The sequence below is a fragment of the Cebidichthys violaceus genome, unplaced genomic scaffold (genome assembly GCF_023349555.1).
Source record: "Cebidichthys violaceus isolate CVI_PGR_0920_01 unplaced genomic scaffold, fCebVio1.0.p SCAF_177, whole genome shotgun sequence".
NCBI lineage: Eukaryota > Metazoa > Chordata > Actinopteri > Perciformes > Stichaeidae > Cebidichthys > Cebidichthys violaceus.
Genome location: NW_027176348.1, coordinates 113,969 through 182,815, shown reverse-complemented (window position 1 = coordinate 182,815; position 68,847 = coordinate 113,969). Strand labels below are relative to the sequence as shown.

The window sequence follows — 68,847 nt, the reverse complement described above, 5'->3', positions numbered from 1 at the left end:
ACCACAACTGGGTCCTCACAGCCTGCCAAGATGTACAGCAGGACAAAATGACAGTCACATTCAACAATTCCTATTCTGGAAGAGTAAATTACAAGTATATGACATGCTTGGAAATGCCCCAGTATGCATAAACGGTGACAAAAAAGGGAAAAAGGGAAATGTTGACACTAAGCTGCCGCCAACAATGCGATGTGGAAAATGACTAAGATCAGCAAAAGGGTGATGTAAGGTAGTCCAGCCAAACCGTGGGAGATAAACACACACACACACACACACACACACACACAAAAGAGGGGAAGGGGTAAAAGACTCCTTACATGACAGGGTCAGCAGCAGGCGATAGCCGCAGGGTGGGAGATAGATGGCAAACGCAGAGACCCGTAAACTGTGCCTCATGACCGAGCAAGAGGAGAGATGGTTGAAGAGAGGAGAGAGAGAGGGAGGAGCAGAGCTAGTGCTCCAGGAGGCAAGAAGGGGGAGATAAGAAATCGTGCCATGTCAGGATTGGGAGCATGCTGGGCATTGGTGGTGGTGGGGGTGGGGGGGGGGGGGGAGGGAGGCAGAAGAACAGGGACGCCGGGGTGGGGGGTTGGAGGGCACGATAATGGCGATATACATACACACACACGCACGCTCACAATGGGTGGCTGATGGGTAAACAGGCAGGGCAGGGTGGTGGGAGGGAGGCTCCTGCTCCTGAATACTGAACAGAGGATCAGGGACGACGCCGTCAGGACCCCCAAAAAAAATACCACTCTCTGCTCCAGACAGCATCGAGATGCAAAACGTCAGTAAGGGAATGTTTGAAGACCCCCCTCCCCCCCCTCCCCCCTCCACTCAAGAAATGGCTTCTTTTCATTGTAACTTCCTCTTGGATGTTTGACTTTCGCCGGACAGATCGATGCATGTGTGCAGAGTTGTCGCTAGACGCCTGCTGACAGATTCCTCTGCTGAAGGGAGGAGGGGGGGGGGGGGGGGGGGGGGGGGGCTTCTCTGTGCTTTCCCGAAATCTAAAATTGGAGACGTGAACACCGAGCTCGTGACATCACAGCTTGTGTAGATGCCAATTATGAGAGAGAGAGAGAGAGAGAGAGAGAGTCAAGACCACTTAAAATGCCCTGTCTGCACAGTGTTTGTACTGACGCACATCGCTTAAAAGAAGCAGAGGAATAACACAAACACGATAACAAACTGTGGAAAACGACATTGTAAATGTGTGTTGTACCTGCAGACTGTGATGCAGAGGGTACCACAAGCTGCAGCCCCCAGCAGGCTACTCATCAGGTTGACACTGTGGGCTGGAGAGAGTGAGGGCAGGAGACACATAGCCAGGCGAGCAAGTAGGGTAAAGACGGGGTATCCTGGAGGATGGGCCACCTAAGAACAAAAAAAAAGAAAGAAAAAAAAGTGTGAGATTTAAATCCCACAGTACAGTCACGGCAAGGCAATGCCTCACTCAAGATGTGCTTGTGTGGATGACAAGCTAAGATGGCAAAACTGCAGATGTTTGTACCTTAAAATGAAAAGATATGTGAGGAATGAAAAGAACTAGGATACAAAAGAGCCAGAATGACAACATGGGAGGTTGACCATGAAACACGAGTGAAGCAGTCAGGATGTGTTAACTTCTGCCCTCGGCAGATGCCAGTAGTGGTGTGCTGCAGAGCTGCAGTTATAGCCCTGAAGGCCTGACCACTAACTGACTGCTGTGACACCAGAGCCCTTCTCTCCCTCTCTTTTCTACATCTTCTCCCTTCTTTTTCCTCTGGCCTTCTTCCCAAGGACAGTGCAGCTCCCTGGAGGGCCTGGTACAGCACGTGGTGCTCGCCAACCCCCCCCCCCCCCCCCCCCCACACACACACACACACCACCAAAACCACCTCCAAGCCGCCGTCATTCTCGCCTGGGGGATCTCGGCAATCACAGCAATTAGCCGCTAAGTCTCCTCCGCCCAGATAAGGGCTCAGTCATTAAACACAGACTCATTCCCCGACACTGATAACACGAGCCGTGCAGGCAGGGAGAAGGGTCTTCAAATGAGGAAAAAAAGAAGAAAAAAAAAAAAAAGAGCTGAAAGGTGAGAGTGCTACCACCTCCCTGGTCACCTCAGACACAGCGAAAAGGCTCCATGGCGGCATTCAAACTTCACCCAAATCAGAGGGATCAGAGCATGTAGGTCAGAAGAAGTCATGGGGCAAAAGAGAACAACTTGTGGACAGCTTGGTGAACTGCGTGTTGGTGTCAGACAGGTGGGCGACATCAGTTAAGAGCATGTGGAGGAGGGACTGTGTGGCCGACAGGGATGGCACAGCTGGGGGACGGAGGCCACGGGGAAGCAGAACTCTGGAGCTCTTGGGGATCAGTATGGGGGGGTGGGGGGGGGGGGGGGGGGCAGCAGCCTGGGGCCCAGGGACGAACTGCAAGGCCCTGGGGAGGCCTGAGAGGCAGACAGGCAGGCCACACGGACTGCAGCACTAACGGCAGGATTACTGGCATAGTGACACCGACACAGCCTCCCTAAAAGGATCACAGCAGCGTAATAAACTTTATTAAATAATAAAACTTATTATAACTGTTAACCCGATTTAGTTCATTCTTCGCGGCTTACACACACACACAAAAAAAAGAGGGGTGGATATAATAAGCCTTATACCGTACATAAGGCAAAGCCTACAAAAGCCATCGCCTTACCATTGACTTTAATTGGATTTGAAAAACGGGTTGCAAATTATAGCATTCTCTACTTGCAACTTAGTAAAATAAGTGTATAGAAAAAGAAGGGGAAAACCTGTGGACTGAAAGTAAATTAATCTGCTTTCTGCCCATGCTTAATTAAACTTCCTTAATGCGTATAAGAGTTAATGAGTGAATTGATTAAACAATACAGCTAATACTTACCCCCAGCTCACAAGCAGTGGTGATCAGCTCTCCTGTGGAAGAGAATAGAGGGGGGGGAGGAAATTAATGTAAACCCAATAATTATTATTAAGAGACAAGTCTGCTCCCAAAGTTTTCCCAAATCAAATACTTGCGCTGGGGTTTTGCATTAATTTGCCAGGATCAAAACCTACAAATCTTCCCAGTGTGACATTTCCTAAGCGGCACGCTCATTCTCTTCATCTATCGCTTCTCCCCTGATGCCTCCCTCCCCGTCTCCAGCGCACACACACACACACACACACACACACACACACACACACACCGATATAAACACACACACACAAACCATTAGACTCCCTCGCCAATGCTCTGTCACACAAAGACACACATATGCTGATCTGGAAATAATGCTTCCAGTCCCATCCTCCCCGTGCATCAGGGTCCTTTTCCCTCTCCTCTTTCTTCTGCCTCTCTCTCTCTCCTGCTCCCACACTCCCAAACGCCTCACTGTCTCCTTTAGTCCGTCGGGCACAAACAGAAAGGCGACGTCGGTGACAGTCACAGAATGAGGTAAGCTGTAGAAAATAAGAGCCGGTTGCACAATTTTTTGACAAGCTCTGTGTGAGGCGCAAGCACAAAGTGAAAAGAAAAAAAGCCCCTAAAAGCTATTTGAGGAAGCTTTAATGTATCTGGGCACAAACCCATTTGTGCCAGAATACACCCGGAGCGTTTCAAATTATACTGATTTCTCACCCAATGTTTGCATCTCCCACTCATGGAAATTGAAATTTGGTTCAGATTAAATGACATTGATAATTGTTTGGGTTCAAGACAGCTCCTTCTACTGGTACTACATGGGTACTCGTACTCCTCCATCCAATGCAGCCAATTAAGCAGTGGCCTCGTTTCCCACATCAGCACTGTTGGGATAGTCGGTCTATCACCAGCACACGAGCTGCAAATAAGACGCCTAGTAAAATGAATGCATAGCTACATTAAAAAAGGTAAAAGTGTTAAAAGTATTAAAAAACAGCAACAGAGCCGTGTTTGTACATGTTTAAATAAACATTTGGAGAGCAGGGACGTGTGCCCTGATGCAGCACCAACCCTTATAGAACAGAACGGCTGAGTTTCAGACGGCATTGGCTGCATCACGCATTTTGCAACCTTGCCGATACAGTGAATTATTATGCCTAAATTTCTGCCACACGAGGAGCCCTGACTCTTATCACTCTAATGGACCATGAAGTCAGAGCTCCTGCACCTGCACAGCTTAAATGTTTCCTCAGCTCCGTTTCACCTGGCATGAGCCGCCAGCTAGCTACCCGCCATCAGTCTACATCACACTTTTCTCATCCCTCATCAGTTTCTCATTTCACTTATTTTCCCCCTCAGTAGTGGCACACTTTTTACGCCATTCAACACGGGAGAAACTCGAGCTAATACCGAGCCAAAGCATCCATCTCAGTGGCACAGAGATGCAGTTCTGCAGCCCCAATACTAAAACGGGGGAGAAAAAAAAATATTGACTCGACGGGGTAGCGGCATGGGTGCCAAGAGTCTTTGTGATAGTGGAGCATGGGCACCCACACCAGTCTTCCCATAATCCCCATCATTTCCACACTCCACATTCCTAGACAACAGCGTACCCGCGGGGCTGTGCTCAAGCCTCTCCAGGGCACATCACACCTAAAGAGATTAGGACACAGAGACGGAGACCTGGAGGATTCAGAAGGGTGTTCAGCTGGCACTATCAGAGCGGGCATCCTGCATGGTCCCTAAACACTGTGGAGAAGGGGCTGGACGGGTTGGGTTTTTTTTTTTTTTTTTTCCAGCAGGGCCACTCCGCGCTCCAATTGCCCGCTCTCTCCTCGCTCGTATCTGGCCGAGCTTTTCGCACGCTTTCATTCTGCAAAAAAAATGAGCATTCCCCTCCACAGCGGCTTGTGTGCCAGAGCAGCGCGAACCTAACAAGCACAGCCTTCATGCCCTCGAGTCCACATTTACAAGTTTGTAACCTCGCTATCACTTCTAAACACTGTTTGTAATTGAGCGAGGCGGTCCTTCATAAACTGCATTACAGGAATGTTGTGAAATGTGTTGGCCTGCAACACAGGAAGGTACAGAGTGAAATACATGCGGGAGCGCCGTTAAGGCTGGTTACATTAGAGAGCAAATGAAATGTATAGAGGCATAATATAAAATGTAAACAAACGGACACACGTTGTTTATAAGTCAAGGGTTGTCAAATGGTGTCTATATTACTGTCATGGCCTTGCATTCAGTATTAAGAAGAAAGAAGAAAGAAAAGCACAAGTCGTTTAAAGAATCATTTTTGCAAATATGTAAAAGGGACAACATTTGGAACCTGACATCAGGGCACGATTAAAACGTCTTCTCACAACCTTTCAGTCATACGTAACACTGGATTCCTTCTTAAAGCATCATCTACATTTCAAATCTCATCTTTAAATATATAAATATCTTTGAATATATAAAATCCTCAGAAAGATCCATCAAGAATACACTTCTTTTTCTTTGCCAGAAATGTTCATTGAATTCTGCCTCCAACAATCATTCAATAGCATTTAGTAGAATGAAAAAAGCAATGCTGCTATGTTCTTGAATCTTAACTTATTAGCTAATCAGTTTCCTAAGAATATGTCTTACGTTTCAATCATAACACCAATCGTGTGTGTGTGTATGTGTGTGTGTATTCAAAATCAATGTATTCGTGTGTTTATGCATGTTGGTTTGAAAACACGCCTTTTGTTTCTTAATATTAGCAAAAGTTGGGCTTTGTACCTGCAGCACCACGGACAGCACCCGTTTAGCCGCAGCAGCTAGCGTTACCACAATGCGGCCACGCGATTGGCTGGCTGGCAAACACAAACAAAGCCACGTGACCGGAGGAGCACGAGCTAGCTGGCTAGCACCAACCTGAGTCTCCACCGGGGACCGTCCTCTGCACACGGGGCACATAGAGAGCGGCGACTACGGCGGCCGTGGTGCCCGTCAGTATCCAGCTCGTCCGTGGCTCCGCAGACATCTTTGTTTCTGGATAAATAGCGGTAGAGTTCAAGCAAACTGCGAATGTCGACTATCTATCCGGCTCGACACCGTTAGCATACAGCGTTAGCATCATCGTTAGCATCCATACATGTAGGGTTGCTAGGTGCTGTAAAAAGAACTGTCAGCTGCTACAGTAACTTGAACACCGACATTAGTTACACACTGACGTTACAGTTACATGATGCAAAGTAAAGACCTGACTCAACTTCACGGTTTTTAAGTGTGGCGGCTTAACGGTTAACGTTCGCTAAAAATGAAAGACTTCTGTTCCCGGGAAGAAGCGGCTCAATTCACGCCAGCCACATCATCTCGCGATACTACCCGACGCAGTCATAGAAGTAGTGATATTTGACAACATAACGTTTCTGTTCGTTGCAGTGGGGCACGAGGAGTGAGGACACGAGATCTCTCTTCTGCACACTGTCTACACGAGCTCTATGTAAACGAATGAATACTGTGTATTTGTTCCATATGTGTGTGTTACTTTGTCCTCATTTTTACACATTATGGATGTGAGCTAGATTATTAAATGTATCTACAGACAAATACAACATGTTGACGACTGCTTTTTCTCAAGAATGAACCCTTTAATGTAAACTTTTAAAGAAGACAACAAGTCCTTAATGTCCACAGAGTGTGGACGTCGTTACAGCTAGTGAACGGACCTTTGGCAGGAGCTTGTTTCCATTTGATTATGGAGGTTATATATATATATATATATATATATATATATGTGAATACCTCATGTATATCTACAAATCGCTCCGTGTAAGTGGTTTGTACTCTGACTGAATGGCACAGCCTTACTCCCTTCATATTTCATTTAAGGCTTTTTTATTTTATTTTTCATTTTTCAGTGGTGCTGTCGAGGAATCGGACGTACGGTGCTCAATGCAACACAAGGGGGTTCGATAAAGAGGGCCGGCTTACGAGTGTTGACATTCCAGGTAAACCCAAACTCAAACATAGATGCCTGTCTCACCCGATTTGGATTTGGCGATTTTGAGCCTTTTAAAAAGATAAATACATTTTTAAAAAAAGCTCCACGTCATAGTCACTGTAGCCCTCCGGAAACTCCTGGGAGTATAAGTATGATGGATGGATTTGTCTGAAATTGCTAATAGATGTTTTATTATTACCAGTCTTTTCTAAAAAAAGAAAAAAGAAAGAAAAGGCATTTATTGGGGCGGAACACCGCCAGCACACAGACACGTTGATACTCTTTTAAAACTTTACATGCTGACCTCGTAGTGAGAGTAACACTACTTCATTTAAAAATCCTACTAGAGCTGCTACTTTACTGCAAATACACAATGAATAGTTGCAGGAAAGCGGTAGAGTGTAACTGAAACAAGATACATGCACCCATAAATGTCTCACAAGTGTCCATATTTCACAGGTTGAAGGGTGACGGTAATAAAGAAATTGCCCTGTTGAACTGATAATAATCCCAGCCCAGCATAAATGAGTCTGATCCCTCAGTAAATTGAGCCCTTGGTGAGGTGGAGTGGTGTCAGCACCTAGCCAACTCTCAGATGGCTCTCTAATCCTCGCTTCCCTCTCACCACCGCCCTCATCGTCTAATCAGTGTTGAACACACACACATAACGCTCACACACACACACACACACACACACACACACCCGAGTACTCACCCTTCCTCACACTCGGGCTCAGCCATCTCTTCAGTGTGATGTCACTACTAATCCACGCTCGGTTATCCGGCGGGCTGCAGTGCTGCCAGAGGGATGTGGGGAGGAGATGGAGTGAATTTGGGGAGGAGGTGGTGGTGGTGGAGGAGGGAGGGAGGGAGGGAGGGAGGGGCGTCATAAAGTTTTTCTTCCTAAAACCACCGCTTCCATTAGCCCCCCCCCTCCTCCCACCACAACCAAAGTCTTGCACCCAGCCAAACTGAATAGCGTCTGCTCTGACAAAGGCTCAATAGAGTGTTAATACGAACACATAGTGCAGCTCTGATAGGACAGATAAAACACAGCTGTGGCGTATTCACAGAGGCCTGTAGCTCCCAGTCGAGGCACAGAGGAATCATTAGAGAGTCTGCTGGATTAAGCACATCCTCCGGCCTACCCCCCCCCCCCCCCCCCCTCTCTCTCTCTTTACCACATGCATCCACAAAATGCGAGGCCTTTTTTTATTGACAGCTTGTCCAAAAAGAGGAATTACCCACATGGTTGAGGCCCTCGTTCCATATGGCACCGGGCTATTAACAAACATTAGTTGACTGTAATAGCGGTGGTATTAAATTCATTATCTTGTCTATGCGAGGTGTGTGTGTGTGTGTGTGTGTGTGTGTGTGTGTGTGTGTGTGTGTGTGTGTGGTGCTAGAGTGCATGAACACACACTCAATGTGTGCCAGTGTGTGTGATTAGAGACTTCTAATGTTCCAGCTCTGGGGATTTGTAGCACGAGATAAGAAAGGGCATTAATGGTGAATTGTGACGGTCCAACAGAGCAAAACTGTTGTTTGAAATGTGCGCATGTTTCCTTCGCTGAGTCGCTTTTTTTTTTTCTTTTTTTTTTACACTAACAATCTACATATTGTCTCACATAGAAAGGCTTCTGATTTTTTCCACGCATGAGCAAGTGGCTTATGAGACCAGTGAGTGAAATTCAATCTATTTGATTTTTGTATTTTCCTCACTTTACCACATATCTGTTTTAATCTTACCTTAAGCATCCTTGAAATGAGTTGTAATCCAGTTAAGCCCTTTTGAATCTGCTTCACAGCCATATTACACCCATAAACATTCGCACTGCCAAACCGAGTGTCAAGACTCACACACTGCAGATGTTAAAAGATCGAGCGCTGGTTGGCGTTCGTACATTTTAGGGACAATACGATCCTGTAGACAGTTTTGTCGAGTCACTCTGGAGAATCACTACTTCCTGTCACCCTCGTCCTTTTACTCTGAAGACCGTGGGGCAATAAACTGCCCAGCGAAAGCTAAAAGACACATGACAAGTGTTTGTATTAATATTCCAAACCTCGGATCGAATGCCGACAAAAAAAAATCGACAAAACAAGTCAATTTTCCTACATTTTCTCCAGCGAATCAGTCTTCAGAGGGATTAATTCTCCTCTGTGATCCTGTTCTCATTACAAGAAGCAGGGGAAGTCAAACACACGTAATAACAGGGCTGACTGCTGTTCCTTTGTAACATGCGGCTACCTAAATGATCCTAAATAAGATAGATGACAAGGATAAAGCAAATCATAATCGGCGTTTTGCACAATGGAACATAATAGTCTGAAGAGAACAAGGGACAACATACAGAGCTCCTGTTCCCATCGCCCGGAGCAGCACACCTAGTCGAGAGCAATTAAAATGAGAGGATTCAATTTTGCCGAACACCGGGAACCTAAGATAAATCTTCTATCTCATTTTCCAGCGGAGGACACCGCCTCACGCTGGCGCTATCGTGTTTGTTATGGTATTTTGAAGAAACAGCTGGCGACTGACAGAGTTGGTAAAACAAACCCCCTTCCCCCAAATGATGCTAATCCCAATCATTTCGAGACCCAGGGGTGAGAGAGGGAGGGAGAGAGAGAGAGAGAGAGAGAGAGAGAGAGAGAGAGAGAGAGAGAGAGAGAGAGAGAGAGACTGGGAATAAATTTGATTTCAGACTGTGGTGTTGGTGGAAAATTTAGACAGAGCAAGAGGGGGGTGGGGGGGCAAGACAGCATGGTTTCCATGTGGCAGAAATCCACTTACTTGAACTGATAAAGATTTAATTAACACATGACTCTGCAATTACTCCATAATTAAAGTAATTTGTTTGGATGAGACGCCACACATGCGTCTGTGAGAGGAAGAGGGCATCAGAGGCTCAGAGAGGTACACTCGTAATGCCCCCCCCCCCCTCCCCCCCCTCATATGTTCTAATACAATATTTGTTCCAGCTCCTCTTCAGCCCGTGTTTATTTGCCTTTTATTCGACGACTCATTTGTTATTCATCGAGAAAGTAACAAGCTGAGTAGGCTGAGTACAAAGTATCATCGAGAGCCACGTGAAATAGTAAATAGTCCCGATATAATCATAATCCTCTTCAAACTGCACCGCATGCAGCTTCAGTTGGGTAACGTTGGCGCTACGAAGCAAAAATAAATAAATAAAAAATATACCTCTGAAAAAGTGACGCCTTTTGTTTGACGAGATCAAATTGCGTGAATCAAAAGTGAGATTCAGACGGCAACTTTAACGTATTAAAAAGCAGGGAGACCAATGTGTCCTGTGTTTGTCTCCAAAGGGTTCTCACTTCATTTAAACGAGGGGGAGAGAGCACTGTCTCTCATTTACAGACGATGAGCTGCGTATAATTTGCCTCAGTTGCATGCTGGGTAATTGGGCTAAACATCAGCAGCCTTCAACTTGCCATCTAAGGTGTCTCGCCGGTAACACCTGTGGCATTTCACATGTTAGGTCTCAGGACAAGGAAGCACGTAGAACTGAGGCCCAACCCTTTAAAGCTGCTCTGGTTTGTAACAGCTGATGTTGCACATTATAGTCTAAATCTATATTGATGGCTGTAAAATATTTTTTAAAGAGAAAAGCAAGAAAAATGCTTGATCACTATTTTCAAATGTTGCCGTTGAAATGTTAATATAAGTCTGACTGGAGTCTGAGATTAAAGCAGCAGTATTGGGGTAACTGGACTGGACTGGATATTCTGATAAAAGACTGTTTTTGTAGTAGTTGCATGATGGGAAACGTAGGATTCAGCGTATTTTACCCGTTCTAGAACTATAAGTCAGGATATCTCTGCCTTTCTTTTCTTTTTTGAACTCCCTTGTGAGGTTCCTTGACTCTAGGCTGAATAATAACGGATGTGTATATGTGTTACTTTTCCAAAGAGGAACTTTGTAGCAAAATTATAATGCAACTAAAATAATGATCCGGTAAAATTGAGATGTGCGGCTGTGAAAAGTGTTAAAAGTGTTAATTAGGTTTAACGAGGTTACGATGGAAGCGCTGAGATGTTTGTCTGTTACAAAGACCAGCGTCAGTAGAGCGGCGTCAGTAGAGCAGCGTCCAGCGTCAGTAGAGCGGCGTCAGTAGAGCGTCAGTAGAGCGCCGTCAGTAGAGCAGCGTCAGTAGAGCAGCGTCAGTAGAGCGTCAGTAGAGCAGCGTCAGTAGAGCGTCAGTAGAGTGCCGTCAGTAGAGCGTCAGTAGAGCACACAAGAACCTCACTTTCTCATCCAGGAAGCTGGAAAAATATCGTATCATTCCACTTTATTTGCATAACCCTGCCCTGCTTAAGGCAGGGGAGTCACCGAGTGATCTCAAAATTAGCATGCTGTCACCTTCAGAGTCTCTTCTGTCATTCAGAAGAAGGAAAAAAAACCAGGCAAGTGTGCAGACGTGAACCCATCTCACATCTACTGCAGCAATGTTAATTAGGAAGCGCGGCATCCCACAGCTCCAGTCCTCTCCCAACGCCTAACTGACATGTTATGTATTTAAATCCCTTTCATGTGCCCTTATTATAGAGGAGACCAAGTCACATGCGAATGATGGAAAATGTCATCGTCGTCGTGCAATATTTTTTTGCATGCACGTAAAAAAAAATAAAAGCTACAAATGACTCACTACTGTGCGTATTTGTCAGCCGTTGTCTTATGTACGACGCCAGGATTTGAATCTAAATCTAATTCATTTTGAAATAATATACAGAATAGACTCATTGGAACGTTAAAGATGAATCAGTAAATGTCCAACTATAACTGTAAAGCCCACATATCTCCTGTGGTAGAATTATATAGAGGATTGTCAGGCGTCTTCAAATGTATTTATATACATTGTATATTTCATCATTAACATCAAACTTCCATTTCTTTGCTCTGTGTTTTTGGGCTATTCGATGCCGCAGGCTCAGTGGTTTGGTGGGCATGTAGGGCCGACCGCTCTATTGTTGAGGAAATAGTGCCCTCCTGTGGCGTCGCAGGGAAACTACACCCAGCACTGAAGAGTAAAAAGGTCGCTCATGCACTCCTTTCCTCTGGTAAATATGAAGATGAAGCTGATAAGGTGAAATGTGAATGAAACAAACTTCAAGAAAAATGTGTCTCTTATCTCACAAAATACTGGGGTTTTTGATAGAGCTATCAAAAATAAAAAAAAAGGCCACTTTGGCAAACGAGATAGCGTGGGGGGGGAATGCTCACGCTGAGGAATGATGAAACGCATGTGTAACTGTGGTTAAACACCACCGCTATGCTGAGCGTACACACAGCCTCACTGAAAGACTCAGAAGGCAGAGGCCTCACAAAAGTAGCTCCTTCTTCAGCCACTGAATCAAGACCACACCAGACCTGAAATCAGACACGACGCACTTTAAGACATTTGAAAAAAAAAAAATGCATTTATTCAGGCATTGGGAGCATCAGTGTGTTCTATGGCTTGTGTACAGACAAAAAAAAAAAAAAAAAAATCATGGAACAAGGCCTTGGGTGAACTGAGAGCCCCACCCATGTTTACCAAGGAGGAATGTTTTGGGTTTTTTTTTGGGGGGGGGGGGGGGGGGGGCTACTCTGCAGCTGTTACAGAGCGGCGGTCTGAAGCGGCACAGTGTTTGAGCTGCAAGTGTTGGAGAGGAATGCTACTGTACAGTATGCGGCTTAGTACTCGACCCCTGCTCGGGAAGTTACATACGAGTCGGAGGAAGCGAAGGGATTCAGGAAACGCTCCGTGGCGCGGAGTGATGCTGCGGATAGGAGGGCTTCTTCTAAGAAGGAGCCGACGAAGACAAATCCCCCAGCAGTCCACTGAAGCCCTGAAATCAAGGTGGATTCTGCCCCTCTCTCTCTCTCTCTCTCTCTCTCTCTCTCTCAATTCCATTCACCCTTAATGCAACCTGAGGAACATGTGAACGCTCTAATGGCAACGCCACCCTCACCGTCTCACAATGTCAACGCTCAATAGTGTACAAGAGGCAGAATCAATGCCTCCAACTACACTCTGCATATGGGCACAGTCTGGTGAGCTAGCATCACAGAAGAATGCACGATTCGTCCCAGATTCTTTAGTTTCAATTGATCTGCTACTTGGGGTTTTTTTTTTTTTTGGACATTTTGACTCATCCACACACACACACGCACACACACATACACACGCACACAATAGAAGTTACCAAATTTTGGCACGGTGTGCGATAATATCATTATTCCCTCGGAGCTGGTTGCGAGCGGCTGAACGGCCTCGACTGTAATCCAGAGCTGTCAACATTCCACCGTAGCAGCAGTTTGGGTTTAGGATTGTTTACAGAAACACTTTGGATCGGAGAGAGTGGTCGCTACATCTTGCATCATGTGGAGGGAAAAAAACACACACACACACACACACACACAGCTCCTCCTTATATTTGGTATAATCTCTGGATGCTGCTGAGACTGTGCCCAGGTTTAACAGCGTACAAATCATTGGATCAGACCCAGCATGGGATAAAGCTAACAACAGTGCAGATTGAATACAGTACGTGTGTGTGTGTGTGTGTGTGTGTGTGTGTGTGTGTGTGTGTGTGTGTGTGTGTGTGTGTGTGTGTGTGTGTGTGTGTGTGTGTGTGTGTGTGTGTGTGTGGCACGGCTAGCTTGCAGGTGCGGCTGATGCACACGGTAGCACAGCTCTGAATCTTTCCCTGCGACTAGGCCTCGCCTGTAGCTGCAGCAGCAGCAGCAGCAGCAGCAGCAGCAGCAGCAGCACAGCCGTTGAGGAAAGTTAGTTGCCACGTTTGCAGCACAGGAGCGTCGATGTGTTTCGGTACATTCATCGTCGGAAGCCTTAGCGAGGTTGGTTTGCTTCCTGTTCTCTCTGGTCGTGTTTTTGGATGGTGGGCGAGATCACAAGAGAGAGGGGGGGGGGTCGGGGGGGGAAATGATGCTCAGTCCAAACCCACACACGCACACACTCGCAAACATTCTCACACACACACACACGCTTTTTATGCAGGAGAAAAATATATTAACATTTGCATTACAAAACAGTACATGGGCCTCAGTGTAGTAAAATAGCTCTTCTGTCAGATAAAAAGGTGTTGAAGATGTTGGGCTGTCATTTCCATATGTCTTATGTATGCAAAACTAGCTCTCCCTTTGCCGTCTTTTCTCATTTATTAAAAATATTCTCACCCTTTAATGGGATTTGAGGCACTGGATTATATCTCTGTACATTAAGTCTTCCCCCCCCTCCCCCCTTCTTAAAGTTTGTTAAGCAAACAGAAGCCCGACTCTGGAGAACTACATGATCTAGATGCCATTAGGGGGCGATGAGGAGCACTTCAACTAGTTAGCCATTAGACCCACAGTTTCTCTTGGCTCTTCTCCCGGCCAACAGTCCAGCTGTCTGGCTCTGTGAAAACTTTAAATCATTTCTCAATTCATTCCTTCAACGACCGTAATTCTCCAGGCCTCTCGGACGGAGAACCAGCGGTCGTTGTAGTTTAAAACAGCCGAAAACAGTATTTAATTCTGGAGGAGAAAGGCATCAGTGGTCCAGTGTGTGCTTCACGTCTCTGCGTCCCACAGTGGCCATCACAAATAGCCACACGAGGCCCCCCTGAACAAGCCGTAATGGCTCTCCGCTGTGCAGAACCCACAGAATATGAGCGGAACTTGAGAAGACTTACTCCTTCCCACAGCTGGCTTACACGAACAAAAGAAAGCACAAAATAAATCGGAACAGTTTCACAGCATGTCGGCATTCCTGTCTTAATCTCCTCTGCCGGAGCAGGACCCTCGGGCTCAGTCCACCGGGCCCTGGAAGATTAGCTTGGACCAGCCCTGAGTGAGGCCGAGCTGGGTGGCGCAGAAGGGGCAGGCGGCGTGGAAGGCGTGGGTGCCGTGGGGCAGAGGGATCTCGGCCCAGTACCTGACCGACTTCTCCGAACACACGTGTCCGCACGGCACGAAGGCGTGGGTGGGCGCGCCCGTGTCCACGTAGAAGGCCGGCTCGCAGCCCAGCCACAGCGGCACGTAGGGCCCGACCACGCGGCACATGGGACACTCCCGCTGAGCGCCGGCCTCCTGCTCCGAGCGGTGGCCCCAGTTGTGGTGGCCGTGAACGTGGCCGCAGGCCAGGTAGACCCACGGCTGCTTGTCCTCCAGGGAGGAGAGGGCGCGGCTGCGCTGCATGCTGGGGAAGGCGAGCGTGTTGAGGCCCACGGGGCACTGGGGCCGCGCCGCGTTGATCTCCTGCCTGAGGGCCTCCAGGTGCTTTTGGGTGGGGGTGTGAAAGAGGCCTTCTGCAGTGCGCCACAGCAACGTGGCTCCGCACAGATCCACCAGGGAGCCGTCCTGCAGTATATTGTTCTCGTGCTCCACCTGCAGACGCACATTCGATTTCTGAGAGAATGCTTTGGACACACGCATGCAAACCCGTCACAGACATATTTGTGCATTGAGAAACATCTGCTGGATCCTGCATCTGCTCCACTTAAGTCACAGTGACACTTCTGCTGTTCACCACATGTATGAAGCTACTGACCAGTTTGCCCGGGGTCTGCGCCGAGCGGGTCTCCCTCAGCGTGTAAACGTCCCCGCAGACGGAGATCTCTCTCCACACGCCCGGCTTCGACTCCTCCGTGAACCCGCCCCTGGGGTGCATCACCAGCACGCCGTTGGTCGTCAGTCCGTCCATGTGACCGTCGGGGTTCTTCCATTTTGCCGCTTTTTCCTGCCGGCGAGACGGAAGTACAGATGAAAGTGAAACGGTGACACGGGATTCGTTCATCCGATTAGAACAAAATCGGAAACAAACTGGACATCAAAAGACGGGATTAATTACCCCGAGGAAGATGTTTTTGGACGAATCAAAACCGGCCGCGTAGATGCGAGCGGTGAAAGGCGGGTTGCGCTCGCACACGACTCGGCACGCAAAGCGGGAGATGGTGCTTTGTGTGATGGGAGTCTCCTCTCCCTCCTGGCCTCCTGCTATTGTGTCCGTCACCACAAAGTCTATGGGACTCTCAGTGGAACGCCCAATCTACAAAAGCAACACAGACACCAATCAATTTCATGCTATATTATTATTATATGGTTTTGTGTGATATCAGACCCACCCCCCTCCCCCTCTCATGAAAAAAATGTTTTTTAAACTTAACGAGCGGAGGTCAAAATAAGCGTTTCCTTATTTCTAACATCTAAAAGTGTTCCTTGTATCTTAGTTTCCACTTCTCTGCTGCTGCACTGTTTTTTTTTTGAGTGCTGTTTTAAAGACACATGGACACAAAACAGAGCTGAGTGTGAAGCACGTGTCTGCAGTGCTGACTTCCCCTCTGGTCATCATCTCCTCGCTGTACATTCAGATTAATGCTACAGACAGAACAGTACACAGTGCACAGTAGACAGTACACAGTACACAGTACACAGTACACATGCAGGATCTGGGGCAGCGTTAAGTTCAGGAAGAGAGAAACAACGAAACCTTCATGGTCCAAAAATGCCAAACAATTGATTACACGTTTATTAATGTCCGGTTTTGATGCTTTTCTTCATCATATTCTTCATCGGTTTGGACTGTAAACAAGCAATCTGAAGACACGGGACTCTGGGAGAGGACGGGTGACAGGAGACGGGGTCTTTCCCGGGGTTCTCACCTGAAACATGTCCGTGTCTTTGTCATGGCTGTACTCCACCACCACCGTATGGTTCCTGGACAGCGTGTAGGAGATGCTGTGTTGGCCTTTACAGTTCACAGCCTGAAACACAACAATCACACACACACACGCCGCATTAAAAACACGACAGATTTACATTCTGACCGTTTAAGTCGAAGCACTCAGCGCACCAACAACGAGGGGGTGTTTCACAGCGCTGTGTGTTGTAGTGACGTCAGTAGAAACCCTTTCATGTCTTGCTTTGTGGACTTTAACACCAGATCTGAGTGCCGACGGATCACAAGCAGGAGCTGCTTCACCACCATATGCTTTATGCAAGCGTTAAATTACAGATCAGTGCAAAAAACACAAACCCCACTGTTAAAACGCTCTCAATCGATGAGTCACATCCTGAGATTCAGGGAGGGAGAAGGTGCATTTCCACCCTGTTATTTGTCAGGCGTTTTATTACGACGGATTATTACTGGGTTTTCTTATAACAAACACGAAAGCAGCAGCATTTCTTCTTCATTATATTACCTACAAGCAAAAGATCGGCGGCAGGAATGTCTGGTGGAGGAACAAGGAAGTGTACGATAAGTCACACCCCCGTGACGGTGACCATAAACTGCCCGCTGGCCTCACTTAACACGAGCTCGCCGACCAGCTGAGCCGCCTCGGTCGGTGCGGCGGAGGCAGGGTGAGGTCAGAGCCACCCGGGCCCCACTCCCATCAACCCTGTACACCACATGTGCCACTAGCATCGCGCTCTAATCTGCAAATTCCATTTCCCAAAACAACCCCCCACCCCCACCCCACCCCCCCCATCCATCCAAGTGCAAGAGGGAGAGAGAAAGTGGGTCATCAGAGACAGACGGGGACAAATGTCATCGCCACACGCAGTCTCGACTGCACCGCTACAAACAAACGGTGCTCATATATGCATGTATTTTAATAAGCACAACACTCAACCCCCCCAAAATGTCTCTCTCTCACACACACACACACACACACACACACACACACACACACACACACACACACACACACACACACACACACACACACACACACACACACACACACACACACACACACACACACTTTCTCGTAGGAAGGCCAACATAAACAATCACACTTAGTAGTAGTTGAGATCAAATGGGGAGGTGAGGAAAAGGCCGGGGCGGGATTTGAACAGGAGGCCGGCAGTGGCATCATGGGAGCTCCTCGTTCTCTGTCGTGAGCGCCAAGAGTGTGCACGGACACGTGAGCTTCTGAGCACGCTCAGTTCATTCGTCCGAGACTGAAGCTGGACTGAGTTGAGACAATAATAAAAAAATATTTAAAAAATGACTCCTTAAATCAAAAAGTAGGCCGTCCTAAAGTCAAGCTCACCACCCTGCTAGTTTCTTCAGGAATGGCTATATTTGGCCACGTGTGCAGCTGAGAGTGCAGGGTCAGGCAACTGCAACAACTTCCTCTTCGGTCGGCCCTCCTGGTCCCCCTGGTAACGGGGCGGCAGAGAGGGCCGGCAGGTCACAGCGGCTCGCATCTCTCAAATTGTGTCTAATTGTGTAAAAAGGGCCACTCTTCGCTAAGTTGAGCCGTGCGGTAAAAACACTCTTGGTGAAAAACATTTGTTTTCTGATGGAAGCAGCAGAAAAACACGCAGCCAGACTTCATACAGGCCACTGCGGCACAACGTCTGAGCTCAAACTCGACCGGAATGATGCGCAGCCTCTCCGTCGCAGAGAAAGCCTCAGATAGCAGGAGTCGGGTTCCACAAGGTGAGAGTAACCTGAACCGGAGGGCCTTTTGCCAGCGATCTAAACGGCCCAACAAATGTCTGGAATATTGGCCTCCGAGAGGTGCAGGGGTAAGCAGTTCCCCCTCGCTTGTTTAGCAGTTTTGCTCGGGAACCAGAAGGCAGGAATGCAGACGTGTTAAACTGGACGAGGCCGTTTCTGGCAGGCAAAGAAAAGCTATGGAGGCCCAGGTAGGAACTACAGTTATTGTACTGGAAATGTCAACACACGGGGGCTGCCAACAATAACGTAACGGAGCTCACTGCAAGTTCCATAAGCTACTGAAAACCATGAAAAACAAAAATCACTTGGTGGTGGGTTTTTAAAAAAAAAGATTTTTCCCTCAGCTGTCGTTCCTCCACCTTTTAATCTGCTGAGATCAGTTACAATGTGAATTTAAAAAACTGCACACGTACATGAACGAAAAGACTCAACCTGTCCAAGTTAATCACTGACAGGCTTGTATACATTTAGTCAAAGACATACAGCAGAAAACAGGCTGTTGATTGGGATCACTGATGGGTCTGTACCTTGCTGGCCTGCGGCGTGTTGAGGATGTGCACAGTGCTCGGCTTAACGCCGTTGGCTTTAGTCCTCCTGTACAGAGCAAATCTGCTTTTCCGTCTACCCCGGTCTCCATTGGGCAGAGAGCCGTTGTACCTGTCAGGGGAGGGGGGAGGGGGGAGGGGGGGAAAGGACGGCAAAAATTAGCATTAAAAAAAATGGTTTCATGAAAATGCTTCCCATCATTAGTAGCTGCGGAAAAAAGACGTGTCCAATGAGATTTAAAGAGGCTGAATTCATACAAGTAAACAGGGAGACTTAGGACACATTCCCGTGTTTTGTAAAGAGCTTTTCCATGCATTACATCATTGGCAAATCTAATGCCCCCCCCTATTAGCAATCTAAGCGTTACATTGGATGATGTCTCTTATTACATAATGCACTCTGGTACTTGTGATTTCAGTGAGTCAACTCCGTGCTAACTGCAGCTGTTCTTTTTTTTTTTTTGCTCCGTGTTCCGGTTTTTAAGATGCACGTCAGGTTCACCATCGCTTTGGGAAAGCACAGATTTCACGCCGCTGAAACACGTTTTCTCATAGTTGGATTTTTTGGGGGGGGGGTTTTTTTTTTACACCGACACATGAAGTTGTAATATCTCAGAATACTCTGACTTTGCCCCTCAGTCTGCTCCTTGTGAATGAAGAAGGCCCCCCCCCCCCCCCCTAATTTTTTCCGTTAGGACCGCTCCTCTCCACCATCCACCAGCTGCTTCCTACAGCTGGGACACCCCATGCTCTACTCCCATCCAACACACACAGGAACCGTCTGCCACACACTCGCATGTAAACCACACGGTGTGCTGAGCGGACACTTTGCAACGATGCAAAAAAACATCGCCGTCGATGCGTTAACGCGAGGGAGTGAACTCTTCAACCGGGACACGATCTGCAAATCTTTGTTGCGACACAAAAAAAAAAAAAAAAGAGGAGTCCACCTGTCCCGTGTCTCCTCACGGCTGGCCAGGCATGGAAACACATGGTCCCAGTCAGCAGAGAGCACAAAGCCGGCCTGTAGGACAAGCCTCCCAGAGAGCCAGAGAGCCACCGGATGACAGAACGACCAATACACCGACGGCAGGAGGGGAATAAACTACATATAAACCATAGATAAGAGCGGATGAATAACTGTATTAGTGTTTAGATTGTTCACTATTGCAAAGACTCTTCAGATGTTGATTATTAATAGTGGTTTGTCTTTTACATGGTCCAATATGGTCTTGATCCTTAAAAAAACAAAGATCCATGTGGAAAAGGGATACTGATGATCAATTATTCATAAACTTTTGAAGCTAAATTAACACCATCTTGACTCTGCTCCTAAATAAAAAGTGACTGGACATATACAGTGTGTCTGAGCTGGATACCTGCCTTCATGCCTCACACATTTACAATAAGATTCTAACCACAGAGTATAATCGTGGCTCTTTCCTATTATTCAGCACTGAGGAGCAACGTTCTGTCATTTAGGAAGCGCCGCCGTCACACCGGCTCGGCTCAGGCTTTTTAAAGCCGCCCTCCGACCGTCCCTTTTGACCCGTGCCAGAAAGAGGCAGCGGCTTTACCCTCCGATGTTTAGGAAGGCCGGGATTAGAAGACGCTGGCACGTCACCTATCGTCCTCCCCCGGGCCGCACCGAGGAGCCAACAGCACCTCCCTGCCTCTTATGCTAAATGAAAAGGCTAGTGTTCGCAGAGGGAGGAGGGTCACGGAAGGCAAGATGACGCCGCAAAAAGTAAGGAACGCGGGGCCGTAAGTGCTTCGATCGAAACCGTGCAAATATATAAACGGTAAATCATCGCTACACGGGAGGCAGCCAGATGGCCCGGTGAGGGAGGAGAGCACCGGTCTACTGACTCACATTTTAAGGATCCATCTGACGGATGAACACCACATCAGCTCCACCTTCAGCAGCGGAGGAAGGCTAAAAAAGTCTTTCTTGGATGGACGAAAATTTTCGAAAACAAAAAAAGGCATCGCGTCTAAACAACCGGTGCCAGTTTGTTGTTGTTTTTTTTAATACCAAAGATGCTGATTTGTGTACTTGCTTTACCGAGTGGTTCTTTAGGGGGAGACTTGTACAAAGTCCAATCAATAGGCCCAGTCTCCCAGTCACAATGGACAGAGGAAGCTGAGGAGAGGCCGAGTCCTGATCAATCCATCCTTTCATTTCCAGGATACCCACACAGCCCCCACCCCCCCTTCCTCCTCCTCACTGACCAGCACCAAGCCAATCCATCCAGGCAGAGATATTTTTTTTTTTTTTTTTTTTTTGGGGAGGGGGGGGGGGGGGCAGCCATGCAAGTAATAAGAGCCACCACCACGGTCATGGCAACAAACCACTGAGGGAAGTGCTGCTCAAACAAGCTTTGTTCCGTGCCGTCGGCTATCTCGGTCTGCCATCAGTTTTATCAGTGGGGATGTGATGTCATGGCAGTGATTATACACCCGTCACATCTGATTCAAATATGTGTCTTTATGTCAGGGAGGGGGGGGACAAAAGTATCAGCTACACACACGCCATGCGTTCAGCCCGGGGTAATAAGCAGTCAGCGCTTCTTCTTTTTGTGTGTGTGTCCCCTATAATAAGCAGTATGACTCCACCATGGACACGCTTCATAAGGATCTATATACACACACACACACACACACACACACACACACACACACACACACACACACACACACACACACACACACACACACACACACACACACACACACACACGTCAGCTCAGTTTCAGTACTGGACAAAAAGCCAATCACTGATGACACAGCAGGTGTTTTCCCGTTATCTGTGGCCCTGACATGATGATCAATATAAACACGATTGTGCAGAATGATAATTGGTCACAGTCTCCTGAACAGATCCTGGGAAAAAAAATAAATGAATAACAGCATTGGTTTTTGAAAAAGCTCCGACACAAACAAAAGAAGAAAAAAAAGACACACAGCAGCTTGTACTCAGCGGCAGGATGAGACACGTACACTAATGACACTATGACTACCTTGTTTGTTTTTTTTAACAACAGATTATGGATGGGTGTCGTTTGACATGTTGAAATATTAGTGGCCGATATATTGTCAGGGTAAAATAGCAAAAACGTGAAAAGGAAAAACCTGTGAAATCACATCGCTTTGATCTGGATCTAGGTTATCTGATTTAATAATAAGCAAACAAGATGTGGCGTCGACTTTCCCTTTACAGCGAGTTTGATCGATCCAAGGAAAATTAATCAGCAACTACTTTGATGATTGCGAATGATGGTTTGAGTTTAAGTAGTTTTTGTCATCAGTTCCAAGTGTTTAGTTTGCTGGAGAACAGATACATCATGTTTGGCAATTGTATCCATGCAGTTACTCCACGTTCCCCTATTATTATAATTATTTATGAGTGAAAAGCCAACAGTTGAGGTCCCCTACCTGACCATGTGGACAGAGAGTGGATAAGCGAGGTGTGTGATTTTAAACTATTGAACGCAACAATGATCCACAGGTCCAGTCCAGCACCATGGGACATCATCGTGCTGACCACGGCCCTGGAGCGCGATCACAGAGAGTGTAAAGTCGTGCGGTCTGAGCTACAGATGCGTTTAGAAAATAGGAAGAAGCCTGGAGGCTGGGGGAGGGGGGACCACCACCACCACCACCACTTCCGAATTCCTAAAACCCCATGAACCCAACTTTTAAGATCGGAACGAGGCGCCCTGGTCAGATCTGCTGACCGAGTCTGTGGGTTTCCGGGTTACTGAAGTCGCCCTGAACCAACCTTTGGGACACTTTGGTTCGGTTCTAATGTAGCTACAGTCATCGTCATGGTCCGAGACTGAAACACCGCCAACCACCTCACGGACACGTAAACGTACACATTCGTGATTGCGCACGTGTCTCATTAGTGAGGTAACGTGAGCGCGTGAATCTAAAACTGGGCTCGGTGTTGTTGTTTTTTCTATACATATATAGCCGTGTAGAAGTCGACGTTTGTCTACAATAAAAACACAGTGAAAGAGTTCACACCTTATTTTACCAACTTACACGTCGCTACGTCACCTACGCGAGTGCCCGCTTGTGAAACTTCCTCCAGATAAACACCCGCCTTCACGTTCTCGTACTGGAAGTCTGAAAGGTTATGTTATCCCCAAAATATATTAATATATATATATATATATATATCGGCAAGGCTGAACTTACCCCAGCACCACCAGCTCGCCGTACTTCACCGGGTCTTTGGACGGGGCGCAGTGCTCCTCTTGGCTCGAAGAAAACATGAGGCTTCTGGCTTCACTGACTAACATTAGCTTTACAGTAAGAACAGCGGCTCCACGGTCACCGGGGGGGGGGGGGGATTATCTTCAGAAAACACGACGGGCTCTCATCTCAGACTCCGTGTCCAGCTGCGTACGTCTCCGCGCCCACGCTCGATCCCGCTTTTCTATAATTAAAGTGGCCTCAAACTACTTTAGCGTGACATGGCAAAATGTAACTTACTTGGCGGTTGAATCCGCTCTGAAGCAGATACAAAAACAGCGAGCAGCAGGGCCGGAATGTACCATTCGCTTGTTCTTTACTTTGTGTAGGGGGGGGGCCGCCACACCAAATATTTGTTTAAAATAGTGTTTTTGACCCGAGTGTGCTGTGTGAGGTGATAGAAGTACTTAACTACAGTAGATGGAAGTACTTTTCGTTTACTTTATTGTTGGGTAAAAAAACGTTATGGTACTTTGAGTGAAACTCCCAACTTCTGCCACCTCGCGTGGTGAATGGATCGCACCCTGTGTTATGTAAACAAAGAGTACAATCTGGGAATTCTTAAAGGGATCATACTTTTTTTTGTTCTGATGTGTGTTTGTGTAAAGTTTCCAGTTTTCCATATCTAACGAGGACAAGGGTTTACGCACGTTTTCGTCAAAATACCCTTTGAATATTGGCATCACGTGACCCCCCCCCCCCCCCAGCACAAATGTATTGAGGACCACATAATTTTATTAGACTGCTTTTGTATGAAGTTACACAGGCCTTGGTGAGCCTACAGAAGGTGGAGCAGTGATAGTGGGAAACACACACACACACACACACACACACACACACACACACACACACACACACACACACACACACACACACTCTTCTTCTTGGTACGTTTCCTCATTGTGATATCATGCAGACTCTCTACATGATATCACAATCAGAGAGGATGGCGAAATCAGGTTTGCTTATTTTATTGTTGACCCCTTGGGCCCTTTCAAGAACTTTATTTGATTATGACTTTATTGCACTTGGCTAATGCATGTGATTGTTTGTGCAACCTAATGGCGTGACTTTTTTTTATCTGCATGCCTTGGGAGTTTTATTTTCACATTACTATTGCTCATTTTTTTTTATCATTTCATTTAGTTGTCTAGCTTCCTATTCTCATCTCTTTCCTTTTTGTTGGTTGCTGGCCTACAGGTATACCCTCATTTCTTTCTGTAATATCTCATTATTCACCTGGCTCCATGTGAGAAGATGCAAATCAGTCTAATAATAATAATAATAATAATAATAACGCCATGGCCTAGTAATCTGCTTAATTGCTTCTTCTGAGAATGGCTCACAGAATGGCTCGTGTAACCAAAATGTCCACACGAGAGGATGTCCGGAAAAAAAAAAAACCCTCAACCTTCCAACATCCCCACAAGTCCAGCGGTTCTCACGCCTCTCTGATGAATGTGCCACTTCTCCACTTTTGTCTGGCATTCTCATCAACATTTTACTGCCTCTGTCTTGTTTTCACAAGAGGCGTCATGGCTGGAGGTTGCCCTCGCTGCTTCAGGCCCCTTCCAGTGCTCCTATTGCCTTTTGCAATTATGGCCTCCTGTTTGAACTGGTGTTCGGTTTCAAAGTGCAATATCACTTGACACAGAAAACAAAAAGGTAGCAGGGGGTCACTGGGGCCCGTGAAGGAAGCCTCCACACCCCGTAAATCCTGACATTCTGCAGTACAAAAAGACACATTGTGTTCTTCCATTTGTACGCATTTCAACTCGGATTAAAGCAGCGGCATGTGTTGGTTCTGTTCATGCTTGTCCATTAATAGTACAGAGGAGTGAACTGCAGCTCCTCCAGCACTTGTGCACAAGGATTCAAGCAGCATTAGGCCTTTAACTGCAGGCCTGGGGGCCGGACTTAAAACGGTGGGTATAATGAATGTTTACTGCTCTTTTGTATCGCTGTGTCTTTCCGCTTGCTTTCATCCATTCAGCATTGTCTGTGTAAACGAGCGCTACAGTCTTTTCTATGTCCGTCTGACTCACCCTCCCGCATGCACATGCACACACAGTAGAGTTGGTGGTGGGGGGGGGGGGGGGGGGGATCAAAGGCTCTCTAGCACATACCACACTGATGGAGAGCAGATGCAGGGAGTGGGCTCCTTTGCTGAAAGTTGTGCCGGCGTAGTCGGAGTGCAAAATGCAGGAGGAGGAGTTATGTGTTACCGGGCAAGAAGCAGGAAGAGCAGAGGCCTGCCGACCGCGACAAGCCTAATTGCGCAATTGAGATCAACAGTATGAGCAATGATGACACAGGAAAGACAAAGCCCCTATTAACTTCCTCACTGCTCAGGCTTTACACGCCAGGCTGTCTATGGAAGTCATGAGGCTATCACAAAGTGTGACCTCAGGCAGATTTATGGCTTGTTATGTTCCCCATAATTTGAAATCTGCCACACATAGGACAGGCTATTCCAAGAACTGAGAGACACGATATGTACGGGCTAATAGGGACAGAACCGTCTAACATCATAAACTTGATCATTCTAGAGATCATCACACAATGAAATGTACTGCAAACAGGATCAAGACATCCGCTACATTACAGGGGAGTGTGTGTGTGTGTGTGTGTGTGTGTGTGTGTGTGTGTATATATATAACAGCAGGCACTCCCTGTGTAATCCAGTTAATGACGAGTGTGTTGACGATAGAGATGCCCGTTTTGTCGCGATGTTTCCATGAGGGTAAAAGCCAGATCTCCAATCAGCTGACTGCAGCATGACGGTGTGGGAGAATGCGAGGAATGTGCTGATCCCATGTTGCTCACGCCTCTGACCCTGACCCCCCCCCCCAACCCCCCCCCCCAGCCAGCACAGTAATCCTGTTGTTTCAAAGGCCTTCTTTTAACATGTGGAAGATGAGAGCAAGATCTTTCTGTAAAGACACCCAAAGTCAAGCTACGGCCACTCATACAGTACCTGTGTTTATCCTTTCAATAACACAGACAGCTGGTAGTGGTGAAGGGAAGGGGAAAAATCTCACCCGTGGCACATCTGGGTTTACAATACACTTTCACACTCAGCCACTCGCAGCATCAACAAGTGACCAGAAACAAGTGGCACGCATTGTTCTTGGTAAGCTTTTGATTTTCAGCTCCCAGCTGAAACTTCCTTTTATGTCTCCTTACTGATGGGAAGTATTTTCTGTAAAGCTGAGAAAACAAGCCGAGTCTCCTGTTCTGAGGGATTATACAGCTTGCTACCATCGCAGGAAACCGGTCACACCCCAAACGTTTCCATGATTCAGGACGCACAGCGCGTCACCTTCTTGCCCGTTATACAAACCACTTACCTGAAATAACACTACAAGACAATGTGGTTTGTAATTTTCCTGTGCACGTTCAGGCTTTTCCAAGGTTATGAATCAAAATCAGTGTGAAGTGTCAACTGAGGTTGCATGCTGCCCCGCAGTGGTGAGGAGAGAGAAGTGCAGTGGAGGAGCAAGATTAAAAACACAGGATATGCCGGTCAGACTCATCAAGCATCCCTTTTATTAACATCGCCGGTTACAAAAAGAACAAAAATCTTCAGTGTTAATGAACTTAGCAACAATATAGCGAGTGTCGATTACAAATGATATGGGACGCTTATTCCTAGAGTAGTTGCAGAAGGATTTAAAAACCTCTACACTGTTGACCCCGGCCTTCTCTTTTTCACAGCCATGGGTCACAGGCTCACTTCTCTCTGGAGCTGCAGTACAAACCCGACTACAACATGTCCATGCATCTCCATAGTTAGTCACGTAGTGACCCGTCTGATATGCCGAGACCCCCCTTTTTTTTTTTTTTTTTAAATCTCCCTTCTCCCACCCAACACTGAGCCAAGGTATGCATGGAGCTATGGATTCATGAATGCACAATGATCCACTGTTCTGGTCAGGAAGCAAACAGAGCAACAACATAGTGTATTTCAGCAGGTCCTAACTGATACATTTAAACAATACATACCTTTAAGTTAAGAAAAAAAAAAAAAAAAAAAAAAACTGAAACCCCAAAGTTTGTTTCAACAAGTTGGAAATTTGTATCACTGCCCTCTCTTGACAAATCACAACAAATACTACTGTAGTATTCAAAAAGGAGGTCATTGTGAAACAAAGAGGTGTTTTTAAACAGAGGAATGGTTGCCACACAGTTTAAAAATATAAATCGGATGTCACTTTTAAGTTAAGAGTAAAAATGAACTGGCGATGCTGCTGAAAAAGAGGAATGTGGTGGGAGTGGAGTAGTGTGTTTTGGTACGGTGTCTGGAGTGTTTGGAATTAACAGTAACCTCTACGCGCTCCCTTACGGCCAACAATGAGACGGCGAGTGGGTTTTGCCAGAGCCTCGGCCAGAGTCAGCCGGCGGCTGCCTCTAGTACAGGTGGAGGGTGAAGGAGGGTGGGGTAGGGGGGGAAAAAGGGGGACGGCTGGGTGCGACGGTATGTGTGACGGTGGTAGTGATGAGACCCAAAAGGTCAAAAGGTGGTCTCTGTAGTGCAGTCAGGGTGGCTGCGTGGCTGTCTGTCCTCCTCTCACTATACCTTGGGCAGGTCAGCCTCCTGGAGGGAAGCACAACATGCATACATTGTTCAGATACACTGTTGTGGAGTGGAAAGCTTACGACGTAATGTTTCTATTGGGCTGCGGTTAACAGACCTCTTCCTGTCTCTTGGCGAGTTGCCGGCTGGCACCTTGTAGCAGCTGCTGCAGCTCTTTGAACGTCTGGTTCAGTCCCGCAGCCATCTTCTCCTTTCTGTCAATCTCTTCCTGTCAAGAGACAAAACAGCGGGTTTAGGGCTCAGTGTGACCCCCTTACTACCCATACATGCAAAGACGTACACCACCAACTGTTACTACACCCCCCCCCCCCCGGCTCTTACCCTCTGTGACGACAGGCTGCTGTTCTCTATCAGGTCGCCGGCGTTGTCCGTCACTTTTGAGAGCTCCCCCTGGATCAGATCAAGAGACTGCTGGGCCTGGGAACAGGACCACACAGACAACCGTGAGACCTTTGTTTCCAACGTGGCCTGGAGTTGGACCCGCTTAATAAAGTGCTCTTACCGTAAACAGGTCAGCAGCCACCTTCTGCCTCTCGCTCTCTTCCGTCTCCAGCTTGGACAGAGTCTTGGTGAGCTGGGTTTTCAGCTGGAATCAAAACAAGACCCTTAGCACACGCTCTACAGCACATTACAGCCTCCCAGTCTCACCCGTGAATCCCATTATACAGTTCATACGAACAAAGAACATCTATTCAGAGCCTTCTGTCAAAAATAAAGCGACAGGTCGCCCCAAAATCAGAAATACATATTGTGAGTTTCAACAAGTTCTAAGGTAGTGACTGGGTCATGATTTCAGGACAGACACATTGCTGTCTATCTTTTGATTTGGGGGTGAACTGTCCCTTTAAATGCATACATTAAAGTGCTCAACATTTGCACTGATTTAACCTACTTGGACAATGTTCAAACCAAGAATAGCGCTGTATAATAAAGAGGTGCAGGTGGCGTCCAGTTTGAGAAACAGACTACTAGCACTAAAACACAGAACATTTATCCAGCGACATTAAAGCCCGCTGAGACAGACAGACAGACAGACAGACAGACAGACAGACAGACAGACAGACAGACAGGGTTTGTGAGAAGGCTGAAGAAGGTTTGATAGTGTGGAGTCAAATGAAAGCAGAAGATCAGCATAAATGAAGCCTATTTTTGGACTCCGCAGAAGGAAGGCAAGTTGACCATTTGTTAGACGCCTGACGAGTCAAAGTGAGATGGATTGGAGTGTCAGTGTAGAGCAGGAAGAGTTAGTCTTGTAAGTACAACAGAGTGCGAGTCATCGCTCTCCACCTCTGATGTTTGCTTCTTCACAAAGTGTTTCCGGCTCCTAAAACAAGAACATGTTCTTGGAAGTCACGGGTCGAGCGAGTTCACCGAGGTTACGGACGATGACCCGCACGAGCAGAAGATGGAGCGCCCCGTGTCGCGGCAGTCAGTGCAGAGCCACTGTCGAGTGCAGTAAGGGAAAGGTTTCAAAGCTGGAGGCGGAGCCACGCTTACCAAAGTCAGCTCCTCATTCTGTCTCACAGCCTCTGTGTATGAGCCATCGAGTCTGGTCTGCAATTCAGTCAACAGATCTTTGAGCTGAAATTAAGTTTGAGATTATGTGTTTAATGGGAGTCTGTGAGTCACGACCAGCACACAGTGTAGGCAGGGAATGCTTAGCAGAGCCGTGTAGTGAGAAATAAAGCACAGGACCCTGTTGTGCACGGCTGTAAATGACCAGGAGCCGACTGTGTGTCCGTGTTGTGTGGATGTCATACGCCCCAAATAAACAGGATGTCACAAAACACGGCATGAACACGAACACAACAGAGCTCCTTCTCTTATGACGTGACGGAGGATCACACAACAAAAAAAAAAAAGGCGGAGGAGTCGTTGCGTCTCTGCTCACCTCTCTGACTTCCGTTACATAGGTGGCGCTCTCGCGCTCCGCTCTCTCCAACTCGGACTCCAAGTGCTGCTTTTCTCTTCTAAGCTGCAAAGCAACAACAGAGGTTCTGAGTTAAAAAAAAAGAAGGGACGAATGTTTGAATTACAATAAGTCTCAGAAGAAATGCGAGCGTGTTAAGCTTTTTCCCTTGACCTCGATGGAACACGTCACGAGGTTCAGGAAGTCCAGCTGCACTTACAATATGCAACGGTGGATGTTTTTTTCTTTTAAAGAAACGTTACAAATAACGCATATAAAAAAATGTAGATGTGCGTTTTAAGTGGACTGACATTTTCCAACTCTGCTCCATCAGTTAGTCTCTCAATCTCCTGCTCCAGAGCTGTGACTTTCAGGCTCATCTGAGGGAAGAGACAGAAGAGCGATGAATTGAGCACATTCACTGTGCAATATTCACAGCGTTCCGGTATTCCTGCTGAACCTGAACACGCACCTCTTTGAGCTCTCCCTGCGACAGCTCCAGCTTCCCCCTCCAGCGAGACTCCTCCTGCTCCACGCTGTTCTGGAGGCGCTGCAGGATGCCCTCCTGTGGAAGCAGCGGGAACCACAGCTCAGCTTTGGCAACGGACACCGCTTTAGAAGCACAAAATGTTAAAAAAATAAACAACATCATCTCACCGTCTCCGCCAACACCTTCTTGTACGTCTCACAGTCCTTCTGTAGAATCCTTTGGGTTTCCTCCGCTTCTTTCATCTTCTCAACCAGTCCCTAGTGAGACAGAGAGAGAAGTATTTGTTGCTAAAGATTTCTTCAGTTCAAGAGGAAAGATTTACATTTCCACTTTACTTACCATAGAGTCCCCTGATGCAGGGGTGGATTGCGCAGCTGAGCATTCAGCTGCTGCCCCCTCGAATCTGTGGAGCCACTCCTGATGGTTCTGGTGAAAAGAAGAGATCAAGAGTAAAGAGGGCCGTCGTGACGCAGGGTGAGAAGCAACGCGGAGCAAGAGGGGTGCTCAAACAGAACATACCTGCTCGCTGGGCAGAGGCACGTGGGGCAGAGATCTGTGCAGAACCTCTCGACACTCGGCCTGACACGCCGCCAGCGCCGTCTGGTTCTCCTGCGAGGCGATAGGAGGGAGAAGAGGAGAGGAGAGATTGAGCACCGACCGTTCAAATAGTTGAGTCTCTTCGAAAGACGAGGTCCGGCGGTCGTCAGAGCGGACATGACCAGCGCTCTTCCTTCTTCCCCCTTCTACTCGCCATGATATTCATCCATCGAGGCGCTCCAATCAAATGTCGCAGGAGTGATTCACTTAACAGTAATCCCAAATTAGAATTCTACAGCATTAGGGCGAACGCCGTCTCACTCCTACTTTCGATTACCCCGAGAAGAACCCTCGGCGTCGTTCGACAGGCCACGCCTCCACCCGTGTGTCAGCAGCGTCGGATTCAGAGCACATCACACGCTTCAGTCCTCCTTTAACCACAAATGCATCAATCTGCTTTCATGAAATTGTACAAAAAGAACCTTGAAAGTCTTCAATAAATAAAAAATAAATTAAAAAAAAGGTAGCTATCAGTCCTCCCACAATAAGCGAGCGTCGTGCACTGTCACTCCGAGGCCTGAAGGGAGAACGTACGCCAAGCACAAGCCAGCTGGCACTCCAACCAGCACTCACATTAACGCGGCGTGTCAAAGGCAGCTCTGACACGACTGTATGGAGTTGAATACAGCCGGCGTGACGCTGACAGTACGCGGCAGCTGCCAAGGAACTCCCTGGCTCAGCTCTGTGAAGGTGCTTTCTACTGTACTCAAATGGCAGAGGAGCAGCTGCTGCTCCGATGGTTCAGCGTGTACCTTCCCTAATGTGTGTGTGTGTGTGGGGGGGGGGGGGGGCGGCAAAAATATATACGCTCACTAGAACTGTAAATAGACGGGCTGTCTGGTAGCCCACTCTGTGTCTACATGAAGGGATCTGCAGCTACAGCTAAGATACACGCCGTAGGTCACGCTTCTTACAAAAAGAGCTTTCAGTCGTGAGTACGGAGCGTCGAAGAAGAACACAAGGCCACTGTTATGAACGTTCACATTTCCTTCAAAAAGAAGAAACCGCATTAAAATCAAAGTGAATTAAAACAGATTTTCATCGACCGATTAACTGGTGATATTGACGGCACGGATGTCAGAAAGCAGAATGAGGGGAAAAAAAAAAAAAAAAAACATGCTAGAAATGAGTCACATGACAGAAAGACAGGAAGCGGCAAAAAAAAAAAAAAAATGATTACCATGAATGTCAATCTAATGACATCTAGTGGAACGATCTCTAGGTCACTGCACACTCATTTCCTAGCATCAGTCTGAGCTCTGGGCAGTAGGAAATCTTCGATATATATATATATATATATTTTATTTTTTTTTCAGAGCTTACAGCCGAGAACCTGTGTTAAGTTCACAAAGCCTGAGATTTAAAAAAAGAGGACAGAGTAGCTCAACACAAAGCCAATTGAGGGCAAACAGAGGGGACAGTGAGGTAAATGAGTATGCAGCTTTGTTATGGATGGTGGCAAAAAAAATAGATAAATCTCACTGGGTCAATTATGGCAAAAAAAACAGATTTTTTTTTTTTTTTGGGGGGGGGGATGCATCAGATTGGAACTAGAGTGAAGGAGACTGAGGTGGGGGTGTCGAACCTTGACAGCTTTGCTGAGTTTCCCTTGAAGCATGGACTCGGTGGCTGACAGAGCTTCCATTGCACTCCAGTTTTTCTCCCGAAGCTCCTGTTTCGGTCAGTTCCAGAGAGATACTACCTTCAGTTCAGCCTCAGGAAAAATGCATTCAGTGACCCTTTCACACAACACTGGTAAAGCAACACAGCAAAACCCGGACGCATTTCTCATGTTAGGATCGCTGCACTCGGCTTTTCACCAACGCTACCAGCCTCGAGAGTCCCGGTCTCGCACCTTGTGTGGGTAAAAGCAACATGCACAAGTACGCAGGATATGCATCGTAACAATGTTCTGGGAGTACTTTCTATTGAAAATGAGGTAATGTCTGAAGATATGTACGGCAGATACAAAAAGTCCAAATATATATATATATATATATATATATATATATATATATATATATATATATATATATATATATATATATATATATATATATATATATATATATATATATATATATATATATATATATATATATATGCTTAGGTAGGTGAGTTTCTAATGCTCTGAATCACCAACGAGCACCGACAAGCCGGCCGAAACAGTCGAGGCCAATAGAGAGCATCACGAGTAGACTAGAAGCCCTGTTACGCAACGCTCAGCTTCAGCAATCCAAATCTGTACAAATGTGTACAATCGTGTTGAGAATACAACCGATAGAAAGCTTTCCATTTGTTATTAAATGAACAAAACTGTGACTAAGTGGAAGAAAAAAAGACAGTATGGATGCGATTCCAGTGTGAGGAGGGGGGGGGGGGGGCGTTTTGGGGTACCACACAAAAGGGAGGGGGGGGGGGGTGATACAGCTACTGGTGTTGTACAGTTCAGGTAATCGCTGCAGGAAACCTACGTTGTTCTTCTTCCTATGAAGCTCCAGGGAGTCGCTCAGCTCGGCCAGCTCACCCTGCAGATCCGAGACCTGCTTCTCCTTCTCCGACAACCTGAAGGGCGACGACAAGGACATACGTAAAGACCTCCTTATGGATTCTTGTGTAGTTAAAAAAAGGGCCTTTAAGATGAAGACATGTACGTTATCGGAACATTACTCACGCTGTGAGGAGCTCTGGGCTTGGCACTGCAGCGTGAGACTGCTGTTTGGAGGGAAAAAGACTCAATTAAAACTCTGAATGAAAGAGGATTTTATCTCTATTACTTATTATTAAAAGAGGAAAATTAAGAACAATTCAATCATGAACTCTTTGGTCTTTTCTGAGTCACTAGCCAAACTTCCTCCAACTAAATGTGTTCTACTTGTTCTACTTGTTCTACTAATGAGTGAGCAGTTCTGAGTTCCCCACCTGTTGATGGACCTGCTCCACCTTCTCACTCAGCTCCTTAGTTCTTGCCTCCAGCTCAGCCTGCAGCATGTGGATGTCGTGGTCCTTCGCCGCTAGCCTGTGGGTCAGACGTGCTCATCGTTAGTCTGATTTGCGAGGCGACGCTAGAGGACTACATGTTGAAGTGCGGGGGTGGGGGGGTGGGGGGTTAACTTACTGAGCCTGGAGTTCTTGGAGCTGGGCACCAGAACGGGTCAGCTCTTCTGGCGCCTCCCTCTGTCTCAGCTGCTCCATCTCCGCCTGCAGGGCAGCCAACTGCTGCTCCAGAGCCTGAGAGACAAAAAAACCCCCATCTCAGACAAGAGCTCAAAAGTAGGACAACATGAACAACAAGAGAAACGCTTCAAAATGCAACACCAGTACTTTATTAACACAGAACACCCCCACCTCTACGGTCTTCTCTCTGGTGGAGCTGCTGTCCTGTGCCGTCTGTAGACTCTCCTCCATTGATTTTAGCTTCACATCCTTCTCTCTGATCCTATGAAAGCAAAGTGAGCAACGGTTCATCGTACACAACAGTCTGACGTCACACAGAATCCGACGGTTACTAATGTAGCACTATCCCCTGCAAGAGGCCGTTGAACGATACCCAGCCTGTCGAGCTCGTGGAGAATTACTATCAGGGGTGTGTGTAGGGAGTGTCAGGAGGAATTGGTTTTGAGACGCTTACAGTGGAGTAAGTAATGGCCATTGGTCTCATAACATGTACTTATGACTTGAGATGAATCAGCTAGTTGGCAAAGCTGCTGCCGCTCGCTGAAGGAAACGAAAGTGAAGAGTGAGTCTTTGTGTGTCTTTGTGTGTCGTGGTTGGGCGATCATACGATTATTGACATTGACACGATTCCAAAAATATCAACCCGATTGCTCTTACGTTATCTGGAGTTCTTCCACTATGGACTCCGATGATCCCTGCGATTAGTGGAGAAGACGATTGAAAAAGAAGTGAGTACAGAATAAGTTGGGGAAGAAAAACAGAAAGTCCTTGGAGTGAAGATTTTAGACAACTCGCCTGTTCTGCCGTCTGTCTCTTAAGGGCCTCTGTTTCTTCTTTTAGTGCCTCATTTTCTGCTCTCACAGCCTGCATCAGGGACAGAAATGACTTAAAGATTTTTTTTTTTTGCCCATTACGGTTTGTGATTACAAGGCAAGAAGTTTACTGCAGAGTCCCTTAAAAGCATGCTGATGTCAGTTAAAATGTGTGTGTGAGGCAGCGCAAGAGCAAGCAAACACCTTGAGCTCTTCTTCCTTGTTGGCCACCTCAATCAGCCCCTTCTCGAGCAGGTCCTCTATGGTTTTCATGTTGTCGTCCTTCTCTCGGACGCTGGGTAGGAAGCAATGTTTGAGAAAGTAATTCATATATTTAGCAGGGCTTATTATTAACAAGCCTAACCAGCTAAAAGCATTCAAAATATGTTCCAGTGTTCCACACACACACACACACACACACACACACACACACACACACACACACCTCTTCTGGAACTGGTCCAAAGCCAGTTGGGAGGCCGTCTGCACAGGGAGAGTCAAACAGAGAGGGTGTGTCAACCAAAAGAATGCACAAACGCATACCAGCCTTTTATATCTGGAAAAACAAGGTAAAAAAACAACAACAAAAAAAAAAAAGGTACACGGCTAACCTGATCAGAAATCTGTGCCTGCAGATTCTGAACCTCTGCCTTCAGGGACATGTTGTCATTATGCAAGGCCTGCAGGTGAACAAACGGGAAAGAGAGACGACAGCGCTTTAGTTTGAGCAATGACACAGCGCTCATCAATCATGTCTTAAGTTTATAAAGCTGTGAAATAACTGGAACTCAAAATATCTGCAAATGTGCACCAACATGCCCCGTTTTCAGCAGGACGGTGCACGAGGTCTTTCAATCCACATTCCCTCTCAACACGACGAGAGGCCTAGAACACGTTTAACTAAATTCCAGCAGACTAATGAACCAAATGGCGTGTTGGTATAGGAAGCTGTAGAAGCGATGATACCTGCATGTTGGTTTCTCTACCGGCTCCACTGCTCCTCTCAGCGTTTAGAGAATCCTCCAGGCTCTTTCTCTGCAACTCCTTATCAGCCAACCTGGAGAGAGCGGGGGGGGGGAGGGGGGGGGGGGGTGGGAGAGCGCATGAGAAAGGGAACAACATTTCCACCTCGTAATGCAGTCGCTATGTCTGAAAACATCAAAAGTTGTTTCTCACAGCTTCTGAAGCTCCTCCATGTGAGAGACATGGGTGACCTAAATGAGGGGGAAAAAAAAAATCGTGTTAGCCTACATGCATATTGTAAAGCAGGCTGGCATCTTTTTCTCATTAAACACAGGTAGAGGAGGTTGACCCACATACCTGTGAAGAGATCTGGGCCTGCAGGGTCTCATTTTGGACTTGCAGGGTCTCACTCTGGACCTGAAGACCTTTGTTTTCATTCATAAGCTCCTGTTAAACACACACACACACACATATATATATATGATTGGATCCACATCGAGCAAAGACGTACTGTAACATCGTGTAGGATGTTGCGGCGGCTCACCTGAACCCGGACTTGCAGCAAGTCATCAGGCATGCTGTGCTGGGACATCTCCATGAGCTCCATCACTCTCTGCTCCAGCCGATCCTTGGAAACCATGTTTTCAGTCAGATTGCTGTGTAGGGTCTGGATCTCCTTGTTCTTGTTGTTCATCTCAGTCTCCACTGACAAAAGCTGGCCGTGAAGCTCTGCAGAGAGAGAGAGACACACACACACACACACACACACACACACACACACACACACACACACACACACACACACACACACACACACACACACACACACACACACACACACACACACACACACACACACACACAATCAGCTGCTGAAAGTAGCCCGTCGATTCACTTCAATACAGTCGAAATATTAAGTTATAGGATCACATTTTGTTGTGTGTGTGATGTATTTTATCACCTTTATTTGAGGCCTGGAGCTTCTCTCTCTCAGCATTGACATTGTGGAGGAAATTCTGCAGTTCTTCCCAACGTCGCTTAGCATCCTGCAGTTGGGCCTGAGGACAGAGAGATACGTCCAATTTGACGATCACTATTCTCCAACAAATTATAAATAGACAAGTGCTGTACCGCCACACAGCACCAGGTAAACTAACAAATGACACCCAATCTTCTTCCCTCTCACGGGTTGATTTGCATTAAGGCCATCTGTCTCTTTTTCCTCGACAATTCAAACACAACTTTGGATCTGCCAAACTAAGTTACGGGTAAGTCCAAATTACAAAGCATGTCCACGTTAGGATTGTATTTTGTAGTTTGTGCAATAAAGAAAAATATCAACTCTTGGCATGGCTCCCAGGTTCTTTGCCGAGACTCTTCTGTGTAAAGCCAGCAACCTAAACTTCCGTCTTTGATTGTGGACAATGAAAAGACAGGAAAGGCCAATCTCGGTGTCTCACAGGAAAGTGTTTATACGCAGCACAAAAGCCTCAAAGGTTCTAGCTTCCCAAGCCAACACAATCCTCCCTACCCAGGTTCTTGTTTCCCACACACCTCCCACCCCAGGATTTCAACGACACCCTCCTCCCATTTCCTTGGTAATGCTTCCACACCCGGCCAACCAGATCTGAAGCCGCGCGGCACGACCCGGGTTTTGCACAGCTCGGTTCATTTTCATCTCTCGGCTGGGGAAACCGAAGCGCGGGCTAAATAAACACATTGTGCATCTGGATTAGTGTACCTCCAGCTGGGACACATTCTGCTTGTAGTTGACCTCCAGCGACTTCCTCTGGTGCTCCTCCTGCTGCAGCTTGCTGTTGTTGTCTGCCAGCTCTTTCATCAGACCGCTGTACTCAGAACGCAGCTTGTTCAGCTCTGCTGAATTCCTATCGAGGAAGACACGCACACAAGCACCAATGAGTGATGTGAAAGTGGTTAATGGGGGGGGGGGGCACTATTGTGGGATGTTGTTGATGAATTAAACTACAAATAGCCTGTATGGGGCATTTCATATGCAATCTCTTAATGGGAGCAACACAGGCAGAAGAGACGGAGGATAATGTTCAGATCTGAGCTAAAAAGCAAAGACGATGAATCACTAGGACCGTTTCACCAGTGGAGACATTGATGACGTCTCTAGAGGGCATGACCAGTAGGGTATTGTCTATTGTAGTGCAACACTGACTTGCTCTCCATCTGGTTGGTGGCAGAGCTGACCGCGTCCCTCAGGATGCCGTTCTCCTGCTGCAGCCGAGTGATCTGGCTCTCCAGCTGCTCCCTCACCTGCTGGAACTACACACAAACAAGGAGGTTTAAGCCTCGAGAAGAACGCCAAAAGAGGTCCGGGTTCCTTCACGGTACCGATAATAAGAGTGTCGTCTAATATGACGTAATAGCTGTAGCGTCGCGAACCTTTATCTGCATGGTCTGAAGATCCTGGTAGCTGCCCTGTGCTTTGCCTTGCATGCTGCCCAGTTCTTTCTCCATGGCGGCACGTTGCTCTCTCATCACGGCCTCCACCCGGCCGGTCTTCTGCTTCTCCACCTGAAGCTCCTAAAAAAGCACAGACGTAAGACGGCACATGAAGCCCTGCACTGAAACAAATGGAATTACTCTACACAAACGTATAATCATTTATCACATCGAGTACTGCATTAAGTAGAACACAGGAATCCAGACCTGGCTAAGCTGTTTCACTTTATCCTTTGCAATGGAGCCCTCCTCCTGCAGAGTTGTAAGAAGTCTCTCTCGTTCCTGTGCTGCTGGGTCAGGCCTAGCTGCAGACTGGTGGCGAGACGCACAACGTTAAACCTTTACAAATATCAAGTCTTTCTGCACCAATGGAAACAGTGCAATATGTCACAACACCACATTCAAATGTGACACGTGTTAATGTCTCACTTTGTGCCAGGCATCCAAGGCATTGGGACTCTTCTCCCGGAGGAGAACCATCACACTGACGGCCTCGGCCTCCGACAGAGGCAGGCTGGACAGACCAGACAGCAGCTCCTTCAGCTTCACCTCCGTGTGCTCTGTTAAAACACGCAAGATAGGAATGCAATTTAGCACATTGTTATATATAAAAAAAAAAAAAGAACCAAATACTGGTTTAGACTTGTTTGTTTTCTTGCCTTTGTCAGTCTCATTCTTCTGCTTCTTGCCGCTCCCTTTGGATGGCGCATCGTCGTTGTGGCCCGCTTGGTGGTTGGCAGGAGTTGCGTTGTCAACATGGGCTTCATCTACTGGATTAACAAGGTGACAAGTTTAGGCTTAGCTTTGTGTGTAAGTCCTCATATTTAAAAAACAAAGTGAAATAGAATCTAGCATGTGGGACCGCTGCATCACCATTAGTATGCTCGGTCTTCTGCTTCTTGGCAGAGTTCTTCTTCTTGCCACTGGTAGCCGCTGGGGTTGCACCGTCCACAACTCTGGTTTCAGACACAATAGGAGCCTCCTTCTTGACTGGAGCCGGATGCTGCTCAGCTATGACCTCTGGCTGCTGGTCATTCACTGTAACTTAGGAGTAATTCATTGAATTGTTAGTTTCTCATGGAAAAGATGGCACACCCACTTCTAACTGCACTATTAGCTACTCACCAGGCTCTGTTTTTTGTTTCTTCTTCTCCCTTTTCTTCCCAGAGATCTGGGGAGGTGTCTGAGCCTGAACAGGAGCCTGAGCGGCTTGGACCTGGACCTGGACCTCAAGCTGAGGGGAGGGAGGTTGCTCTGCTTTGCGACTGACCGGCTGTGAGCCGTTCACTTCAGGCTCCTCAGAAGGAGCTGCTGCTGCTGCTGCTGCTGCAGCGGCGGCGGCGGCAGCAGCAGCTGCTGCAGCCCTGGCAGCCTTTTTCTCCTTCTTCTTCCTCTCCCTCAGACCAGTAGGTGCCTCGGGTGACACTGAAACAGGCACATTGGGACTTGGTGACGGTGGAGCAGGATCTGGTGTAGCCACTGGTGCGGGTTCCTCCTCTACCTCCGGAGTGGAGCTGTTGGCACCATCAGCAACATCAAAATCGCGAAGATCCTCTTCCGACTCTCCTCCACCTCCGCCGCCACCTCCGCCGGCACTCTCCTTCTTCTTGCTCTTCTTCTTTTCGTTCTTCTTCCGGGTTTCCGGCTTGGATGGCGGTAGCTTGAGGTCGCGTTTCTGCCTGGCCAGGACCTCATCGTAGGAGGTTTCCTTCATGAAGAGCCAGAAGAAGAGGAACATGAGGGCAATGACCAGGGAAGGGGCCAGGATCAGCAGGTACTGAGAGTCGTAGATATCCATCGCCATTCTGAAGAGAAGGAGAAGAAGAAAAAAAAAATGTAGGCCACTTAGCAAACAGTTAACACAGTCTGGCATCTGCCAATATTTTCCACATATTTCATGTATAACATTAAGGTAATGGCTTTCTGCCAACAGAGGCAAGTGGCAACGGCTGCTAAAATCCATAGATCACAAGAACATAACATGTCAAAGAGTGAATGAAAACTAATCTGTGATTTGCTATGGATGAACTGGTGAAAGTCTGACATATGAGAGGTGGAGGCGTTAGTCCACTAATGGTGTGAATGAGAGGACTCTCACCGACACCCCGTCCTCTCTTAGTGACACCATCCAATTAGATAACGCCACCCCAGCGACACAGCTTAAATTACCCCATCTGTATATGGATTCATGTACAATAAGGCTTATACGTACTCGACACACAGCTTGGTGAGAGCCAGATAGAAAACTTCACTCGTGGTTTAACAGGAGGACAATATAGGTCAACAACATCAGAGAGACAACTAGCTGAAAAAGACCGCCTGCATTACTTCACTTCCCTCCTTAAGCCCCCACAGAGACGATATGGTGGTATTTGAAACTCATAAGATGGATTTGCAAGAGGCAAAAATACACATGTAAGTGTCACCCGATGAGGTCTGCTGCAGCTGCAGTTTAACCCCCTGCCTGGGGGGGGGGGGGGTTCTTCTTCTATTGCAAGCAAACAGAGTCAAGAGGTCCTGAGACTTAATCAAATTAGCATCGACCAAAGCTCATTTTTGTCTCTTCAATGCTACGCAGTAAGAAAGTAAGAGACACAGTGAATCATTAGAAACCAAACCAACTGTCAGCATTGTTGTCATTTCCTGGTGTAAATGAGCTAGCTGCTAAAAATAAAGTGGACTGCATAGGTATATAAATGAATGAATATTTTATAATGAAGTTATTCCAACACTGCTAAAAATGTCCAAACAGGGAGCCGTCAGGTCTCTTGATGTTCCACCGGTGTGCCCCATCTTTTTCACTGGGCCATATCAAAAATCACCACGGTGGTGCTGCGATGTTTGAAGAGACAAAGTCAACAATGGAGCCAAGAATTCTCGTAAAATAAACACATCTCTTTCCAAACAGTAGTGCATCTGGAGAGTACGTCTTGCAAACTTACAAACAAGCAATGCCTTGAGCAAACTTATGCACTTATTACAAAAAAACAAAAAGCACCGGGTTTTTTTTGGAAAAACTGGGACAATTTCAGCCCTGGGTTACGACGGCAGCGCTGTGCTGTCGACAGTACCAGTGACCTGAAGTGCTGCACAGTCCCATCCTATACCTAGGATCTGTGGCAGTAACATAGTGTAGGAGTCAGCGCCGTAGACCAGACCTCTTTAGACATTTGGATTAAGCAGATTACCCATGATAATACATTTAAGAATAACTTTCCACTGCGGGGCTTCCTGAGGACTGACAGACTTAGTCTTGTAGTGTAATGTTGACCCTGTTGCACCAGGCCTGTTTTCCATCTTTAATATTTGACACATTTTATTCACATTACTGGTTTATTGAATGTTCTTGCGTTATACATTCAATGCTCCGAGGTGTTTGCATGGCCTCTGTATCAAAGAACACGCATTCCTTCACACCCCATAGGCTACAGCCGGGGGTAAACTCATACTAAAGTATGTGACTCGGCATGTAGCAGTTGGCTTATAAGGCACAGTGGGAAACTGAGCACAGAGGCGAAACATATACCATGATCAAAATATTGGACTTTGATTTATTATTTCGTTTTTCTTCTGCAGTTTTTTTTACCCGTTACTTGGCTGGAAAATGTGTCGTATTACAATGACAACACAGAAAGCGCACACTAAGGCCGATCAGCCGCATGCCAAGAACAAAAAGGCCTTTCAGCGGCCTGGAGAGTGAGACTAAAATGTGTCAAAAACGCAGAAATGAATCAACTAGGCCAAAGTGTTATAAAGTAAGACCAAAGATATAAAAGAAGCCATAGAACACTTCATCCACACCACGGGTGAACTGGGTAACACGGTTTTAACTGCTGCCTTTCAGTGGCTACTGAATCAGGAAATTCTTTGTTACGTCACATTCATTGTATGTTCCAGGAAACACCCATGTCCGACCAAATGAAGCTGCGAAACGATTCTTAAAGCACCATCGCTTCTTGACACATTAAGTGTGGGTGGAGTAAGTGGCGTAAACGTTTTGAAGCCTGCTTGCTTGCTTGCTTTCTCTTCGGTCCTGGGCCTCAGAGTGGAAGGTGCAAGAGTTTCCTTGTGCAGCCGGAGCCCTGTCCCAGCATCAGAATGAGCCTCGAGGACAAAGCCCTCTCGGGCTGGTGGCTCCCCGGAATCTAGCCACTTGGCTGGCCAAGCCTCCTGATTTGGCAGACGAGGTCTCTGTCCTCGAATCAGAACTCCTGATAACTATCGGATCCCAAAAAAAGCAGTCCAGACAGTACTTGAGAACAAGTCCACGCAGCGCTCTACACTCAAGACTATGATGGTGCTAGTGCTTTGCAAAATGTCCTATCAAATAATAATTTGTTTACAAAAAAAACTGTATCTGCTCTGCAAGTGTAAAGGCCATGTGTGTAATAAACACATTTTAGATAACAGCACAATTTATCTCTAAAGTTTATATAACAATCTAGTTTAGAGCAATGGGTGAGAGAATTGGGAGATGAGTCTGTCTGAATAGTTAGGCTGTAAGGATGACAACGTAATACTTTACCATTATCAGTATTACAGTAATAAACTAAGAAAGTAGCAAAGTACACAGTGGGGCATCCGATTATAGTGAGGAAAACTCGTCTGGTCTTCCTGGTCAGGTGTGGCACATATAGAATCAAGTCCAACCAAGACACCCTAGATAAGAGCTTATCTACAGATAGACCTCATGGAAATCGACAAAGATACCAACAAGACCGAACTGACACCAGGAGAAGCTCAGGAATAACTTGATGGACTCTTAAGCCAAAGTTTCTAAAAGTGGGGTCATGGGGTGCTTTGACAGATTCGGACACAGTGTGACGGTCATATATTTAGTCACCAGGTAAGCAACGCAAGTTTCATTTATTTAATTTTAAGTACCATAAATAACACCGCGACTTGTCTTTGATGTCCAGGAAGCCTCCTGAAAATTCAACACGGGCAGTTCCACAATGGTACCAAATGTCCCAGCATGCTCAGTCATGTCTAATCGCCGGCCTTGTGCACACTATTGGACCAAGATACGTAATGGCAGCTGTTCTTACACCAAGAAAAGACTGCTTGGTGATCCCAGCCTGCAATCACAGATACAGCAGATCTGATCTAGCACGAGCTACAGCGTTAATCTGCCTTGCTTAAGTTAGCCCGGCTAACTCTCAAATCACACATTAACGTTACAATCAAATAAACCATGAAAGCGAAACAAGAGGCACACATGTCGACGACAGGCTCACTTCACCGACATGACTAGCAAAAAAAACCGTGGAACGACTAGCTAACGGTACAAGTGACGTTAACCTAGTTGCTACAATAGTTCTTGTTAACGATGTATATCTGTACAGGGAAAAAAGGCTTCTCGCCTCCCAAGTTAGTCTCAGAGTGGCTCGAGCTCAGCGTTATGAATGAGCTAGCTAACGTAGAAGCTAGCCAACTAACGTTCGCCACGTACTACCGTTCGCCCACCAAACCAATTACGAGTAACGTTACAGAGGAAGTGTTCAGGGGTGAAACCGACCAGCATAAACGTTAACGAAATACCCGAGTGTATTTCTTTCACAAACACGCAGCCCGTATATGGAGGCGTGGACGTCTGCCCCCCCACGGGCCTCGTCTTGACCCAGCCTCCCTCTCTCCTGAAATCTCTGACCCGGTCTGCTGCTTCATTCTTCCGTTCAAGTCCTGAGGGCCGTTCCCAGGCCCGGGTAAAGAGCTTAGCTGTGCTAAGATGAGATGAGCGGCCCCTCGACAAGAAATAAACAACATATCGCCGACAAACACGGCATACCTGTAGCGTCAGTTTGCTGCTCCCTTAACTGGTGGTGAAATGGCGTTGTTCTGCGTTGACTCTTGCAGACTTCCGACTTCCCGGGGCAGCTCCAGCCTGGCTTTCTTCTGCGCTATCCGTCAGACTATCTTCTGTTTCTGGTTCGCGGGGGCGGGTCATAGTCAGGCTGCAGGGGAACGCTTGTTTTCTGACTCCGGGTACACCGTCAGGAGCCGTTATTACGCACGGAAAAAAATAAGAGCTAGCCCCGCCTTTTCGAGACAGCCTCGGTTCATAAATCTTACTTTCTGCAAAATCACAGAGGGGAGTGGTCATTGCACTTCCCCCAAAGTCCATAAAACTCGAGTACATTATATGTGTAGTTCTACTGTATCTGTTGTATCTTGTGACCTAACCATAGTTCATTTTAATGTGTTATGGTATCAGGACAGTGTTACTTTAGGGACGTAACACACATTTTGCAACAATGTTTTAGATAACTTTTTCCAAATTAACATGTGGTATAATATTATTAATAGTGTCCAAAAAGAAAGCCACGAACACTGAAATTCAAAGAAATTAATTTAATATCAAATATGTCAAATCCAAACACAATATGCCCAATGATGATACATCAACAATTATTTTTTTGAATGACTGATTTCAGGCTGAACCAGTCATTCCTCTTCTGTGTCAATGGACGCTGGCTGCCCCGCTGCCAGCAGCTCTGCCTCATACTGCTTCTTTAAGCCCTTCAGATACATACGCAAGCTGTCACGGTCCAGTCTGGAGTTCCTGGCAGTCTGCAGGAGGCGTGTGGCCAGCTTGTGCACAGCTCTCTGCCTCTGTGTTCCCGGATCACTGTGATGTTTGGCCTAGGGTCATAATAAACCACACCATGGATACAGTTTCTTTACTTTGCACTTCTCTGATACAAAGCATGGATTGTAAATGGAGCACAAACTAATATTTGTGCTGTCTGTCACTCTACGGCATTTGACTCTCAGGGTCCAATATGTTTATTTTTCAGAAATCATACCAAAAGCTGCTGGCTAACTTTGGAGGCAATCATCTTTGCCTCTTGGATTATGTTTGAGGGGAGTGCCGTCATTTCTGCTGCTCTCAGCCCTAGAAGAGCAAAAAAAAACCCCCAGCTCTGTAGCCTTTTTTCATGACCCGTTTCAACAGGATTGTAATCAGATTTCACTGGTTTCTGTACCATAGTTTCTTTCTTCAGAGCATCCTCGATTCAACAAGTATGTGTACACAACACTCTCTGCACCAGTGTCACCGCTGCGTGTGTGCTGAACCTCCATGTGCTGGTTCTCCACGTTGGGATAAAGAGACTCTAGTTGGCACAGCTCGAGAAAGTGCGTGGCAAACAGGGTGAACGCCTGCAAACAGCACACGCACACACACACGCACACGCACACGCACACACACACACACACACACACACACACACACACACACCTTAGAAAACTAAAAACACAAGCAATTCCTGTATTGACTTTACTGCTTTGCGATTGATCTAAGAGGTGTGACACAACCGAGAACAAGTTAAACAAGTCATATAGAGCATACGAATCCGATTGAACCGGTTATCATCTTAGACAAAGGAATATCAGTGCAGGGCTGTATGAGTGCATACTCTACCTTGAGGCTAAGAAGGAACTCACAAACTGAGTGGCAAATTCCGATGCCCTCCTCAGCACTGGTGCCCCGCCCCAACTCGTCTATGATGATCAGGGACCTGTCACTCACGTTGTGGATTATGTAAGAGATCTTCGGGGAGTAGATATGCAGTCAATCATCATATGTGTAACTAAAGATCATCAGCTAACCCTAATGCTAAAAAGGACACAAACGTACCTCCTTCATTTCCAACATGAAGGTGGAAGAATTTGTTTCAAAATCATCATCCACACCTATTCTGGTGAAAATCTGGTCGGCAACACGAAAAGAGGCGTACTCAGCAGGGACAAAAGAGCCTGGAACAATAATGGAAGGGCGTTACTCAATCACCCGGCCAAGTGCATGCCTAGCTTTGTACTCCGAATTCACGAGAGGCCGAGCGGTTTGCTGCTGACCTATCTGAGCCATGATCTGACACAGCGCCACCTGCTTGAGGTAGGTGGATTTGCCGCTCATGTTGGGTCCAGTGATGACGACGAAGTTGCTGCCCTCGGAGATGTAGCTGTTGTTCGATACAGGCTGCTGTCCAACTATCCGCTCCAGGATGGGGTGACGACCCTGCTTGATGGCCAGCGTGTCTGTGAACTCAGGACGCACTGGCAGACAAAGCAAAGAGCAAAAATGCATCGATTTGTTGATGATCAAAACGCATTAAAATACAGCTACACTGTATGAGTTAGTATTTGGCAATTTTGTTACAAACCTAAAAAGCCAGTAAACTGTGACTACATTATTTGGTGTACGATTTCATCTCTTTATTTAAGTTCTTAATTGCCAGTTGTTGAACTGAAAAGTGTGTCACAACATAATAAAAGCTTATTTCTGACAGAGGTGTGTCCAGTTGTTCCAGCCAGCTACAGCTCGTCTGCTGAGGAGATTTGTCTCTGTGAATACAGCACATCAGTGCACACTTATGTAACAAGGGTAATCTGAGTACACGCTGGCTGGGATAGGAAGGGGGGGGGGGGGGGGGGGGACAGACAGAAAGACAGACAGGCAGTCAGCACATGTCTATGGAGATATGCTTTCAGACAGCTGAGGGCCAGCGCTCAACACCCACGTGGCTGATCTGGCTGGTGTTGCCCACGACCCGCAAAGAAAAAAAAAAACACGACGCCAGCAGAACTGCCAGCTCAGAGGAGCAGCTTCTGGCCGTGATGTGGGCCGTTGGCTGGGTGCTGCCTTGTGTGCACACATCGCTCCCTCGGACAACATGTCGGCCTTCTTCTGTAAAGGTTCATTTGACAGTTTTGGTGAGTCATGCTGACCGTAGTCTGAGACGGTGCATGCGTTGGCCAGGGACAGCAACATGTCCAGCATGGATACGGCGTCCGAGAGCTTGTAAAGGCAGTGGATGTGCTGGTGGACAGTGCTCAGCAGCTGACATATCACCCTGTAAGGAGACAAGTCAGATATGCTACAGGGGCACTGCACAGGAGGAAAAATTAGCTAACAAATAGCACTCTCTGGTGGACAGAAAGCAGTAGTCAATATTTAAAGATGATCTTTGAACTGAGGCACATTTCTGCACAGTCATATTCCTCTGTGGAAAGGAAAAAATGTCAGAGAAACAATTAAGACAGACTAAATCCTTATTTCTTTCAATATTCATTACAGTGCCATTAAGTGCCTACAATGCATTACTGTGCATGTTTGATGATAGTGATAGGATCATGATCTTTCTTACACATAGGACATGTGAAAGATCTCCCTCAGGGCCTCGTCACAGCGGTCATTCATCTTCATCAGGTCCTCAACGGTGAAGCCATAGTGGTTCTTGTGCTTTGTGACCTGCGGCGGCATATTGGGTTTTTTCTGTGTTCATTCGTTTCATTAAACTTTATTGTCCCGATGGGGCCAATTGTTTTCCCCCTGTTCTTAGTTAGTCTATTAGCCCCGCCCCTCTCGTGGACCGTACCTTGATAAACTCAGGGGGGAGTTTCCCTCCAGGTAAGACCAATCCCTCGAGCTTCATTTGAATGAAGAAACCTCGAGCTGTGCTGTAGCTGGTACGCATTGGCAAACCGTACTTCTCCGCCATCTGGTTCACTAGTCCTGCGCAACACAACGCCATTCAACGGATGAATAAATAACATACGCAATAACATCGCAAACCAATGATATTAAGTGAACGGGCCAGACTGAACACCCGCTATGTCGTCCACTATCTCAGTGTAAGCTCTGCGTGCAATGTCGAGGAACTCGTTGATGTTGGGGCGGACGGCGTAACACTTCTGGGTGCGCATGTTCAGGCTCCCCTTCAGGTAGGTAGTGTCCTCATTAATCACCGTCTTGATCTGCTCTAGGATCACGTCAAACCTGAGGCGGGCACAAATACATACGCTGGCAGAAGTCTGTAGACAGTACATGACAGTAAAATTATATTTAGAACACAGGCAGAAAGCTTGGTACCTGTTGTCTTCCAATGCGGCGCTGTAGGCCTTGAGCAGAACCGTGTGGCAAGTCTTCAACCCCATCTGTTCATAAAGTGCAACGATTAAAAGACTTGCAATTCACATTGTAACTAAATAACAACTAGTACAAATACTTTTTGTGGCGGTAAAAAGCTTTTTTTATTCTCATTCTATCCATGGCTACAGGATGATGTTGAACACATGTCACAGACCCTTAACCGTGGCACCAGGTCCAATGTGTGTTTCAGCTGAATGACGTGTGTAATCTTTGCTTCGGCAACCTGAACCTGCAAAAACAAAGCAACCGTAATGAAAAAGGCATGAAAAGGGAAAGAATTACCTAGTGTCTTTAAGCATTTAAAAAACACACACACACACACACACACACACACACACACACACACACTACATTCCACTGCAATGAATCATCTCATGCAATTGTGAGAACTGAAAGTACTGTACGTACCGTTTCCTGCTTTGGGATTTGGACGAGAACAGAGAGCAGCTGGTCAACGTCAAGGAACTGAGCTATGGCTAAGGAGCGCAAAGAGAGCAGATAGTCAAAATACTGTGTTACGCTCCCGTCTCCAGCATGCACTTTATATATTTAAACGTACGATTAAGTAAATCCTGACCATTCTTCAGGCTAAAGAAGAGCTCCTCATCCCGCAGCAGCTCTTGTATGGCGTCCATGCGCATGTTGATGGTGCCCACATCAACGAGAGGCTCCAGGACATTGGAGCGCAACCGTCTCGCGCCACCAGTTGTTTTGGTGTGGTTGAGCACCCCTAGAAGAGTATGCTCGCTCCTGTAGAGACAGACCGAACACTTACTGTACAGGATTACACACAAGCGCGACACGCGTCAGACTCTTGTCCTCTTACCTGTGGTCTCTGTTATTGACAACCAACTCCAAGTTGGCGGCAGATGTCGAGTCGATCATTGCCGTCTGCTCGCTCCCTTTAAAGCTCACTTTGAGAGACTTGCCAGCGTAGACGGAGTTCTGGATGAACTCTAAATATTTCAGCAAAGCAGCGGCTGCTGCTAGGCAATAATACCTGGGAAAAAAAAAAAAAAAATCATGATAATTTGTAACAAAAGACTTGTGTTACAGTACATCTATTTGTATATGTTATTGTACTCAGTGGCGTACTTAGCTTGTACTTCCATGAGGACTGTGCTAAATTCTGGAGCACACAGCTGCTGAATGTACTCCAGGCCTTTCTTCTCATTAAAATACTTCCTTTGGATAGCAGTGAAAGCTACTCCCTGACCCCCCCAAAAAAAACATAATAAAATGCAAATATTACAGCACATTAATAGGTGGGATGCACCATACACAGTTCACAGTAGTGCCAACCAGGAGAGAGTGAGTGAGTGAATGAGTGAGCCACCTTCTTCTTTGAAAGCATGAATTTGTTTCACTGAATTGTGTGTTTTGCTGCATTGGTACCGAGAGGTTCTCTGTGATGAGGCTGAACAGCTTCGTCCCTTTCCCCTTCTCGCTGGCTGTGTCTGGCATAAGTATTTCCAGCGGCATCAAGATGTGAATCTTGGTTATGACCTTCAGAAGAGTGAAATAATGAAAGAGACGGGAGTTGCCTCTATTTCTAGAGTCTCTGCTGAGCGTAGCCATGATTAACAAGCCAATCAAGCCTGTAGGTTGCACTGTAGATTTGGCCCATGGACTGGTTACCTTGGCATACGCCCCAGTGTCTGCAAACTGAGAGAGTGTAAGCTCTGGACATTTCAAATTGAGACTGGCCATGCCAATCTCTCCCCGAGCCAAACCGCGCCCTTCGACCACCGCCACGATCACGGAGGCGCTGGAGGTTGTGGTCGCAGAGGAGCTGCTTGTTGCTGCAAAAAAACAACACTGGAGTCAGAATTAGAAACACGGCTTCAGCCATGTTGACATGCTCAAACACGATGTAGGGCTGAAGTACCGGGGTGATCGGTCAACGGGGTGCGTGGTGGGTGTGTGCCAGCGGCCCCAGCAAGCCCTGGTGTCCTCCTGAGTTTTGGTGTTCCTACACGGCTGAGGAGGAAGGAGCTGTCCGAGGTAGATGCAAGGAGGGATGAATTTATCGTGAAGCTTTGATGGAACTGATCTATGTCGAGACAAAACATGAGGACAGTGTGTCATATTATTACTGCCGTGCCCAGAGACAAAGTTTTAAGTATTACAAATGTGGGCCCCATTGTTATTCTATAGTCCACCATCAAAAAAAATGTAATAATGTCATTATAATTTCTCCAATCTCATTTTCTATGCCACTGTTGTGACAGTAAAAGATGCTAAGTGTTAGCTTAAACTACTGGCTATCCTTAAGATCACCTGAGGCCGGTGCGGGGAGTGATAGACCGTGGCTGGAGCTCGTATTGCCTTCATGTAAACTTTGGTGGGATGAACCGGAGGATCCGGGATAGTACGAGGTCGTTTCATGTAGTCTGCTTCTCGCCGTTGGGAACACCCCCCACGTCTGTCCACATTCCGAGGTGTCACCGACCTCCTCTGTGCTGCTACGAAACATTGTAGAGCCTCGCAAAGGCAGAGAGGTATATTACCAAACTAACGAAGGCATTTGAGAATGCTAGTAACAAAACACAAAACTGCGGTCAACTGAGACCTAATTTGCGAAAAGCCCGGACGCCTTATGAGGAACGCAAAGAAGTTAGCTTTAACTGTTAGCTAACAAAACCGCCTGTGCTAGCTACGCGCGCGACCTTGTCAGCTCCCGTAATCTAGCGTCTGCGCAAATCAGTCACGTGACATTGTTAAACCAAGACGATTGGCAGATTGATTGTTTGACATTACTGACAGTTTTTTAGCTAGGGTCCATGTTTATTTTTGTTTAGGTCTTGGGAACCTTCTGAAACAACACAGATTTTGATTGAAATGTTAAAGATCTTTTAAAACTGAAAATTAAATGAAAGCACCTTAATTGTAGACAAATGCCGATAGGAGGCACATAGACCGTGACATGGAAATGGTCTTGATGAGAACAGTATACAAACTGAAATTAATTATAGTATAGTTTGTATAATTTATAATTTGGATAGTTTGTAATTTGGAGGATTGATTTAGTTACTTTTGGGATGTATGAATGGGAAACAACAGCTTTATGAGTGTAGATTTTAAAGCAACCCTCAAACCAGAAACAAAACCATGTTCCACAGAAATACCCGATACAAAGATGTGTTCATCATTAGTTGCCACTTGACCATAACGTCATAAAATAGGCTGGGTAAGGTAACCAAAAGGTTAAGCAAAGTATGACTTGAGAAGAGGAGGAACTAAAACGAGTGAAGAGGAAGAAGGAAAGAGGAAGCAGCTAGAAGTACACAATAATAATATATACATGATCTGAGGAGTGTTTGGACAAATTAGCTTTCCAAAGCAATATAAGCATCACGTGTTTGAGGTCAAGATCTTCACGTGCCTTGTGGTGGAGGTATATAGGACATACCTTATGTAGTCTATATTAGATTTATTAGATATATATTACATTGGAAAAATAGCTGTATCACTTTATATCTCAAAACAGTTGACAGGGCCTCCACACTTTTATTAGAATAATAACTACTCCAGACAGTATTTTACAGAATGGATAGTAGCATTTTGCTAATAATTTGTTCTTGTGCAAAAAAAAACAAGTTTTCTACCTTTTGTGTAACGTCTGTTCATTCAGTGCACGTGACTGAAGACTTTACTCTTTTATTCTGGAGAAGAAAAACAAATCAAACCGGAAGTCCTCTACCCGCTCCTTCCTGCCGCGGCCAACATGGCGGCGGACGCAGATGAGGGGGACTATTTTGTGAGAGAAATTGAGAGGAACGACGGCTGTACCTTAAAGGTGAAGCAGTGCTACTTAGGAGACGTTGGCTGTGTGGTGTGGGACGCAGCCATCGTTCTGGCGAAATATTTAGAGACGAAACAATTCCACGAGCCGTCCTCTGGAGTGAACGTCTGGGCGGGCAAGAGGGTTGTGGAGTTAGGAGCTGGGACGGGAGTCGTTGGTCTGATGGCAGCAACACTAGGGTGAGACGACCGCTTAGTTTTGTGTGTGTTTACGTGTTGCTCCGTCCTTAAAGCATCGATATACATGCAGTTGAAATGCTAGCTTGCTAGCTGAGTGAACGACAGCCATGGCGCCCTTCTATTTTTGGTTAAAACCACAGACTGTATATAAGAATGATTAAAATGAATGACGCACAGAAAGCCAAAGGGCAGTTTTCATTGCTTTGTACTAAATCCCATAGAGCTGAAGTTACTGTGACGGACCTGGAGGACTTGCAGACCCTGCTAAGAGTGAACATCCAGGAAAACCAGGCACTCCTCGGTAGCGGATCAGTAACTGCCAAGGTACTGAAATGGTTTGTACCTATGTTGTTGTTGTTTTTTTTGGATTACATTTATATATATCCAAGCCATTGCAAGACATGTCCACATGCAAACTGTTTGATTTCTTTTTATAGGGGTGAAGATGTGTCTGACTTCCAGCCTCCCCCACATTATGTCCTTATGGCAGATTGCATCTATTATGAGCAGGTAACTTCCAAGAGTTTTTCTACTTTTGACCCTTTGCACTGCATCACCATCATAAAACCTGCGTGTTCACTGCATTTCTCTTTGCAATCACTTATCATGTATTTCCACGCAGTCTATTGTTCCACTGGTGGAGAGCTTGAAGCTGCTCTCTGGACCAGAGACCTGCATTATTTGCTGCTATGAGCAGCGCACAGAGGGTGTCAACCCACAGGTGGAACGGCAGTTTTTTGAGGTGAGAGCCCCACTGTGTGTTCCATTTGTTAATACTAATAAATAAGTAAATGCATATTAAGAAGCTGAGATGTATGGCGTCATCCCTCGGTAAGTGTGTGGATTTTTTTGTTTGTTTTTGTTATCTTTTAGTTGCTGCAACAAAACTTTGACTGTGAGGAGATCCCTTCAGACAAGCAGGACCCAGAGTTTAGTAGTCCAGACATCCACATCCTGCACATCCGGAAGAAAAGTCTGATGTGCCCCTAATCGACGTATCTCCATTGTTGCACTCTGATATATGACTGTGCTGGTACAGCGATCGGAGGCAAAACAACACGTAAAAATTAAAAAAATATATTGTTTTCATACACTATTAAACCAAGTTTCTATATAATCAGTTTCATTGGTCTGTGCAATTGTAGGGCTGCGAAGGTAGATGGCAGACATGTGCAAGCAAAGTCACTACAGAAAGGGCTTATCTTTGGTAACGTGTGTTTAAGTGAGAGGGGTTCACAAATAGACCGGGGAAGGGACTGAACCATGTTCTTCTGGTGTTCACATGTATGTTTGAGGTTGAGGGTCAGTCCTGCAAATGTCTGATCTTGTGCGTGATTAAAGAAACATTGTTGCAGCTCATTACATCTGGATAATACTCACAGTATGATTGAAAACACCTTCCCCCCCAGAGATGAGCAGCTGCTGACGGCCATCTTGCTGTAAGAGTGGTTTTCACTGTAACTTCAAGGATTTCTTCTAATCGTGAAATATAGGTATGTAAATTCAGACACTGCCCATTTGGAGCACTAGGGGGCAATAGTTGCTTAAGTCCCCAAAAAAGTATTCAGGTGTGTGGGGGGGGGGAAAAACTACAATTAGAGTATTAAGCCAAGCTGGTTATCTAATAACTTCATTTTAATTTAAATTGCAAAAACATTGTTGTTACATTATTAGAATGTATCTCATTGAGAGAGGTGAGGAAATAAATCATGACTCATTTCTTAATCCATACTTTGTTTATGTAGTTTAGCCATCTTTTTTTTTTTTTAAAAACAGAGGCAAAACATTGTGGATGCTGGAGCTTCTATGAGCCCTCAGTGCATGGGGAATTCCACCCCAAGCCCCAGATTAGCTGGAAGATTATGGCTCTTTTTCGAGCATAAACCATGAAGCACGCCCGTCCTCCCACAGGCATGCGGGGGCCCCTCGCGGCCTTTCATGCCGCTTCTCTGTTTACACAGTGGAGCTGCAGCGTAATGACGCAGGGTGGCCTCCAAAAAGCTCAGACCAAATAAAAACGCTGATGTTGACAGGGTCGGGTCAACGCCGAACGTCCCATTACAAATCATTTTAGAGAAGAATGCAGCAGGAGCAGAGTTTGATTATGCATCAGGAAGATGCTCCTCGTGCTCATCCTAATTTTAAATGTATGACGGAGGAAGACAGAGGTGTGGTTGCATATCATAGTTTAACAACCTGACCCCTGGGTAGGTCTATGGCCTATCACACGAGAAATAGTGAGATCCATGTTTCTTCTTTTTTTTTAATAACAGTTACTAGAACGACTACGTCGGATCATTTACAATAATCTCTCCCTGTGGCCCTTCTCTGAACTCTCACTTCTGCCTGGGCCAGCTGGACTGCTACAATCTGAGTCAGCCTACTATTGAGGTCTCCTTTGGCTGTGACCAGGATATGTTCAGCTAATTAAATTGACTCACAGCTGGTATTAAGCTCATGTCCCCCCCCCCCCAGTGTGGCGAGGACGGGACCCAGAGGGGTTATCGGGAGATTAGACGGGTAGAGGCGAGCTCTGTTATTGCGTGTCAACATTTCACCCATCAGTCGAATCATTTACAATCTATTTCCCAGTCTCCGTTAACCCAAAATCATTTATATAACGCAGTTACAGTCTTCTTGTGGTTGTCTAATTAGGCTGGCACTACAGGGGGATCGGGGGAGGTTCGGAGTAAATGAGGACAGCCCGCAGTGAAGCGGCGGTGTCGCTAATCCGTTATCGTACACACGTACCAGTTGATATTCCAGTGGCCGTAAAGATTCATGACTGAACATGTGGCGTACATGCTGCATGCACCAAAGACAGAATGGGGGCATGTTCTGCCAACAGATGGTGCTATTAGTAGAAGTAACTCGTACCTGTGTGGGAAAACCTGCAGCAAGAACAGCACAGTTCAAGTCCTCATAAATAGGCCACACAGAGCATTTATTGGTCGTGGCGTGGTGATGAAAGTAGTTGTGGCTTGTTTTGTGTTTCAGTGTGCAATTAGTCCACCTGAGATTCATGTACAATCCAACACCAACCAGGCACAGTCTGCACTTTCTGCACACAAAACATGGTGAAAAACATCTGCACCCCCCCCCCTTTGGTTCTTTTAACATGAGGGAGCAGTGCAGCTCCCCTCCAAAACCAGATGGGTGGAGGAGAGTCTGACTCCGTGCAGCCTGTGTGGTGTGCACCACTCTGCTGCATCAGCCGCCAAGTGACACAGAAGATCCTTTGTGTCACCATCATCACGCTGCCTGGAGCCAAGAGACGCCGTTCCAGAAAGGAAGACTCATTTTCTCTTTTTTTTTTCGCTAACTATTAGGGAGTGGCTCAAGAATAGACATCAAAACTGGGCTGATTAAAAATAGAAGACGGCTGCATACATGTGTGAGTCCTCTGATCGTGCAAAGGTGTCTAACCCCCCTACCTCCCCTTTACACACACACACACACACACACACATCATCTTTTTTCTCTGTATGCTTCACTTTAGGCTCCACAAAGAGACAACAGGCCAGAGCTCCATTCCAAAATAGAGCATGTGATCAGTCCCCCACCCCACCCCACCCCCCACCCTGCAGGGGAACAGGAGGAGGGCGGGGGTGCTGTTAAGACAGCTGTGCTGCAGTTGAGAGGGGGACACAGATCCAGTACTGTGAGAATATGGTGCACACTTCCTCCATAAATTCAGCCATATTAGCACTACGACCCACCGGTGATCGTCCGTATCGAAATGAACAGAGCCGAACACAATCCTGTGTAGCTCCTATTGGTCTATGATATCAGTGCTACAGGTTCAGCGTGGCGTCAGTGAAACTGGAATGGTGTATTGATTCCTTGCTTGAACTACCACAGGTTTTTTTCGCGGAGACTTGACTGCCTGTGACTGCTGTCCCCACGGCGTTCTGGTGCAATGATGTATTTGTCATCATTAGAATGTGTGGCGGCCCAGCACCAAGCGAAGAACTGCAGAATGGTGGGTGCAGCATCTCTGTGTGTGTGTGTGTGTGTGTGTGTGTGTGTGTAAAACCTTTCCCTAAATCATTACCTCTCAGTAGTCTGAATCTGGACTGTGTGTGTGTGTGTGTGTGTGTGTGTGTGTGTGAGTAGTAGCACCTGACGACAGCCTTAGAACTGAGATTTCTTCCCAAACCCAAGCTGTGGTCTAACCCAGACGTAGCGTCACTCTAAACACTGTCTCCTCAGTCACTAACGGTGATTGTGTCAGATATGTCAGCCGGTCATGGAGCACGACAGTGGGGTGGCACGCTGCTGGAGGAGGCCTCACTTTGAGGTCGCTTCGCATGAATTCTGTCGGTGTGATGCGTGAATACGTTGTGGCTGCTGGATGCGGACTCCTCTCTATGTCACTGTATACTTTGGTTAGCAAAGTGTTTCGGTGCGACGCCGAGGAGGTTATGCAAATCCAAATTACAGATGCCACATGGCAAAGGTCAGTTCCTGCTCCGCATGCTGTATGAAGAAGAAGAACCTCGAAAACATCCAATTGATTTCATTTTGCTTCAGCAACAGATGCACTTAGATTTCTTCCATTCCTCGCAGCACCACCCATAATGCTGCCCCCCCCTCTCTTTTTTCCCTATACATCTGAAGGCTGGATGGTTAACCCTCAGCTACGATCCTCTTTACTCTCTGTGTGTTACAGCTGGGAAAACACAGCGTATGAGTCCAGAGACAAACTGGTTCACTCTCAAACAGCTGTGTCAAACATCCTGGAATTCTCAAGAGGAACCAAGTGGACAACTTTCAGAGTTTTCACATAATGGAATATAAATAGAAGCCCCGAGGCTTAAAAAAAAATGTAATGGAACTTAGATTGGATGGTTTTTAAAGTGGGAAAAAAACAATGTGATTAGAGGCCAATGAGACTCCACAAACAGAGCTGTTTGGTTAGTGGCCTAAATGATGTAGTTAATGCTTGTATGAGCACTCCGTCTATCCATTAAAGAAAACAAATTGGTTCTGTCGTGTGGACCCCCAGCACTTAATAATAATTTTATGCTTCTCTGAGTTTTTAATTTCACCACAGCAAGTAACCTTCAGTTGCAGATATGAATGGAATGTATTTAGGACCCAGGGTGCACCTTGGACTCCACAGCCTCAACCTTATTTTAGCTGACCCACACCACAGCGCAGCCCCTATTCAAACCACAACACTTTTCTTCTTTTTAAAGATTGTTTCTGAGTGAAAAACCCTGCGCCGACACACCTGCAATCAAAAACCCAACTCAAACCACACCTACAATATAAACAGGCAAAGAGTGCGTCTGTGTAAAGGCAGCCAAAGGAGGGGGGGGGGGGGGGGTGCATGCAGCATGGCATTCAAGAGCGCTAACCACAGCAGGAAACCTGAAACAACTTTCAGCCACTTCCGGGCTTGTTTTACACCGAGCTCTGCGTGAGTTCATTATTTAACAGCTCACTCAAAGAGGCTGCTGAAGGTGCAGAGAACTTAACCAGCGGACGGAGGGAGACCTTTTATTTGTACTGTCCTTGAAGATAAGCAGCCACTGAACACGTGTGTGTGAGCTGTGGCTTACAGTAGGTGTTCTCTCAGACGAATAAACCAGCTTTCGTAACGTTGTTGGCCAATGTGCGCAAGAATATATCTGTGACTGCAGGCATCTCCAATCCTATACAGTTATTCACCCAGCTGGGTGTGGCTGCTGAACTGTAGGCCGACGTTAAGCCACGATGACTGTCTTCACAACCCACAGTCAGAGAGGAGCGTTGCACACGGAGGCCTACCTGTGCGAACGCTACACTGCAGCTGGTGTAATGAGGAAGTGAAGACAGTGAGGAAGACAATCCACACCCCTGAAAAAAAAAAAAAAAACCCACACACATAATTCGGGCCGGGTTTGGAGGCATATCAGACGTGCAGCTGTGACACCAGTCACCATGGCTGCTGTAAATCTTTGTCAAGTTGACCAATGACAGACGTCACTGCGTCAAAAGGGAGAACTGAAAGAAAAAAAAGGTGTGTTCCAATATTGCAGAACTCTGCTCACAGAGAGTGGGGTATCTTTCAACTTCTCCCCACTCTTCCTCTTTCTGTGTAGAATAGAGGAACTTACGGGGGAACTTGCAGCGCAGTCATCCTCGTACGTGACGATACCGAAAGCCACACTGGCAGAGATCTCAGTCAGGCCGTTGTCATAGGATCTTCCCAAACAAACAAATCTGTCATAGACATTATTGTAGAGCTATTTAAGTCACTTCCCTTTTTTGACTTTTTGAATTACGCCACCAAGTGAGTTCAGGATTCGGAAATAATCCATTGGTGAGATGCTGAATGAACATTGTATTCGACACCAGCCTACGACTTCATTAAGCGAGAGGAATGACGCCTATTATACCAAGCAGCTACTACTGAGCCTTCCTCTCAGAACGTGTGGAATTCCAGCCCAGCACAGAGGGGAGCTGACATCGGGGGCCAGGAGGTCTCATCTTTACAGAGGAGAGGTCATAAAGCATTGCTTACAGTCTCTGTCCCCCCCCCCCCCCCCCCCCAGGGGGCCCCAGTGTTACCAATAAAGCTGTGAGGATCATATGGTTGTAATGAAGTGGTGGGAACCGAAGCAGCCATTACAGACCAATTAAACTGCCATCAGCGTCTAATGGAGGCCCTTGACCAAGACCTTACAGAAGAGGCGTGTATTTCCAAATACCCGTGGAAGCTTGCATACTTCCTGGATCATTTCGATTATAGACCTTTTTTTTTTTCTTCTGATGGAGAGCATTTAAATCACGGCTGCAAAAGTCGTGTGGGTTTGTGGGAAACATCTCAGCGTTATACATCTGTCTTCGTCACCTGACCCGTGTGACGGAAACCTCTGTGGTGCTAAAGCAAACATCCTGAGGCCTCCTCCGGCAACTTGCTGAGCACCAGATTCTCCACACAGAGAACCTTGCCGCCATGATTGCACAGCCGATTGCTTGCAGATGCAAACATTTGTAGGAGACAGTGTCAAACTGACAGAGTGTGCATCCTATTGTTGTATATATGCAAAAAAAAATGCAGACTCTGTGCTTTTTGAGCAGCTTACATAGTGCCAGTTTTTATGTGGAGGTGTAAAACACTGGAAACAGTGCCCTGCAGGATGCAGAGTGGAAAAATGCTAAAAAAAAAAAAATCTGTGGAATATTACTGACTAATCTCCTGTAGCCCTAAACACAGCAGTCAGACCATTTGTCACCATTAATCCCGTCTTTGTCAGCAGTGCAAACACACGTGTTCATCAGCTTTAACGGAAACTGAAACATTCTTTCACTCAGTCAGGATTACTGGTAAACAGTCCAACTTTTTAAAATGAACATTTTATGAAAACATACCTAAACCGAAATGATTACTCAGCAGTAGCAGGAATGAAACATCCCAACAGAGATTATATAAAAACACAGATTATGTATTACACATCATGCTCCTGATGATGTGGAAAGAGTGCAACACATGGTTGTGAGTGACTCCCATGTTTAAAAAAAAAAAAAAAAGGTGCAATAAATGGTCTCATTAGCAACCGTTCATAGGCAACTCCTAACTCAAGTGTTTATCCTATTAGTCAGCTTGAACACAACATTCCCACTGAACACAACGGAGACTCGCTTTTTGACACCAGACCCGACTGACGGCAAACTCAGGAAGTCACAGCTGAGCATCAACTCGACTACGCCTCGCAACCAACATAGAAAAAAAGTATTCATCTGTACATCTCCTCCGACTCTGATGCAAATTATCATGTGGCTCCATTGTTGCTCCATAAAAAGAGAGCAGCAGTTGGACTTCCTGTTTTGTACATTTTCCCCCTCATTTACCAGCAAGGGAACTGAGGCCAACCACTTACTGAGGGTGGACATAAACCCTTATGAAGAATCTGCCCACTAGCACTAAAACACAGGAGAATTTTTTTTTAAACCGCTGTTCATATGTTGAACTACTTACAAATAGCTGAAATGAACAAGACTTCTGGCAGGCCTAGTTACTGCCTTTAATCTTTGAAAAAACAAACAAACAGACATAACAGATTTAAAATCACTTTTTTAATAAGACATTACAATGACATTGTTCTGTACATGGTTCCCCCCCCAGTCAAAATAAGAGTAAGAGCTGCACCACAGGGTGTCTTCAACATTTCACCAGCACACAGCTCCCTCCGACTGCACAACAGATGGACTCTGATGTCGGGTTACTGTACTTTCGTACTCATGCTACAGATATAGGCTATCATATAATGTCCCAATACTGAGACTAATCAACTGTGGTATCAGATTTAGAGAGCTCAGAGCTGAGTGACATTCCTTTGGAAAGATTTGAGTCAACGTACTACGCGTCACCCAAAATCAAAAACGCATCCCAACAAGCATGTTTTAAGAGTTACTGGAGGCCTATTTGAATATCGAGCACAATTAGGTATCAAGACATGGGGGGGGGGGGGGGGTCAATCGGTAAAGTGTAAAGCCCACCGAGGGGGATTAGGAGGGGGATCGAAACATGTCTCAAGTAGTTTTGTTCCTCTGATGACAATGAAATGTAAGCATTGGTGATTTATTTTTAAGTTTTTTTTTCCCTTGCAGCAGTCAATACCATTAAGAAATACTTTTTCATCACAGTACTGTGTTCAAACAGATGTCAAAAGTCCATCAAGTATACTGTGACGTTAAAGATCTCGCCTCAGAAGAAAAGAAAAGAAAAAAAAAAGGATCCGAGTTCAACGCAACAGAGACCGAAGAACCTTGAATACAAGTTTTAGTCCAAGAATGAAGACAAACGTTTCAGCTTCATTAGGAAGAGAAATCATACAAACAGGGCAAAGAATAGGCAAAGGCGGTGATCTCTCTGGCTTTAACATTAGGACCAATTAATTCAATGTCCATCGAGCGAAACCCCCAAGATGATGCATGTGATACAGGCCTGCTACAGAGTACAAGCGAACTTTAAGCCAGCGAACCCAGTTAAAGATAAATTAGTCGTGGGGGTAAACGTAGTATTAAAAATAAATGGGAGATAAATCAACTTCTTCTTAACCATATTCATTTCGAGAAGTTATTTGTTACTTGCAACGGTATTATAGTTTTGACCTAAAACAGTCAGCACTCAATCATTAAGATTTGTAATTCGAGGTTAGCCATGTCAAGCCCTCATACAGTCCATCGCCGGTGGTCGCACAGGAGGGCTGCACGTACCAATTCCTATCTCTGATGCGGGTCAACCCGAGCTTCTCCTGGATTTCGTGCGGCTTCATGGCGTCCGGAAGGTCTTGCTTATTGGCGAATATCAAGATGATGGCGTCCCTCATCTCCCGGTCATTGATGATGCGGTGGAGTTCCTGCCTCGCCTCGTCGATGCGATCCCTGTCCGCGCAATCCACCACGAAAATTAACCCCTGGGTGCCCGTGTAGTAGTGTCGCCACAGAGGGCGAATCTTATCTTGCCCCCCGACGTCCCAGACGTTGAACTTGACGTTTTTGTAGGTGACGGTCTCCACGTTGAAGCCGACTGTGGGGATCGTGGTGACAGACTGTCCGAGTTTCAGTTTGTAAAGGATTGTTGTCTTTCCCGCAGCATCGAGTCCAAGCATTAATATTCTCATCTCCTTGTTGCCGAAGATTTTAGACAGCACTTTCCCCATTTTGAACTCTTGTGCATAAATACTTCGATCCTAACGAGAAAAAGTCTGTCAACTGTGCTGATGATGATGATGATTCACTTCTTTTTAATAGCTTCAGTTTATGGGCTTACTTCTGAAAACATGACTCAGGGAAGAGCATATGTGGTGGAAAAAAAAGTCAAAAATGCACAACCAACTTAACAGTACGTAATGCCTTTTTTTTTTTACTTATGTGCCTCCAGTGAAGTTGTGGGACATTTATGTTCAAAGTATCACAGTGTTTGCGGGCCCTACGCACAACATGGCACGGTTAGACTAAGAACTTGACAGCAGCTGTTGCTGGACGTTCATTTTATTGCCCAAATCAACATAAAGTTGTGTGTCAAAGACAGTCCGTGGCGATTAAAACGTGCGGAGAGCAGACGACGTGTGTAGATAAGGCCCCGAAAAGGCCGCGGTACTTGTGAGTTCCTTCTGGTGTCCGGTCCTCCACATCGGGTGCGCCCTTGTTCTCTTCACCGCTACCGGAGGAGAAAAGCGGCTTTCAGCGGCTAGTCCATAAAGCGTCGCGCCGGGTAACTTCACCCTGCTGCCGGCGTCTTCGAAAGAAATCCTACGGTGACTCAGCAACACATGTATCCACTCATTCAACTCCACTTCTTATCCCCCTGCAAAAAAAAAGAGATTTAGGAGGAGGGTCAGACATGCCAAATTAGCAAGCTATCGCTCATGGCTGCTAAAGAGGGCTAGCAAGCTATCATTAGCTAACTGTTAGCTTGTTGCCTAGCAAGCTAGCCTAAGGCTAACAAGATAACGGTACTTAGCTGTCGCAAACTGATACTATCTGGATACAAAATACACGCGACAGTTGCACAATGTTTGACTCACATCTCCCCGAGTTAAACGTTAAAATATGAGCAATTTACCTCCTATCTCCCCCTCCTGTCTCGATAAATAGACCCAGCTCTCGTCTTTCTCCTGTAAGTCGAGCTGGTCGCAGTGCTGCTACACCGGAAAGGTGTGGAGCTGCATTAACCGCCACTTCCTCCCGTCGACTTCATTCAGCGGCTGCTGCCTCGTACACGCTGTCTAGGGAACCCGCGATTTCAAGCTTAATTAAACAGTGAAATACCCAAACTTACATGAAATAAAACGTAACGTTATAAATACGTACACCATGTATCTAGTTATTAGTTAACGTACATGTAACGTTATGGTTTTATTTGTAATGCAACTTTGCCCGTTAACGACGTCACTGCCTTCTTTTATGTTTCTTTGACGTAAACACATTAAATATGAAATATATTGTGTTAACATAATAATATTGAATATGTTATTGGTAATGTTTTAATATCTAATGTTGTCGTCTGATTAGAGTGAATCTCTGTGCATGTACAGGGTAACACCACCCCCTTGTGGCCGTTACAGGCTTTATAAATTCACTCGGAACAAATCATTTTGTGCATTTTGTTTTGTCTGTTTTGACAATCCTCTGTAGTGGCGAGGGCTGGTCAAGCTGGTGTTTTGTTGAGCTCATATTAAACCATGCCCAACCATTCCTCCACAGTTCCTTACTGGTGTTTGTATTGGTAAAGTTTACTGCTAAATGCCAAATGTATTCATTAACTGTCATTTACATTTTCTAATCTGTTTAACCGATCCTGACCATATTGCTCGTGGGTATAACGATGACTTTAACAAAATATAGAATCATTTTTACATATCGATCATCTATTTAACTGATATAACTGTAATACTGTTTGTATCCTGGTAAAAACAATATAATAATATAATGAGAAAAACATTATTCTAATACAGTCCAATCATTAGAACGTAGTGTGAGGTCACCTTACACCTTACATATCCCAAGACACCCACAAACTGTGACTCACTGACTTAACACTTCTTTTTATACTCCCATTTATATTTAGACACTTTCATATCAACACTGTCTTGTGTTGCCCTGTATATTGCACTACATGTTTGTACCTGTTCTGTGTCTTGTTTTGTACCTTGCACTGTGGGTGCAGTCTGAATGTTTCCTTCACTCCCATTGCATGTTGCATCATTCATTATTTTGTTTTGCACTGGAGACCAGAAGAAACACAATTCTGATCCTATTACACTGCACTGTGTACAGAGGGATCACAATAAAGTCTCTATTATCTTATTCCTTAATAAACATTCATATAATTAATAAACATTCAGCTGGGACTGTATTGGTACATTTTATTCTATGTTAGTAACTCAGGTGTGGGGAACTGGGAGTCATACACTGAAGTTATGATAACATTTACATATAAAATATATGTTGTTTTATTGAAGCTAAAAAAAAAGTACAAATTAAAATTGTACTTATGTACAGAACTTGAGTACTTAGTTGCTTTAATCACTGAACATAAATAGGCTAATTAATATAAAGCAGCGGCATAATTTAGCTAAAATGGGCCCCAGTGCACGCTAGCTACACCAGTTATGAAGAACACACAAACACACCATCGTGTTGTTTGTCATATATATTGTCACACGCTTGGAAAGGGAAGGGTGAGCAGAGGGTTGTTCAGTTGGATGCAATCTGCAACCTCACCAATAGATGCTCCTTTAAACACAGGCGTATTGCAAAGGTGGCAGTCTGAATTCATTCCACAATGAACACACACACACACACACACACACACACACACACACACACACACACACACACACACACACACACACACACACACACCAAATGGGTCATGGTGAGAAAGGATCCGAGTCTTTAATGTAGGGTTTGTGGTCATTGCCTGTAGTCACTGGGTAATGGATCCACCCTGCCCTGAGGCCCCAGTGCAACCGCTGTGTCTGCACTGTCTAGTTCCGCCCCTGATGTAACACAGTGAGGTTATACCACTTTATTCAAGTATTTCAGCTGCTGCATGCACACTTACAGAACTCTTGAGTATTGCATATTATTCAAAAACTATTTCTAAAAACATATTCGGTGGTTTCATTGTAATGCTGAACCACGTGGTGCAGTAGTGTGGAGGAGGTTTTGCTGCAACTGTCCATCAAGCGCGTTGCCCTTGACGTCTCACCCACATCCCTGACGTCAGAGTGGACACTGTCTGTCCATCAGCACGCCAAGGTCTCAACTACGGATACACGGGTCCAAGGGGAGGAAGAGCTGTGGGCTACATCGCAGTATCATTTAAACCGTGGTACCGCCCACTGTTTAATCCAATGATAACGATGGGACGTGCTGCGCTAGGCCGCGGGATCGGTGCCGTCTTTCAGCGTGCCCGCAGCTCCTGAAGGGACCACGTTGACGGTGTTGAACGGTCGCAAACAGCGCGTTTAAAGGGCCAGTAACACAACCGGGCGCGCACTCGTAAGCCGTCATGGCGGAATCCAGCTTCAACAACCTGACATCCCTCGCGCGGGCTTTGTCGCAGCCTACGCTGAACCTGACAGAAGTGACCGATGTCGGCGCACACCAGAGAAACATCCAGCTGCACTCACGCCGGAGGAGAAAGTTGTCGAGCTGCAACTCGGTCGAGTCCGTCGAGTCGGCGACTTCCCCCTCCGCCGTCGAGGCGCGAGTCCTGGTTATAAACACCGGAGGGACCATCGGGATGACGCTTCACGATAATGGTATACGGCTAACGTAACGGGTTTGTTTGTTTTTTTCTGGTCCGGTGCCCCCTTCGCAAGCGTGGCCGCTCGTTAGCACAGCCGGGGGTAGCGTGCCGATAGCATGTTCTCATTTTACTGCGAGCACGAGTTAAGTCAAGCTCCCGCGTGACAACAACACGCGAGCGCATCCCAAAAATAGTCCTGCACAATAACTTAAGCTAATTGAAAACTACGTTGGTTTATCTCCTAGGCTCGACTCCTGAATCCTGATGCAACACTACAGTTACGCTACATGCACATTGTAAATGTCTCAGGGAGGTAACGCTAAAGACAACTACTGCACAAGCTGCCCCTCCTCGTGCAGCTGTGGTGGCATCACAACGTTCTCTCAATGAATAACTAGATGTTGACTTTAAGGGATTGGGCAACATCTGGAGCAGGTAGCAAGGCTGCTGCTGTGAGAGATGTTTCACTTCCGGTACACTCTGACATTGACTCTGTAGTATTTATAGGCCTTTTGTTGTTTTGACAATGCTATATATATAATAACATTGTTGTGCTTGTAGGCTTGTATTCTAATCTTAGAATGAAATGGCCTGGAGATGAATATATATATATATATATATATATATATATATATATATATATATACATTTAAAGTTATGGACCTGCATATATATATATATATATATATATATATGCAGGTCCATAACTTTAAATGTATGCGCACGCACACCTTATGTGTCAGTTTAAAGACTCCATTCAATCTGCTGGTTTGACACAGTTAATGGAAAATTAGTTGAGTTTACTTTGGACCATTGATGAGTGTTTACTAAGTGTTTACTAAGGCAGGGTGTTTCAAAGTCAGAGACCGTGGAATGACAGGAAAAACTTTTAAAATTCCCTTAAACTACTGTATTTCTTTAGCCACACACATGCAGGTTATTCTACGTGAGCTCTTTTTAATACTGACATAATAATAGGAAATGCAATCATTTTTTTCCCGTTCGCTGAGCCTCCCCTGAAACAGTTTGGAGCCCCCCCCCCCCCACATTGCACAGCTCTGCTCTACGGTTCTGGTTCCCCTTTACTGTCTTATCAAGTCGTCCTGTCTCGATTCCCATTTCAGCCCCTCCAACACTGACGCTTCTGACCACTAGGGTTCAGTATGAGACTGATGTTTGGTGTAGAGCTTGACTGTAACACCTCTTGTGCTATTCTCCTAAACTGTTACTGATTAGCAGTGATCTCACAGAGAGCACGCTAAGAAATATTACAATAACACCCCCCCCCCCCCCCCCCCCCCTTTTAAAAAAATATTTTTGTAACCCACAGTGCTCGCCCCAAAAGCCAATTCTTTTGTGCAGGGCCTGCGCAAGTTGCCCATCCTCCACGATGAGCTGTATGCCCAGCAGACCTGCCTGTATCAGTACTACGGGTCGGAGAACAGCCTGGTCCTGCCGTAAGTGAACCCCCGAATTCTTCCCCGCTTAGTCAGCATATATCTATAACTTTATTTAGAAAAAAATTACAATAATCCATGTCCTGCTCTTCACACAGGATTCATGTTCTGATTGTCTGTATAGCTTTTTATTTAATATAATTCATCATTTAAATACCTAAGGAAGCCTATGACAATATGTTTTCAGTATAATGTTACACTTCTCATGTAAAGTTATGGCCCTGGAGAGCTGAGCCTGGCCTAAAGCCTATTGTTTCTACGGTATTTGCAAACTGCATGGAAAAGGGAGTCACTGTCCTCCATGATTTTAATGACTCTAAACTGCTTTTGTTGCTTTAACAGGAAGCCAACGCCCCATTCTGACCATCTATTTCACGGGTGCTGTAGCACTGCTAGCATTGTTTGTGCCTGCTTTACGCGCTCTCTCTCTCAAGAGAGAGCGGTTGGATGTCTCCGCAGTCCTTGAGAGCGTATGTTCGGGTGTGCTTGCCTGACAGGAAACGCATGCCGACGTGGCCTTAAATACCAGGAAGGACACGCGAGCGCGGCGCCGTGTGCTGCCTGAAGTATTTTTGTGTCTCTCGCTCTTCGCCTGCTAATATCGCCTCTGTCATCAACACGCCAGCTGTCTTTAAGTATCCCAGCTGAGATGAGCCTGATGTTTCCTGGAGGGGTTGTTTGTGGAAAGCTGCTGTTGGCATACTCGGAAAAGCAAAAGCTAATCTACTCTATTGCTGTTTGCTTAATCTCAGGTTGTCTTGATGTCTTGACGCACGTGCTTGTGGAGCCCCTGTTTTTGCGACAGGTCCCCCCCCCCCCCCCCCCCCCCCCCCCTCAGCGATCAACGGCCTCTTAATGGTCTTAAATGATAGCGGGGCGGGGGCGGCCTCCACCAGAAACGTACCCCTTACTCACTCATTTCCATACACTGCTCCCACACCTTCAGCCTCCTGTTTGTACACTGGCTGCTCACTAGATGTCTTACATGTTGGCAATCAGCTTACTTTGAATAATATTAAAACTTCATTTTTCTTTAAGGGGTGAGAGCACTTTTTAAATATTCGCCCATCCTTGAGTCGGCGTTGTGTTAATATCAACTGAAGTAGGCTCACATGCAAGTCTAATCCTGTTGACAGCACCCGGCTCCAGTCTATGTCGAAGGAGGGAATTAGTTTATTGATTTATTGAAAAGCTTTATTCATGCGATGTTGAGAGGCAACGCCACAAGGCTGTTTGCCCCCCCCCACCCCACACACACACACCTCCAACCCTCCTCTTCGACTTCTTAAGTCCCCAATCATGCTCACGCACACACACACACACACACACACACACACACACACACACACACACACAGGCATTCATTATTCTTAAGCTATGAGGCGTCTCAGCACGGCTATGCTAATGTTGCTACACCTTTAGGGCGCACTGCCAGATAGATGAATAATTGGTGATTTGAATAGTGTTTTCTCGTGGCACTTTGGCTTCAAGATTACCAACAACATATGTTCCAGGGTCGTGCGCGGACTTAAGGCTAATTAGAAGAGTTGTCTGTCGGACCCCCCCGCTGATCCATTCAGCTCCTGTCTTCATGTTAGAAGGGGGGGGGTGTTTCTTTAAAAGGGGAGATTAAAAAGAGAATGTTTCCAGGGCTCTTCAGCCAGTCACGCTGCTTAATGTGGAGTGTCGCAGGTGGAGCCGTGAGACGCCCGAGTTCAAATCCACACAGAGGCGGCATGAATATGTATATACGTGAGAGGCTCCTTCCCTCCTAACTGGAAGGAAAAAAAAGAAAAAGAAACACGGACTTTCACCCCCCCTCCTAACCTGAAATGGCTCACTGAATAACCCTGGAGACAGTAAGGCCCCTCGGCTTTGCCTGTGTTTGCCGTACAGAGGGGTAAAGAGCTCCACAGGACATTCAGTCTTTGCCGTGGAAAGGGGAAAATGGCGAAACGGTAGAGCGCTGCTCTTTTTAACAGTATGCAAACACGCCCCTCCCTTTTTCACTTTCAGAATTCTCTGT

At 46.3% G+C, this 68,847-nt stretch overlaps 7 protein-coding genes across 15 annotated transcripts in view; 2 read left to right on the top strand and 5 right to left on the bottom strand.

Moving 5' to 3' along the window:
- Positions 1–989: 989 nt before the first annotated feature.
- On the bottom strand, positions 990–6,230 carry LOC137874228 (protein O-mannosyl-transferase TMEM260-like; the record flags this gene model as incomplete). The annotated part of the gene is made up of 4 exons (XM_068712834.1): positions 5,821–6,230; positions 2,899–2,930; positions 1,226–1,377; positions 990–1,051 (listed from the first exon to the last, which is right to left on the bottom strand). Coding segments are annotated over exons 1-4 (355 nt in total), but the record flags the coding sequence as incomplete, so codon positions are not given.
- A 6,075-nt stretch (positions 6,231–12,305) lies between these two features.
- Positions 12,306–23,444, bottom strand: peli2 (pellino E3 ubiquitin protein ligase family member 2). The gene is made up of 6 exons (XM_068712848.1): positions 23,118–23,444; positions 18,897–19,026; positions 16,562–16,663; positions 15,751–15,948; positions 15,451–15,639; positions 12,306–15,287 (listed from the first exon to the last, which is right to left on the bottom strand). Exons 1-6 carry the CDS (start codon positions 23,219–23,221, stop codon positions 14,709–14,711), a joined length of 1,302 nt encoding a protein of 433 aa, XP_068568949.1. The 5' UTR covers positions 23,222–23,444; the 3' UTR covers positions 12,306–14,708.
- A 3,256-nt stretch (positions 23,445–26,700) lies between these two features.
- ktn1 (kinectin 1) lies at positions 26,701–44,114 on the bottom strand. 6 transcript variants are annotated; one of them, XM_068712842.1, is made up of 36 exons: positions 43,980–44,113; positions 39,317–39,996; positions 39,065–39,235; positions 38,851–38,961; positions 38,621–38,751; positions 38,399–38,503; positions 38,132–38,272; positions 37,905–38,011; positions 37,461–37,605; positions 36,681–36,777; positions 36,264–36,448; positions 36,077–36,166; positions 35,933–35,970; positions 35,723–35,813; positions 35,368–35,436; positions 35,202–35,239; positions 34,961–35,051; positions 34,740–34,808; positions 34,602–34,639; positions 34,116–34,206; positions 33,886–33,998; positions 33,690–33,786; positions 33,442–33,482; positions 33,242–33,332; positions 32,353–32,439; positions 30,690–30,779; positions 30,510–30,596; positions 30,338–30,427; positions 30,153–30,245; positions 29,992–30,060; positions 29,663–29,746; positions 29,269–29,352; positions 28,274–28,357; positions 28,093–28,188; positions 27,869–27,979; positions 26,701–27,771 (listed from the first exon to the last, which is right to left on the bottom strand). In XM_068712842.1, exons 2-36 carry the CDS (start codon positions 39,993–39,995, stop codon positions 27,748–27,750), a joined length of 3,828 nt encoding a protein of 1,275 aa, XP_068568943.1. In that variant the 5' UTR covers position 39,996; positions 43,980–44,113; the 3' UTR covers positions 26,701–27,747. The 6 variants fall into 6 exon arrangements, with proteins under 6 accessions (XP_068568943.1, XP_068568945.1, XP_068568944.1 ...); XM_068712844.1 differs by having other exon boundaries at positions 33,442–33,479; XM_068712843.1 differs by having other exon boundaries at positions 38,851–38,958.
- A 468-nt stretch (positions 44,115–44,582) lies between these two features.
- Positions 44,583–50,767, bottom strand: msh4 (mutS homolog 4). 3 transcript variants are annotated; one of them, XM_068712832.1, is made up of 20 exons: positions 50,406–50,767; positions 50,014–50,178; positions 49,764–49,927; positions 49,521–49,631; positions 49,221–49,336; positions 48,952–49,125; positions 48,703–48,875; positions 48,534–48,601; positions 48,280–48,354; positions 48,066–48,130; positions 47,803–47,972; positions 47,572–47,708; positions 47,341–47,444; positions 46,922–47,046; positions 46,049–46,249; positions 45,831–45,949; positions 45,615–45,743; positions 45,178–45,352; positions 44,998–45,086; positions 44,583–44,833 (listed from the first exon to the last, which is right to left on the bottom strand). In XM_068712832.1, the coding sequence occupies exons 1-20, from the start codon at positions 50,599–50,601 to the stop codon at positions 44,636–44,638; spliced, it is 2,754 nt and encodes a 917-aa protein (XP_068568933.1). In that variant the 5' UTR covers positions 50,602–50,767; the 3' UTR covers positions 44,583–44,635. The 3 variants fall into 3 exon arrangements, with proteins under 3 accessions (XP_068568933.1, XP_068568932.1, XP_068568934.1); XM_068712831.1 differs by having other exon boundaries at positions 49,521–49,927; XM_068712833.1 differs by lacking the exon at positions 44,998–45,086 and having other exon boundaries at positions 44,738–44,833; positions 49,521–49,927.
- Positions 50,768–51,818: 1,051 nt separating this feature from the next.
- vcpkmt (valosin containing protein lysine (K) methyltransferase) lies at positions 51,819–53,468 on the top strand. Its single transcript, XM_068712829.1, has 5 exons — positions 51,819–52,109; positions 52,331–52,444; positions 52,547–52,619; positions 52,732–52,851; positions 52,983–53,468. The coding sequence occupies exons 1-5, from the start codon at positions 51,853–51,855 to the stop codon at positions 53,097–53,099; spliced, it is 681 nt and encodes a 226-aa protein (XP_068568930.1). The 5' UTR covers positions 51,819–51,852; the 3' UTR covers positions 53,100–53,468.
- A 6,689-nt stretch (positions 53,469–60,157) lies between these two features.
- Positions 60,158–62,776, bottom strand: LOC137874231 (ADP-ribosylation factor 6). The gene is made up of 2 exons (XM_068712841.1): positions 62,671–62,776; positions 60,158–62,412 (listed from the first exon to the last, which is right to left on the bottom strand). Exon 2 carries the CDS (start codon positions 61,763–61,765, stop codon positions 61,238–61,240), a length of 528 nt encoding a protein of 175 aa, XP_068568942.1. The 5' UTR covers positions 61,766–62,412; positions 62,671–62,776; the 3' UTR covers positions 60,158–61,237.
- A 2,109-nt stretch (positions 62,777–64,885) lies between these two features.
- aspg (asparaginase homolog (S. cerevisiae)) overlaps positions 64,886–68,847 on the top strand; it is an 11,636-nt gene continuing 7,674 nt past the window's right edge. The window contains exons 1-2 of one of the 2 annotated variants that reach the window (XM_068712837.1): positions 64,886–65,377; positions 66,695–66,821. In XM_068712837.1, coding sequence (XP_068568938.1) covers positions 65,125–65,377; positions 66,695–66,821 — 380 coding nt within the window. In that variant the 5' untranslated portion in view covers positions 64,886–65,124. The remainder of the gene's footprint in view (positions 65,378–66,694; positions 66,822–68,847) is intronic. The other variant, XM_068712838.1, reaches the window with a different exon arrangement.

Coding starts and splice junctions, on each gene's coding strand:
- peli2 (XM_068712848.1), bottom strand. CDS start 23,221: ATGTTAGTCAGTGAAGCCAGAAGCCTCATGTTTTCTTCGAGCCAAGAG. Junction 16,664..18,896: donor ACACGCCGCAGGCCAGCAAG/GTACAGACCCAT, acceptor GTTGTGTTTCAG/GCTGTGAACTGTAAAGGCCA. Junction 15,949..16,561: donor AAGACACGGACATGTTTCAG/GTGAGAACCCCG, acceptor TTGCTTTTGTAG/ATTGGGCGTTCCACTGAGAG.
- ktn1 (XM_068712842.1), bottom strand. CDS start 39,995: ATGGCGATGGATATCTACGACTCTCAGTACCTGCTGATCCTGGCCCCT. Junction 34,640..34,739: donor AGAGACAGACGGCAGAACAG/GCGAGTTGTCTA, acceptor CACTAATCGCAG/GGATCATCGGAGTCCATAGT. Junction 30,597..30,689: donor TGCCTCTGCCCAGCGAGCAG/GTATGTTCTGTT, acceptor TCTTTTCACCAG/AACCATCAGGAGTGGCTCCA.
- msh4 (XM_068712831.1), bottom strand. CDS start 50,601: ATGTTTCGTAGCAGCACAGAGGAGGTCGGTGACACCTCGGAATGTGGA. Junction 49,337..49,520: donor TCATCACAGAGAACCTCTCG/GTACCAATGCAG, acceptor TGGGGGGGTCAG/GGAGTAGCTTTCACTGCTAT. Junction 48,131..48,279: donor ACCTGGTGCCACGGTTAAGG/GTCTGTGACATG, acceptor CTTTATGAACAG/ATGGGGTTGAAGACTTGCCA.
- vcpkmt (XM_068712829.1), top strand. CDS start 51,853: ATGGCGGCGGACGCAGATGAGGGGGACTATTTTGTGAGAGAAATTGAG. Junction 52,445..52,546: donor ACTGCCAAGGTACTGAAATG/GTTTGTACCTAT, acceptor TTCTTTTTATAG/GGGTGAAGATGTGTCTGACT. Junction 52,620..52,731: donor ATTGCATCTATTATGAGCAG/GTAACTTCCAAG, acceptor ATTTCCACGCAG/TCTATTGTTCCACTGGTGGA.
- LOC137874231 (XM_068712841.1), bottom strand. CDS start 61,765: ATGGGGAAAGTGCTGTCTAAAATCTTCGGCAACAAGGAGATGAGAATA.